The sequence below is a fragment of the Lepisma saccharinum genome, chromosome 22 (genome assembly GCF_977018435.1).
Source record: "Lepisma saccharinum chromosome 22, izLepSacc3.1, whole genome shotgun sequence".
In the NCBI taxonomy this organism is placed as follows: Eukaryota; Metazoa; Arthropoda; class Insecta; order Zygentoma; family Lepismatidae; genus Lepisma; species Lepisma saccharinum.
The window spans coordinates 46,341,501-46,413,589 of NC_139250.1; the positions used below are offsets into that span (position 1 = coordinate 46,341,501).

The 72,089-nt window shown below is 40.5% G+C and overlaps 2 protein-coding genes and 1 non-coding gene across 3 annotated transcripts; 2 read left to right on the top strand and 1 right to left on the bottom strand.

Annotated features, from left to right (window-relative positions):
• Nucleotides 1-30,375: 30,375 nt before the first annotated feature.
• LOC146004851 (uncharacterized protein F54H12.2-like) lies at nucleotides 30,376-31,710 on the top strand. The gene has a single exon (XM_083143876.1). It carries the CDS (start codon nucleotides 30,376-30,378, stop codon nucleotides 31,708-31,710), a length of 1,335 nt encoding a protein of 444 aa, XP_083000002.1.
• A 2,115-nt stretch (nucleotides 31,711-33,825) lies between these two features.
• LOC146004852 (death-associated inhibitor of apoptosis 1-like) lies at nucleotides 33,826-34,542 on the bottom strand. The gene has a single exon (XM_083143877.1). The coding sequence runs from the start codon at nucleotides 34,540-34,542 to the stop codon at nucleotides 33,826-33,828; it is 717 nt and encodes a 238-aa protein (XP_083000003.1).
• A 4,545-nt stretch (nucleotides 34,543-39,087) lies between these two features.
• TRNAK-UUU (transfer RNA lysine (anticodon UUU)) lies at nucleotides 39,088-39,160 on the top strand. The gene has a single exon. It is a non-coding gene; the product is annotated as a tRNA-Lys (tRNA).
• The last annotated feature ends 32,929 nt before the right edge of the window (nucleotides 39,161-72,089 follow it).

Genomic DNA, 72,089 nt, shown 5'->3' on the forward strand with positions numbered 1-72,089 from the left:
GACTTGTAACAAAGGAGAACAGTCAGTCATGCTATTACTAGAGAACGGTTTGTCTCGTTTTCTTCCTGCAATAATGTAAGGTATCATTATTGCGGTTTCTTTTGAACAAACAAAAATAAATCCATTGTCGAATTATTAGTAAGACTAAGATGGAGCTGAGTAGAGGTGCAAGATGTGTGGCTCTAGCACTTCGTGGTTTGAATGACGAGGGTTTTGATGAATTCGAAGATTCTGGGAGTTCATACCATCCTTCAGGTGATGATTCTGCAGATGACAATGCTGATGAAACCAGTAGAGAGTTACATCCAGGAGCAGATAACAACGAAAGTGACATACCTAGAAAGAGGAAAGGAAATCCGTCTCAGTGGAAGAAGAGTGTGAGAAAGCGTAGACGGCTGAAAGGAGAATCGTACACAGGACACCATGGAATTGAACATGCTGCTCGTCCTATGTTACCTGCCCCATGCTCTAATAAAGTGAAGCACAAATGAAGTTTCACTTGATCAGTGAAACCGATAGAGAACAGTTGTATTCGGAGTTTCGAAATTTTTCCACTATTGACGACCAGCGCCAGTTCATAAGGAACCACATAGAACAGAATCCAAAAGGAAGAACCACAATAAATATTAGAGATTCAAGACGAAAATTCTCAAATCGCTATTCCTTGACAGTTCAGAATGTGAAAAGTCCAGTCTGTCGAGGGTTCTTCATGTCCATATTAAATGTCAGAGATGCATTAATAAGAAGTCCTCTAAGGAAGTCTACCGCAACAGGAATACTGGAAAAGGACAAGAGAGGGAAGCACACCCCTCATAATAAGTTCAATTTGGCTGCCGAAGAATTTATAGGAAAGCACATTACCTCATTTCCAGCTGTGGAGTCTCATTACTGTAGGAAGTCATGAACAAAAAAGTACTTGGATCCTTCGTTAAGCATAAATATTATGTACAGGATGTATAAGAAAGATTGTATCAAGAACAATCATAATGCTGTAAGTTTGGAAAAATGCAGGCAAGTGTTCAACGAGTACAATCTTGGGTTCTTCAAACCAAAAAAAAGATGCATGTAAAAAATGTGTGGCTCATAACAACATGACCGAGGAAGAAAGAAAAATGCATGATGATGATTATAAGCTTCAAATGGAAAGATTTAACTCTGCAAGGAAGGCTAGGGATGAAGATAAAGCATTGTCTCATCAGGATTCAAACGTATTGTATTCCAATTTTGACCTTCAAGCAGTCTTAAATGCACCAAAGAGACCGGCAGGTCCAATATTTTACCTGCGCAAATTGGCAACTTATAATTTGACAATATACAATTTGGGAAATCAGAATGCACACTGTTATGTCCGGGATGAGACTCAAGGGAAGAGATGAGCGACTGAAATTGCTTCTTGTGTTTATAATTATGTGATGGCTCAACCTGAGGTAACTGCAGTCCGTATGATGTAAGATTGTTGTGGAGGACAACAAAAGAATTCTATTTTTGCTGGTATGTGCATATTTATTTTAAAACAACATCCTTCTTTGCAAATCATAGATCATAGAGTTTTTGAAAGTGGACACACAGAAATGGAACGTGATTCTGTACATTCGGTGATTGAGAGGAAATCGAAACATGTTCCAGTTTACATCATTGAAGGATGGGTGCAGCTGAAGCAAACCTTCTCCAGTGATTGTGAAAACTCTACTTCATGACGATTTTGATGACTTCAAGTCATTTTCTCAAGATCAAATTCCGAAAAAAAATCCATGGAGAAGCGTTTGTTGGTTGCAATATCGAAGAATGGAGACCACAAAAATATTCTTCAAGCTTGATTTCAATTCTGATTTCGATGAAGTCATCCTGAAGCAATCAAGAGGCAGACCAAGCGAAGGTCTACAGTGAAGAACTTCCAATTGCTGAAGCCAAGTTACGAGACCTTCAAAAAATGTGTGATGACCTCTACTCCTAGGGAGTACAATCCATTTTACACGTCGCTGAAAAGCAACAAAACGGTTCGTGATAGCTTACCTGAACCTCAAGATGATGAAGATTCGGATTATGAATAATAATTGTGTGTTCTCTTTTGTACTTTTTACAATACTATTTGTAACTCAACGTCATTTCTGATGTGTGTATTAATAAATGTATAGCTAGAATAAATAATAAAAACCATAAAAACTGGGACACATGCGCTCTTTGAAATTGTAACTATGTTGTAACTGTAGAGTTCATAAAGACAATCCAAGTGCTTTAATCCTTTAAAAATCCTATAAAAATCCTTAAGGATAGAAATAAAATACATAATTTAACACACTATAAGTGGGTACAAATTTCACCAATGACAATATTTACCTAAATGTAAAACCTGATTTTTTTTTTGGTCCTTGAATATTAAAACCCGTTTATCTCAAAACTAACATTTTGCAAATTCGTTGTTTTGGCGGCTCGGGTACCCTTTTCTACACCCTCGATTTTTCGCACATTTCAAATATTCTCGTTACGAAAATTAGTTCTTCATAAGAAACGATGTTTCTAAATAGCGCGAAAGTATTTTTTTTAGATCTAGCCCCACGAACCATTGGCGCTAGGCCCACGAACCATTGGTGCTAGCCCCACGAACCATTGGCGCTAGCCTCACGAACCATTGGCGCTAGCCCCACGAACCATTGGCGCTAGCCCCACGAACCATTGGCGCTAGCCTCACGAACCATTGGCGCTAGCCCCACGAACCATTGGCGCTAGCCCCACGAACCATTGGCGCTAGCCTGACGAACCATTGGCGCTAGCCGCACGAACCATTGGCGCTAGCCCCACGAACCATTGTCGCTAGCCCCACGAACCATTGGCGCTAGCCCCACGAACCATTGGCGCTAGCCCCACGAACCATTGGCGCTAGCCTCACGAACCATTGGCGCTAGCCCCACGAACCATTGGCGCTAGCCCCACGAACCATTGGCGCTAGCCTGACGAACCATTGGCGCTAGCCCCACGAACCATTGGCGCTAGCCCCACGAACCATTGGCGCTAGCCCCACGAACCATTGGCGCTAGCCCCACGAACCATTGGCGCTAGCCTCACGAACCATTGGCGCTAGTCCCACGAACCATTGGCGCTAGCCCCACGAACCATTGGCGCTAGCCTGACGAACCATTGGCGCTAGCCGCACGAACCATTGGCGCTAGCCCCACGAACCATTGGCGCTAGCCCCACGAACCATTGGCGCTAGCCCCACGAACCATTGGCGCTAGCCGCACGAACCATTGGCGCGTGGATAGGTTAGTTCAGTTAGGTTGAGATCGATAGTTAAAATTTGGTGTCGTGTTAGTATCACGATCAGAAATTGGAAATAATTGCGAACCATTTCAAACGACAAAATTTCAACTTTAAACGGCTGTACAATCGTAAATACTTCTTTCCGCGCTCCATTTTTTTTAATTCACAAATAGGATCAAATAATGTTCATAATGAAAAAAAAAATTGAAAATTCGAGGGTGTAGAATAGGGTACCCGACCCGTTTTGGCATTGATACGACGATTTGTCCTACTTTACTGAACTCTACTGTTCCATACTGTACTTTACTGTATTACACTGTACTTTACTGTATTACACTGTACTATACTGAAAATACATTGTCACTAATCTCAATAGACAATGTTTAATATGGAATTTTTTAGCAATAATAAGAATGTGAATATAACTCTTCTCTTTACTGTTTTATGACAGAATTAGTCCTATGCACAAACTATAAAATGAACATACTGATAATGCATTTATATGTCCTTAAGTGGAGTAGAATCACTTGTTATAAGCAGTTCGAAATTCAAATTTTTCTTACTTATCTTGAGAAAGAACTTTCAGTTTCCATTAGCGAAAAAGGACATGTATATGTTTTTAAAACAAGATATCACTTTAGTATACAGTCATACACATTATTATCCACGAGTGGGACAGAGACTATGCATTTAGACGATAAAACTAATCATGCAGCAGTAGAAAGCTTCAAAAAATAAATATTGAAAATTATCACCTACTTTTTATGGCTTCTTGTTCGATCAACTTCCTACGATGCTATTCCGGCCTTCATGACACATGACAGTGCTGCAATCTCAGTGAAATCGAGCTTCTTGATCCAACATGAAAGGCACATAATTAACATAACACTTACGTGAACACTTGTAACGATATATCATAATAAAATATACTTCCAGTATTTGGAAAGAATTCACGCCAAAATCTGAAAAGATTGGCACCCTCTTGCATCAGACGGAAGCAGAGAAGAAGTAACGTACTTTCCTCCCGGCGCCCATTCTCAACAGCAATTCTACATACGAAACATCCTTCAATTTTTAAAGCACAATTTCACAATTTTCCTTTAAAAAATAACAATTAATGTACCGTATCATACTAATTTGTCCATATCTAACCATTATCTGCACATTACACTAAATGAGTATACACAATGAAGTAGGCCCGTACCCAGAATTTTTTTGATGGGGGGTCAAGCCCGAAAGCGTGGTTATATATATAATTGCCGTGACATATATATCAATTATGAAATAATTAATTAATATAATTAATTTATTAAATTATATATTTATAATTATAAACATATATAAACAAATTAATTTGCAACATTTATAAACTAGCAAATTAATTCCTTTAACAACAGGTTCAAAATGTCTGGAAATTAGAAGATAGGTGAAATGTTTTTGATAGCTCAATGTGAGGTTTTATTTAATTATTGCTTTTTATTAATAATCATAATTAAATTTTCATACTTTTATTGTGTTATGTTTCTATAATGGTGTAAATCTATTAATGGTCTCTCGAAAGGAAATATTTCCTTATCAGAGTTGTAGCTAGAGATTTCAACACCCAGGACGAGAATAGATTTTTCGCACTCCCTGCACCGAATTTGCACCCCTCCCCCCTATCTAGCTGGCACACTTAGACTATGTAGAAATTTTACGTGCTTACTCTTTTCTGTTGAATCTGAAGAAAAGAAAACTTAGCAGTCAAGAAATGTGGCTCATGAAAGGACAGTCGGTTGTGCATCCCACATCATCTTTCAAGCAGTGTGTGTTATTGTTCAAATCTGCAAATTCGATTGCAAATTAAAGATAACTAGGTGGAGGGACAAAAAATAAAGTGCTATATTTTATTCCCCTCAAAAGGAGGTGAGAAATATAAAATAAATAATACGTTGTTCTAATTTTTGTATTCAAGGGGCAACCCCCTTCGCAGCTACGGCTCCATTTCTTACTAGGCCAATTTGATATAATTTTAAAATCTTATCTATGACTGTAGAAGTACGTTTTATCCCCATGCTGTTACCAGCCCTAAAAAAAGAGAGGGAGAGAATAAGAGATGTATGCAACATTCACACAAAGGCAGACATCATTCTCTGTTCTTCATTTTTTGTATATGTTTATCATATTATTCTAAGTAAAGTATGTTTGAAGTCAAAACTACTCGTAATTGCTTATTTTTGTTGTTATAACACAAACTCTTACCCTTGGAAAATTTTGGTGGGAGGAAAATTTTAATAGAACAAGATTGTTGGTGGGTGATCCTCCTTCCGCCATGGGAATTCGTACCCTGAATGTGACTACCAACGCTATGGAATTATCCTTATAATGAAGAAGATGTCTGAACGTGAATTAACCACAAAAAAGGACATTTTCTCATCAAGACTGCAGTTCGAAAAAGCCAGAACAGGGAGTAAAACTGTCCCGACCAAATTGGAACTTTTAGTAGCTTCGCATAAATGGTTATAAAACTAAAATTATTAAATATAGTAGACTGCGGACTTCTGGAATCTGCCTCTCTCCAGAAACAACACATTCATTTATGAAAGAAGAAAATCTAAATTCTTGCAAGATCTTAAAAATCGTCCGTTATTTCTGTAGGTTTTTATAGGTTTGCATTAAGACATTTCATGGCTCGAGGTGGGGGGGGGGCATGACCCCCTTGGCCCAACCTTGGGTACGGGCCTGCAATGATGGCATACTTGATAAATGTTTCCTTACAATTAGTGAATATTTTCATATTATGTAACATTGATCATAAACCTCGTCATACAAAATATAATGGTGCCAATGACATTTTACGTAGAAGTCTGTTCATGGGAGATAAAACATGATTCACATAAGTTGAACAACAATATACCACCATGTTCGACAAAAATATAAATAAAATACCATGAGTACCATATAACGGATACTTTATAGCATACAGAACAGACAAACTTCCAATTTTTAGGTTATCATATGCATATCACATAAATTTCGTCGGATTGAAAATGCTTATTTTTTTAATAGTATAATATTGTTTAGTACCATCTACAATAAATTTCCAAATGAGCCTCCGGATAGCACAGTGGTAGCTTCGTCGCCTTGTAATCAAGGGGTCCTGGGTTCGATACCCGGTGGAGGCACAACGTGGTTCGGATCCCACTTTAAAATGTAGGTCTAGTTCCGAATAACCTTACTGTGCATAAAGTGGTCTTGAAACACCAACTCTATGAATCAATACATTTCTAAGTGATAATAGGGAAGACAACTCCTCGAGTAGTTGTATCATAGGCTATAAAAGTTGTTTACCTTGAAATTATGCAAATGAGGGTAGGTATTTAATAATTGAAGGTTACCGAGTGTTGTAGGCGAGTATGACGCAACGTGGGTGAAGGGGTGGGAGTAAATGATAGCGTAGAAGCTTGTAGGTAGATGGAAGAGGTGGGGGTGAATATAGAGGTGTAGTAGGGGTTCGAACCCCGTACGAGGAGTCTATTGTTGTATCGACTGAGTCATGCTGTCGTGAAATGTTAGTATGTGTAATGGTAGGGTACGAATCGAAGGTGAGCAGGTTGGGAAGAGGAGGGATGTGGTAAGATTGGTATAAAAGTTAAAGTAAAAGAGCGGGAGTGTGTTATTACGCAAAATGAGCGACGTGGCAGGGACATCGTGTGGTGCGGATGTGGCGGGTTGTATGCTGGCTAGTTGCGGTTGCTTTCCGGATGTTTTGGATGAGACGTGCGTGGTGAATACGCTGAAGGGTTATACACCGATGTATAGGGTAATGTGTGACGGTTGTTTCGAAGGGTATGCAAATCAATTGGGTCATGAATGCTTGACGTATCATTCCGATTATTGTTCGGGAGAGTATGAGAAAGAAAATTGCCTGACGTGTTTGGAGCATACGATGGAACGTCTTGGAAGGTATTTTCGCGATCGTGATAATACGCCTCATCTATTTGATTTCTATCAGCGCACCCATCCGGAGATTGTAGGGCAAGAGGGCAAACGTAAATTTTACGTCGTTCTGCAGAATATCTGCGTGAAAAGTGACGTGATGCGGGAGTTGGGAGATTGTATCAGACTGAACGAATGGGTCCGTGGTTTCTCAAGGTGAGTAAGTATAATAAGGAAAAGGGAAGTATGTGTGTGTTTCAAGGTGAGTAAGTATAAAATGTCGTTGTGGGTGTCCTTGTTCAAAATGAGATAGTTTCAAAATGTAAGTACGTGATCGATCAAGGTGCACTGGGTGTGGTACGGAATATGAGAGATGTTTCAAGGTGAGTATGTATAAAATGTCGTTGTGGTGAAATGTGGGTGTCCTTGTTCAAAATGCGAGTACGTGCTCGATCGAGGTGAACTGGGTGTGGTACGGAATGTTAGGGTGGAGGTAGTCGTCTTTGTCTCAAGGTGAACAGGTACAAAAAGGAAGGCTGTGATGGGAGAAGATTAGTGTGTGTGGAATGCAGAAACGTGTGTGTTTTTCCGAGGTCGCCAGGTACTACGAGGTGCCAAGAGTAATGTTAGCGTCGGATCGTTGTCGTTTCCGTGATCGTGTTTTGAGTTTGGAGAAGGCGTTGAGTCCTTTGTTGTTGCGTCGGTTGGGGTTGTGTGAAGGTGAGTTGACGTCATGGCCGGGTAGAGAATATAAGTACAGTTGTGTCGGGGGGAACGTTTATATTTGTTCGACTGTTGTGTTGGTAAGGTGGTTTGATTGGTGACGACAATGGTTGCACCACACGGTAGTTATTTGAGTGCGTGTGATTATTTACTTGACCAGTACGAGAGAATAGGAACGACTGGAAGTGTGGATAGGAAACGTTTGATACTGCAGGAGGTGATTCGATTAATGGGTGAAGGGGAACCTTGTAGCAAATTGGGTGTATTGGAACGTCTGAGAGTGGAAGTGGCCGGTGGAAATCAAGATGGTGCAGGTACATCATCGCGATCGAGGTTGAGGCGGGTGGAAGATGGAGAAGATGAAGAAGGTGTGGTAGAAGAGGAAACAAATCGTCGTGTTGAGGTGCCGTACAATAAATATGTGAATTTGAAAGAGGTGGGCGTTCGTCGTATAAAAAAATACAATGCGGAATGTACAACAATGACGTTTAGTTTTAATGGACCGGATGGAACAGATGCGCTACAATGGGTGCACCAAGGTTTGGACCATGTGGTGTCACATATCGTCGGACAGTATAAAGCAACAGATAAGATTGGTATTGTGTTGCGAAATGTAACAGACGAAAGTATCAAACCTGTTGGTTTATCGTTACGTCGAATGAGTCAAATGCATCCTGATATATTATGGGATGTGGTTGCTCGAGTGCTCCAATCAAATACTACGTTTCTATCTACGGATCTGTTGGAGATGGAGGTGTCGGTAATCGATATGCCTGTAGGATATGGACGAAAATATACAAGTAGGGGTGTGTTATCGAAGGAACGTTATGTGCAGTTGAAAAGGAGTGTGGTGACGGTGAAGAGTACAAAGGCGAGTGGTTCCAAGGATGCGAAGATATGTCTTGCAAAGGCGTTGGTGATCGGCATAATGTATGCAAATAAAGAAAGCGATCCTGAATATTTTCGTCAACATAAGCAGATGTTCATCAATGGCGATGGTCGATTGACGGAATGTGCATTGGATTTATGTCGACAAGCAGATGTGGATCTGGAGGAAACAGGAGGGGGTCTTATTCAGTTGGCTGCGTTCCAGCGTTATTTTCGTAACGAATACAAAATATTTGTGTTTAACAGTTTGGAACAGCCGGAAGTTGTGTTTGCACAAAATGTTCCCGATGCCAAAAAGTCAATTTACCTTCTTTTGAATCAGGACACAAACCATTACGATGTGATTGTAAATCCTGTGGGTGCATTTACAATTCCGTATTTTTGCGAAAAATGCTATTTATTCGCACGGAACGAAAGGCATGTTTGTAAGAGTATGTGTCCTCAGTGTCGGTCAGAACCTGTGTGCGAAAAGGAACGTACCGTGAGTTGTGCTAGATGTAACAGAAACTTTAACAGTGACATTTGTTATGCAAAACACTTGACGACACGTTACGGTAAGGGAACGGTTTGTAGTCAGATCAGAAGTTGTGTTGGTTGTTTCCAACTATTAGACGAAACGCATCCGTACACGGGAAAACACAGATGTGGCTACAGATATTGTAAAACGTGTAAGGAACAAAAAGAATTCAACCACCTGTGTTACATGGAAAGACATCAAGGACGGGGAGAAGGAAACGCGTTGAAACGGTACCTCTTTGTATTTTACGATTTCGAAGCTACACAATGTACGCCGTTTGTTGGTCGTCCATCAACGTATATCCATGAACCGTGTTTGTGTGTGGTCCAGCAGGTGTGTAGGTTTTGTATGGACGACGGTGACATTCAAAAGAATTGTAACGTGTGTGGAATAAGACAGCATTGTTTCGAGGAGGATCCAGTAAAGGAGTTTGTGGATTACGTATGTATCGAACGGCCATATTTCAAAAAGATTGTTCTAGTCGCCCACAATTTTAAAGCATATGATGGGATGTTTGTGTTGGGTGAGTTGTTGAAACGCGACGTGGAACCACCGGAGGTTATAATGGATGGGACAAAGATAATGTACATGAGTATAGGCAAAAAGGTGTGTTTTCTGGATTCGCTAAACTATTTGCAAATGCCGTTGTCAAATTTTTCGAAAACCTTTGGACTACAAGAGACAAAAGGATTCTACCCACACTTTTTCAACACAAAAGCAAATCGGAATTACAGAGGTCCATTTCCACACCAACGTTATTTCGATCCAGACCATATGTCCTCGAAACAACGGGAGAAATTTTACCAGTGGTATGAGCAAGAAACCGATAGGTGTGTACTGTACGACAACGCATACGAGTGTCGAAGATATTGTATTCAGGATGTGACCGTGTTACGTCTTGGTGTGTTGAAATTCAGACAACATTTTCTGGACATAGCGGGGTTGGATATTCTGGTAGAATGTTTCACGATTGCATCTGCCTGTTCCTTGATGTACAGACGTCATTTTCTTCCTCCGAGTACAGTGGGAATAATTCCCAACGATGGTTACAGACAGCTCGGTAACCAATCGAAAAATGCTATAAAATGGCTTATGTTTGTGGAGAAAACAGAACACGTGGAATTACAGTATGCAGGGAAAGAAAGGGAGCACAAAGTTGTGAACGGTATTCCTGTGGATGGATACGACGCAGACTCCAAGACCATCTATCAGTATCATGGGTGTTACTTTCATGGTTGTCCTAATTGTTTCAAGGAAAGAAACAGTCCGGTATCGAAGAAAATACAGTCCGATCCAGCGGACACGATGGGAGCACGATATGAGCGAACCCAGAGAATATCGGATCTATTTCGTAAGTTGGGCTATACAGTAGTCGAAATGTGGGAGTGCGAGTTTCTCCAGATATTAAAAGATCGTCCTACACTGAGTAGCGAGTTGGAAGAACACCCCACGTTCCAATGTCTACCGTTGAGAGTGCGGGATGCTCTATATGGAGGTCGGGTGGAAGTGTTCAAAATGTACTCATCGACGTCAGGTTCCGAGGAGAAGATAAAATATTTCGACATTACATCCTTGTATCCTACGGTAAATAAATTCGCCAAGGCCCCGGTAGGTCATCCGGAGGTGTTATTCGGTGAGAATATACCCACAACGGAGGATATGTTGGAGATGGATGGGATTGTAAAAGTACGGGTACTACCACCGAAACGATTGTACATTCCTGTGTTACCGTTGAGGACCGGTGGAAAACTGTTGTTTCCTTTGTGTCGTACATGTGCAGTATTGTGCGATCAGTTAGAAGGAAAAAAAGATGGGTGTCAGCATACGGATGAGGAGCGAGCTATTGTGGGAACGTGGGTGTTGGATGAAGTTCGTGTTGCTGTGGAAAAAGGGTATAAGATTCTGAACGTGTACGAGGTGTGGAAGTACAAAGTGAGTGTTTACGATCCTCGAACCCAGACTGGCGGTTTGTTCGCTCAATACGTGGACACGTTCCTTCAGATCAAACAGGAGAGTAGCGGTTGGCCTTCATGGTGTACGGATGAGAAAAAAAAAGACGAGTATCTTCTACGTTATCGTGAACACGAAGGGATCGAACTTCGAAAGGAAAAAGTGGAAAAAAATCCTGGTTTACGTGCAGTGGCGAAACTCTGTTTGAATTCATTGTGGGGTAAATTTTGTGAAAATCCAAACAAACCCCAAACGACCATAATCAAACAACCACGAGATTTGTTTGAAAAATTAAGTGAACCGGGTATCGAAGTAAAACAGCTGTTGTTTGTGAACGACGATACAGTTTTTGTAAACTGGACGTATCTGGATGAATGTACACCCACCAACAAAAAGGGTAACGTTGCCATAGGAGCGTACACAACCACATTTGCCAGACTGCGTCTATATAAGTTGTTGGACGCTTTACAGGAGGATATCTTGTATTGCGACACGGATAGTGTGATATTCAGGGAGACAGACACGAACCGAGGTAAATTACGTTTGGGAGATTATCTCGGTGATTTGACAGACGAGTTGGCGGAATTTGGTGAGGGGTCCTACATTCGTGAATTTGTAGCTGGTGGACCGAAGAATTACGCATTAAGTGTATGGTCGCCGGAGAAACAAAAGGAATGTCGAGTGGTGAAAGTGAAAGGAATAACATTGGACTATGGTACGAGTATGACAATTGATTTCGATGTTATCAAGGAATTTGTTATGACACTTGAGGAAAAAAGACAGATTACAGTACGATATCCGAAAAAAATCGCCAGAAAACGTCCGTTTATTCTGGTAAGCGAACCGCAGGAGAAAACGTACCGGGTTGTGAACACAAAAAGGCGCTTGAAAAATGACACTTTCGACACACTACCATATGGGTACCAAGATTGAGAACATAAATGAAGACGCGTGTGGGACCACCAGATTAGTAGATGCGATGGCACTGAGATGGAAACAACCGTTTCGTTGTATCGTTGCCGGACCGAGTGGTTGCGGAAAATCGACATTTGTAACCAATTTGCTGCGTAACCGCAAGGACACGATCGAAGGAGATTTTACAAAAATTCTTTGGTGTACAGGTTCAAATTTTCATCCGCCGGATATAAAGGGTGTGGAACACTATAACGGAATACCGGACTACAATGTGATCACAAGTCATAGTCCGTGTCTGGTGATCCTGGATGATATGATGACGGAAGCGTACAACGATAACGGGGTGTCAGATTTGTTTACGAAAATGTCGCATCACAATTGCGTGAGTGTGTTACTTCTAACGCAAAATATATTCCCCAAAGGTTCAAAAGCACGTGATATAGCCTTGAACGCTAACTACATGGTTATATTTAAGAATCCCAGAGACCACCTGCAAATATCAACGTTGGCACGTCAAATCTACCCGGGGATGTGGAGAAACTTTGAAAAACTATTTAAGGAATGTACGCGAGTGCCGTACAGTTATTGTTTGCTGGACTTCACTCAGGACACACCCGAACCGCTCCGTGTACGATCGGAATTGTTCACACAGTCCGAGGACGACAAGAAAAACGGCATTAGTTACTGTGTGGTGCACGTTCCAGATCCTGATCGATGCCTGACCTTCGACCACAATGAGCAAATTTATTCGCTCAAATAGAAGCCTGTTCCAAACACTTCGTTCGGCGCCACCTAGACTTCGAAGAGCTATTTTAAAGGAAGCCGATCCAAAACTGGTGAATACGTTGTCCGAGTGTTGTCTGAACGTATTAAACAACAACGTTCCAATCACAAAGGCGACAAAACGTAAACTTGCAAAATACAAGAACGTGTTACGAAAATTAGCAACAAAGAGCGTACCGTTACAACAGAGAAAACGTCTTCTCGTACAGAAGGGTGGGTTTCTTCCCGTTCTTTTAGGTAGCGTCATTAGTGGTTTACTGGGTACATTGTTGAATCGGTGAGCGGCGGTATAGAAAAATGCATTACAAAAAATTGATTCTGATGTCCCCGGAGCAGTTTGAAAAAATCAAAGGGAACGCAGCCAACGTGGAATTAACGGGTTTAGATCAGGAAATGCATCGTATATTATATTCCAAAAACTTGGACGATCACGAAAAATGGTCATTGTATCGTCAGACATTGGACAAGTACCTACGTGTGGTACGTAGGAAGCAGGAGCCTTTGACCATACCGGTACTCACGACGACGACGTCGACGACGCCGCCCGAGAAGGTTGGAAACGTAAATAAAGAAGGTGCTACAATATTTAGCGGATTGCCGTGGGTAGAACGTCGTCTGGTGAAAGAGGAAGGTGTGACAACAGCGGGAGAAGAAGAGGACGACGACGACGAGGACGACGACGACGACATCGACGGAGGCGACGAGGGTAAAAAGAAGAAGAAATCACCGAGACGTACTCCTATCAAATCCCGACTACGAAGTGCACGTGGCACAGCGAGCAGAAAACGGTCGAGACACGTAGCATGGGAACCGTTACGGATGTAAACAAGATCCTGGGTGCAGCGTATTATTCACCGGAGAAGGGAGAATCGTTCACCACTGCAGACAAGTTGTGGAAGGCCGTAGACAAGAGGATACCGAAGAAGCAGGTCCAGGAATGGTTGATGGAGCAGGACACGTACACGTTGCATAGACCCAAACGTGTAAAGTACCCGAGAGTAAACTACAACGTGACCAACATTGATGAGTTGTGGGAAGCAGACCTGAACGATCTTCAAAATCTGAAAAGGTACAATCGAGGTTACAAATATTTACTTACTGTAATTGATGTGTTTTCCAAGCAAGCGTTTGCAGTACCCCTCCGAAACAAAACTGGTGTAGAGGTAACGCGATCATTAGGTAAACTTCTCCGAGAGTGTAAACGGAAACCAACGGTGTTACAGACAGATGCGGGAACAGAATTCACCAACGTTCAATTCCAGAAACTGCTGAAACGAGAGGGTATCGAGCATCGTATTCCTAGAAACGCAGACGTCAAAGCAAGCGTGGTGGAACGTTTCAACAGGACATTAAAAACACGTATGTGGAAATATTTTACCACACGTGGAACGTACAGGTATATCGATGTTCTGGGAAAATTAGTTCGAGGATACAACGAATCGTATCATAGATGTATCGGTATGAAACCTGTCGACGTCAACGAACATAATGTGTATGTGGTGTGGAAAAATTTACAAAAAGGTTCGTCGTCGTCGTCGTCGACGAAACCAGTGTCGCTTGTCGCCGACGCAAAAGACAAAAAAGTGTTTCGTACAGGAGATACGGTACGAGTGAGTAAGGTGAAATTACCTTTCGAAAAGGGGTACGTACCGAATTGGAGTCGTGAACATTTCAAAATACACAGAAGAATTCAGCGTAAACCTGTTCCAGTTTATCTGGTCGAAGATCTCCAAGGTAACGTGTTGGACGGATCGTTTTACACGGAAGAACTACAGAAAATCATCGTTCCCGAGGAGAAAGAGTACAGGATCGAAAAAATATTGCAACGTCGGAAACGAAACGGACGATTGGAATATAAAGTGAAGTGGCTGGGGTATCCTACGACATTTTCGTCGTGGGTACCTGCAGAAAACGTTCATCGTGTGTCGCCGCAGTAGGAAGGGAGAAAATGGATAAGATAGAGAGATTTTACGTGCGTCTCTTCTCGAACAGTTCGATGGATATTTTCCCTGGAAACACAATATCACATTTTACAACAAAATTACCGGAAACAATAGAATTGGACGAAAACTGGGAAGTGGGATTGGTGGAGGTGACATATCCTCTGTATTTTGACAACGTAGTACGGTTGGATGAGACGAGGTCGTTGACGTTTCCGGTTATGCAGTACGCGAATGTCGGTGAATTTGCTCAGGTTATGTTCGGAGATTTGAAAAAGGAACCAAACAAACGAAAATACGTGGATGGTTTTATAAACGATATCGAGTCTATCTTTGGAGGAGGAGTATACGGAGAAGAGGAACCTTCGGTAAAAAGACATAAAAGATCAGAGGGCGACGGCGGCGACGACGACGACGACGACGACGACGGTAGAACATTTACGGTGTTACCTATTGCCAGAGAAACCTTGGTGGCCACGGTCGCTGCGGCGGCGGCGAACGAAAACAGCATTTTGTATTCGAGACCAAAATCGTACGATTTTCCTCATAACGTTAACAGTGTGAAAATTTTATCCACAGCGAACAGAATTAAAGTGGGCCGAGACGTGATCATGAACCTACCACCGCAGCTGTACACATCGACGAAGGAACTACTAGCCAACATTCACAACCTGATTCCCGACAGCCTGAGTACGGACGAAGTGAAAGACGTGATGATCGACACGGCAAACACGTTACGACAAGTCCTGTACACGATGGAAGAAAAGAAAAACGTAGAGGAGGAGGAGGAGGACACATCGACGTCGTCAACGGTCACACCATTCAACACGCAACTGATATGTGTATACTGTGATTTGATCCCATATCAAATCGTGGGGGATGCTACAGCACGACTCCTACGAACCATATGTCACGATTTTGCCGCCGGCGCAGGTAACACCGGTCAGCATGACTTTCGAAATGTTCACTATTACCCACTCACCAGATATTCGTTCGAAACTATCGAAATAGAATTTCGAAACGATAAGAACGAAATTATACCGTTTCACGGGAACAGCTCGCCGTCGATGGTGTTACTGGAATTCCGTAAACGTCCACGTCGTCGACTATACGATTGATAAATAAATAGACGTGCATCAATCGATCCCCAGACAGTTGGATACGAACCCCGATCATGACCAATACCATCGTCGATTACTACATTCGGCAGGCGCAAACAGGTCGTGGAATCGGACCGTATTACCAGGGGCGGAGATATCAACGCGGACATGGGATCCTAGGGTCGTTTTTTCCTTGGTTGTTTCGCGCCGTGAAACCACTTGTGATGTCCGGAGCCAAGACAATAGGACGTGAGGCGTTACGTACCGGAGCGAATATATTAGCGGATGTGGCTACGTCGGACGGAGCAGCTGTACGAGACATTGTGCGGAAACGTCTAAGTAGACCTAGTGGCCCGGTACCAAGTCATCATTTGGAGCTCGAACCATCATTTGGAGCTCGGTGGGGCAGAGCACAGTTTGGTTGCACATATTCACTTTCCCGGCACACAAGTACGACAGTGTCTTTGAAAATGTTGTAGTACAAGTGGCCCGGTACTGAATTTTCATTTGGGGCTTGTGGGGCTCGTCGTAGCCTTTTATGATGTATATTTTGAGGGGCACAGAGTTGGCGACACTGTGGGTTTTTACTGTAGCCTTTTATGAGGGGGGGGTTTATTGCTTTTTGTTTACATCTGGTAACACTGCCGTAGTTTGACAGTGTTGTTAACCTACTGGGTTTTTTTTACTGAGGCTCGAATCATCATGTGGGGCTCATCGTAGCTTTATATGATGTATATTTTGAGGGGCACAGAGTTGACGACACTGTGGGTTTTTACTGTAGCTTTTTATGAGGGGGGGGGGGTTTATTGCCCTCTGTTTACATCTGGCAACTCTATTGGATGTTCCTTTTTTGAGGCTCGAAATTATTATTTGAGGCTTGAAATTATTATTTGAGGCTCGTCGGTGTTACCAACCCACTCTACAAAAATTCTACTATAAGATTTTTCACTGGCTAAGCTAACCTACAAATAGGAGTTATATATAGCACTGACTTATAAACCCACTGGGTTCTCTTGGCATGTTTTTTCATGATGTGTTGCTAGACTATTGAGCATCTTGGCGTATACAATGTATATATTTTGAGAGTAGGTAAACCTACATCCAGGAACTGGCAACACTAGTTTCTGACAGTGAATTTGAAATAAAATATTAAACAAAATACATGAGTAAGCACTGTGATTACAAATAGTACCACTGTTATGCTCCCAACTCCAACTGGGCAACTGGGGGGAAATAATTGTACAACAATTTGTACCTAATTGTACAATACTTGTACCTAACATATATAAAAGAGAGAGCCTTCCCGTAACTTACTTCCTGCACAATTTATATGATTTTACAACTGTGAAAAGAAAGCATATGTGTTCTGTATGCACACATTCATTCTTATTTTTCGAAGTTGAATGGAAGCACGTGTTTTTTTACGCTCTCGTAATACTGACCTTGCCCCAGTGATTTTAAATTGCTTCCATCCGGTTTTTTTTTTTCTGTGTTATTTCCGCATGCACGCAACATTCGCTTTCAATAGTTTAATGAAATACAGAAGGAGTGTTAGTTTAGCAGGTTTTGAGTTTACAATTTATTAAATTAAACAATAATTTATGTAAGATTATACTTGTACTTACCGAACACAAAATAATAAAAAGCACATGTGAATCTTTGCGTGTGTTCAATGTTATATGACGACTGAGTAAAAAAATAATGTTGACTCCCCGAAAGATAAAAGTTCCCGGTTCGATATCAGATGCATGCAAATTTTATGTTTTGCTCTCCAAAATCTTGATTTTTATGTTTGTGCTATTTGTCATACAGCAGAGGAGAAGAGGGGAGAGGGCAGGGGAGGGGGTACTATTAGCGCCATCTATTAGCAAACAATAGAAATAAAAAGTAGCGTCAAACTTTTTCAACACCCAAAAATTTTAAACGTCCTCGCGTAGTAATACGATCTAGCTGAAGATGTTTGAAGGAGTACTCTTAGTCGACGAAGCTAATTGCTAGGGCCCATATATTGCTAAAATGTTCTTTGATTTGCATATTTCTCATACCGCCATATGTTGTTCTAGTTGACTTCTTCCAAAAAAATGCTAATTAGCGAGAGTTAATTAAGCCAGGCAAGTAAAAGAAGCAAATAGGACAATATGTGGTGGCGTGAGAATATGTAAAAATTCGATTCAGAGGTGGATCGAATTAAAATTGGGGGATATTTTGCATTTTTTCCCTATAATGTACAAAACATTTACCGTACATAATCTTTTCCATTTACAACAGTATAAAATAAGAGGAATGTGTGACAATATCTATATTAATTAGGAAAGTATTGTTGTATGCTAGGTTAGCTAATTGTGTCTTCTACAGCTTTATTGTATAGACGGTGTTAAAGGCGGAGCTACTACGGAGCATGCGCACTCGTCTGGCCCCCCCTCGAACATCCGGTTATGCTTACAATATTATGGATGTTAATATGAAAGGGCAAAGTGGAGATTCTTTTACAAGGAAATAGGGTGTCAGCTGCGTAGCATATGGTTGTACAGTTTGATTGGGAACAAATTTATTGAATCAAGTATCACTTCGTAGGTTTCCGAAGGACGTAGACAGACGAAACCTGTTGATACAAGCAAAACGAGAAAGGATTGGTACCAGGGAAAGAATATTTGCGATTTGCATTTTGTTACAAGCATGTTGATCGTTTATCTGCGTATTGTGTTGTGGTGAAAAGCACGCTTTTTAGTGAGGCTTCAAACCGAAGCGACACAGGCCCATTTAGTCTATAAATAAGCATTTACCACTCATGGTAAATCAAGTCTTAGGCGGCACAATACATGCCATTGGGAATCTGAGCGACACGTGCAGCTTGTCGTGCTTCGATTACACACAGAAGCGACAAGCAACAGCCTTTTTACTCTAAATGAAACAATTCATCTTGCATACGAGTACAACAGAGCGAGGCGACACGATGTATTGTACTGAGAAAACAACAGTCCAGTCCAAGCGACACGTGCATTTTCTCGTGGTGAATTGGTTCGAAAGGAAGCTTTCAGACTGCAGCGATACGTCTCTCTTGGAAACCAACATTAAAAAATAAACAACATCTTCCGAACGACAAATTGCAGGTGTCGCTTGTTGCTCGGACTAGACCGTTTTATCAATACCTTGCATTGTGTTGCCCCGGCCTGTTATTTGTGCAAGCGTGAGTGATGAATTGTTTGCTTTAGATCGAATGCTTCTGTGCGAAATTCTGATATCACTTGTCGCTTCAGTCTGAAAACTCTCTTGTTGCTTGAAGTAAATTCGTGCGGGTGAAAGTGGCATGCCATATCATAGATTTTTCCTAAATCCCTTATGCAGAAAGGAGACGTTGAAAGCATATATATTTACTAGCATTTGTTATGTGTCATTACAGCTGCAGATTTGTTGGCAAAGATTCACTTAAGCATATTTTATATCATATAATAGTATCATTAGTTTTATAGAATTATCTTTCCCTCACTTTTCTATTTATAAAATAATTTAATATACTGTATAAACGTTCGTCGTACATGATATATTTGTATGTACGTAGTGTGTTATAGAATTGGCGGCCACAAAGATAAGTCATATTTTAATAATCTGTTCTGCAGTTGATCATTCGATGGATTCTAGACGTCCACTTCTTCATAGTAGAACTTTAACAAATGCCTTTCTTGATTATCGTCGCACAATTGATTAAAACAAGCGCTCATTTCTTACTTCGTATGCCGGTGAATTTGCACTGGCAACAATAGGGATTGACCTAAACCGGAAGTTACGGGAGGACCGGGTAAGACCTCACCAATGTTTATGTTTACATTTTTAACACGGTCTATAGAGGGAAGATGGAAAAAGAGAGCTCTACGGAAACTGACGCTCTTAACAATATTGTACGCCCGTGAAAATTATATATAAATAAGGCATAAGCGTATTATCTGCTTTCACGTCAGATTTTCCCAACCTGTGAGCTGTAGTGTTTAGGCGACAAGCGACCTGCTCAAATATAATACTGTTGACAATATTGTATGCCTCGTGAAAATTATATATAAATAAGGCATAAGCGTATTATCTGCTTTCATGTCAGATTTTCCCGACCTGTGAGCTGTAGTGTTTAGGCAACAAGCGACCTGCTGAAATATAATACTGTTGACAATATTGTACGTATATTGTATTGTATAGGAGACTAGAAGCATATAATTTGGCGAAAAAAAAACCAAGTAAGGTCATAGAGAATAGTTAAAAAAAAGTGAACAATTATATTTTGCATTGCACAGCATTGGATATTAAATAACATACCCCCAAAAATCTCTGCATTATGCGTTCTGTAAAAAATTGCCCTACGTGCCAAACTGCTGTTTTCAAAGGCACTGTCGTACTTGTGTGCCGGGAAAGCGAATATGTGCGACCAAACTGTGCTCTAAGTGTGGAAAAAATATTTCTATTGCCAACTTCAAGTTGTTTTTTTTGACACGTATATATATTATTATTTTTTTAACAGAGGAAGAAAGTCCGTGCTTCGGAAAACGTGATGATGTGCGTAATGATATTTTCCGTCTCCTGCATAGACTTGTACCAATCTACTGTGTACCGTCTTCTTCCCTGCATTGCCTCGTCCAATTCGTCCAACCTTTCATTCAATTTTTCCCCTGCAGCCGAAAGCAGAATGTTGAGATCACTGCACCTCAGACTGCTGATCTCCCGAAGATGGTTCTTGAGAACCATTTCACAAGGGATGCGAAATTCCGGCGTTGTTCTTGCTATGATTACAAGTTTCCCTACATCCTTACAATCTCCGTTTACTGCGTGTTTAAATATTTTACATAGTAGCTCGGGCGGCAAATTAGTTATACGAGACATGTTGTTATTATTATTATTTTTTACTCTATGTTAATTATATACTCTACCCCAATTTTTGTTTCGTGTTCATGGCGATGGTGGTAGAGTGCCACACACGTAAATTTACCGTTGCGTAGAAACGAATTTTCGTTTCGTCTCCCTCTCTCTTAGCATCATGTGTTCTACCCTGCTTGATAACCTTCGCTATTGTTGCCACATTGTTATTCCATTCCTGGACACACTCGTGCAAACATCATTGAAAACAATTGAATAGCGCTCCAGCTCGCGGTTCCCACCGTTCGGTAGGGACGCTAATGTGGCAATATAGCACGGCGTAGTGCTTGCTTTTTTTATGCAGTGCATGTTTATTGGCTAGCTAGTAACTAGTGTTGCCAACTGTAATAATGAAGTACTATTTCTGTCATGGAAGGGGAAAAGGCAGGTAAAGTGGCGGTGAGTTTTGTTGGATTGGAAGCACCATATTTTTATTTTATACTAAGTATTTGACCGGTTTGACGTTGTGTGCGTGTATTGCGTGTGTGTATGTAAAAGTGTGTGTTTGCTAATGAACGTTAAATTCCATAATGCCTTCAGTTCTGTCGAAGTTGAAATCAAAAACCTTGCATAGCCAAGCTCGGGAAATTCTAAGCAACGTGCACGAGTTCATGAAGGAGGAAGCCAGTCATGGTGTTAGCATCCCAATAAAGCATTTTGGCAAGAGAGCAGCGAACAGCAGCAACAAATTGTTCATATTTCATAATTTTGGAATTATTCAAAATAAATAAATTATGTAGCTCCAACATCATTTCAACTCTGGCTCCGGCACGTGTTCTTGTAGAAATTGCATAGAGGAGGCTGTCATTTTTGCTGCTTAATGCGATACATATTGTTTTCTGTGTTAAAATTGCCATGCTTTGATGGGTGATAAGCCTATTGAAAACTGTGATTGAGCGAGATATTCTTTTGCGCTGAATAGTATTGAAATAGCATAAGAAGTCTTATTATTTATTTTATATTTTGATGTTTTAGTTAGGAATATATTGATTTTCAATTTTCCGTTGCTGCGTAATGACCGGGGGAGGTCGAAATAGAGCGGCATCTGCCGCCACCTCCCAGGGAGGCAAAATGACTAGTGCCGGCTCTGGTTCATAACAAAAGAAAAAGCCGCGCAGCTTATCGTCTAGTGGCAGTATATGTACTTGTTATTGTTGTGGAAGCCGGCATTCTTTGTAAATGTACAACAAAGGCAACCGACTGTCGCCGATCTCAGAGAGGAAATAATAATACTGCTTCAGGAGGAGTGTTATGGTGCAATTGTAGCGGTTTAACACGTTGGCATGTTATTATCTGCCGTTGCAGTTCCATACCAGTGTATACGGGTTTTGGAAGTGAAAAGTTAGAACGCCACCAGTGCATTAATGCAATGAAAAATAATATATATATTTTTTTATTTTGTTTGAAATTACTCAAATAAGGAATCGTATGAAGAAGTCTTCTTTGCAGCATTTTTGGTAATTTTACTTATGTGCTAGTTCATATTTTGCGAATTTTTAGTCCATATGTATGTAGCTACATACAAAGTCACTTGTTAGTACATATTAATCCTAGTCCTGGTGTAATGCATGACGTTTAAAACTCAACGTTAGATAGACCTGAATTCTCTAATTTTATTGTTGTACGTAACAGCTGCGCATCGGCGCACTGCAGCGATTTTTCTATCTGCTCTATTAGCAACACTGCTTTTTTAGTTGTTTCGCGCATCGCACGGCGGAATTATCTGCGCTGGACTCTACCCAGTGCGGCGACCCGTTCACCCAGCGATGCGTCTCTGCTCACGAACCTTTCGAAAGCTGCGTGCTCTAACTTTCTGTCTGCTTCGTGACGTGCATCCAGATCCGTCTGCGTGGTGTTGTAAGCGATGTTGTGATTTTTGCATGCGGCGTCCAACGGATTTACACCCTTGTCCCCTCTCTCCAATTTTTTCTCGAGTTTGGTACCCGGTCTGCAGTACTGGTAGCCAGGTAAATGCATCTCAAAAGGTAACTGTACGATGGTCTGGACATTGCAACGTTCGCCTCGGAAATAAAACCACTCGACGATTGTCGTGAAAATTCAGTCGTTGTGTTCGACGACGCCATCCTGGAAAATCAAAATGAAATTCGCAATTTTTTTCACGCAAGGTCGTCACAAAAAAATGGATTGCTTCTACCTAGCTCAAACGTTTTCCAAAATTCCAAAACAGTTAGTACGCGACAACGCTAATTTCATATGTTTGTTTCGTCAAGATCACACTAACCTCAAGCACGCGTACGATGACTACGTAGGCGGAGACATGAACTACAATCAATTTTCGGGACGCTGCTGCTCTACTTGCTGGAGCGGTGACGATTTCGGATTCGCGACGATCGACATGACGAGGAAACCCAACGACGGAAAATATAGAAACAAAATCAACGACTTTCTAAACGTTGCAACGTTGTGAGAAACGATAAACGACGTACTAACTGTTTTGGAATTTTGGAAAACGTTTGAGCTAGGTAGAAGCAATCCATTTTTTTGTGACGACCTTGCGTGAAAAAAATTGCGAATTTCATTTTGATTTTCCAGGATGGCGTCGTCGAACACAACGACTGAATTTTCACGACAATCGTCGAGTGGTTTTATTTCCGAGGCGAACGTTGCAATGTCCAGACCATCGTACAGTTACCTTTTGAGATGCATTTACCTGGCTACCAGTACTGCAGACCGGGTACCAAACTCGAGAAAAAATTGGAGAGAGGGGACAAGGGTGTAAATCCGTTGGACGCCGCATGCAAAAATCACAACATCGCTTACAACACCACGCAGACGGATCTGGATGCACGTCACGAAGCAGACAGAAAGTTAGAGCACGCAGCTTTCGAAAGGTTCGTGAGCAGAGACGCATCGCTGGGTGAACGGGTCGCCGCACTGGGTAGAGTCCAGCGCAGATAATTCCGCCGTGCGATGCGCGAAACAACTAAAAAAGCAGTGTTGCTAATAGAGCAGATAGAAAAATCGCTGCAGTGCGCCGATGCGCAGCTGTTACGTACAACAATAAAATTAGAGAATTCAGGTCTATCTAACGTTGAGTTTTAAACGTCATGCATTACACCAGGACTAGGATTAATATGTACTAACAAGTGACTTTGTATGTAGCTACATACATATGGACTAAAAATTCGCAAAATATGAACTAGCACATAAGTAAAATTACCAAAAATGCTGCAAAGAAGACTTCTTCATACGATTCCTTATTTGAGTAATTTCAAACAAAATAAAAAAATATATATATTATTTTTCATTGCATTAATGCACTGGTGGCGTTCTAACTTTTCACTTCCAAAACCCGTATACACTGGTATGGAACTGCAACGGCAGATAATAACATGCCAACGTGTTAAACCGCTACAATTGCACCATAACACTCCTCCTGAAGCAGTATTATTATTTCCTCTCTGAGATCGGCGACAGTCGGTTGCCTTTGTTGTACATTTACAAAGAATGCCGGCTTCCACAACAATAACAAGTACATATACTGCCACTAGACGATAAGCTGCGCGGCTTTTTCTTTTGTTATGAACCAGAGCCGGCACTAGTCATTTTGCCTCCCTGGGAGGTGGCGGCAGATGCCGCTCTATTTCGACCTCCCCCGGTCATTACGCAGCAACGGAAAATTGAAAATCAATATATTCCTAACTAAAACATCAAAATATAAAATAAATAATAAGACTTCTTATGCTATTTCAATACTATTCAGCGCAAAAGAATATCTCGCTCAATCACAGTTTTCAATAGGCTTATCACCCATCAAAGCATGGCAATTTTAACACAGAAAACAATATGTATCGCATTAAGCAGCAAAAATGACAGCCTCCTCTATGCAATTTCTACAAGAACACGTGCCGGAGCCAGAGTTGAAATGATGTTGGAGCTACATAATTTATTTATTTTGAATAATTCCAAAATTATGAAATATGAACAATTTGTTGCTGCTGTTCGCTGCTCTCTTGCCAAAATGCTTTATTGGGATGCTAACACCATGACTGGCTTCCTCCTTCATGAACTCGTGCACGTTGCTTAGAATTTCCCGAGCTTGGCTATGCAAGGTTTTTGATTTCAACTTCGACAGAACTGAAGGCATTATGGAATTTAACGTTCATTAGCAAACACACACTTTTACATACACACACGCAATACACGCACACAACGTCAAACCGGTCAAATACTTAGTATAAAATAAAAATATGGTGCTTCCAATCCAACAAAACTCACCGCCACTTTACCTGCCTTTTCCCCTTCCATGACAGAAATAGTACTTCATTATTACAGTTGGCAACACTAGTTACTAGCTAGCCAATAAACATGCACTGCATAAAAAAAGCAAGCACTACGCCGTGCTATATTGCCACATTAGCGTCCCTACCGAACGGTGGGAACCGCGAGCTGGAGCGCTATTCAATTGTTTTCAATGATGTTTGCACGAGTGTGTCCAGGAATGGAATAACAATGTGGCAACAATAGCGAAGGTTATCAAGCAGGGTAGAACACATGATGCTAAGAGAGAGGGAGACGAAACGAAAATTCGTTTCTACGCAACGGTAAATTTACGTGTGTGGCACTCTACCACCATCGCCATGAACACGAAACAAAAATTGGGGTAGAGTATATAATTAACATAGAGTAAAAAATAATAATAATAACAACATGTCTCGTATAACTAATTTGCCGCCCGAGCTACTATGTAAAATATTTAAACACGCAGTAAACGGAGATTGTAAGGATGTAGGGAAACTTGTAATCATAGCAAGAACAACGCCGGAATTTCGCATCCCTTGTGAAATGGTTCTCAAGAACCATCTTCGGGAGATCAGCAGTCTGAGGTGCAGTGATCTCAACATTCTGCTTTCGGCTGCAGGGGAAAAATTGAATGAAAGGTTGGACGAATTGGACGAGGCAATGCAGGGAAGAAGACGGTACACAGTAGATTGGTACAAGTCTATGCAGGAGACGGAAAATATCATTACGCACATCATCACGTTTTCCGAAGCACGGACTTTCTTCCTCTGTTAAAAAAATAATAATATATATACGTGTCAAAAAAAACAACTTGAAGTTGGCAATAGAAATATTTTTTCCACACTTAGAGCACAGTTTGGTCGCACATATTCGCTTTCCCGGCACACAAGTACGACAGTGCCTTTGAAAACAGCAGTTTGGCACGTAGGGCAATTTTTTACAGAACGCATAATGCAGAGATTTTTGGGGGTATGTTATTTAATATCCAATGCTGTGCAATGCAAAATATAATTGTTCACTTTTTTTTAACTATTCTCTATGACCTTACTTGGGTTTTTTTTCGCCAAATTATATGCTTCTAGTCTCCTATACAATACAATATACGTACAATATTGTCAACAGTATTATATTTCAGCAGGTCGCTTGTTGCCTAAACACTACAGCTCACAGGTCGGGAAAATCTGACATGAAAGCAGATAATACGCTTATGCCTTATTTATATATAATTTTCACGAGGCATACAATATTGTCAACAGTATTATATTTGAGCAGGTCGCTTGTCGCCTAAACACTACAGCTCACAGGTTGGGAAAATCTGACGTGAAAGCAGATAATACGCTTATGCCTTATTTATATATAATTTTCACGGGCGTACAATATTGTTAAGAGCGTCAGTTTCCGTAGAGCTCTCTTTTTCCATCTTCCCTCTATAGACCGTGTTAAAAATGTAAACATAAACATTGGTGAGGTCTTACCCGGTCCTCCCGTAACTTCCGGTTTAGGTCAATCCCTATTGTTGCCAGTGCAAATTCACCGGCATACGAAGTAAGAAATGAGCGCTTGTTTTAATCAATTGTGCGACGATAATCAAGAAAGGCATTTGTTAAAGTTCTACTATGAAGAAGTGGACGTCTAGAATCCATCGAATGATCAACTGCAGAACAGATTATTAAAATATGACTTATCTTTGTGGCCGCCAGTTCTATAGCACACTACGTACATACAAGTATATCATGTACGACGAACGTTTATACAGTATATTAAATTATTTTATAAATAGAAAAGTGAGGGAAAGATAATTCTATAAAACTAATGATACTATTATATGATATAAAGTATGCTTAAGTGAATCTTTGCCAACAAATCTGCAGCTGTAATGACACATAACAAATGCTAGTAAATATATATGCTTTCAACGTCTCCTTTCTGCATAAGGGATTTAGGAAAAATCTATGATATGGCATGCCACTTTCACCCGCACGAATTTACTTCAAGCAACAAGGGAGTTTTCAGACTGAAGCGACAAGTGATATCAGAATTTCGCACAAAAGCATTCGATCTAAAGCAAACAATTCATCAGTCACGCTTGCACAAATAACAGGCCGGGGCAACACAATGCAAGGTATTGATAAAACGGTCTAGTCCGAGCAACAAGCGACACCTGCAATTTGTCGTTCGGAAGGTGTTGTTTATTTTTTAATGTTGGTTTCCAAGAGAGACGTATCGCTGCAGTCTGAAAGCTTCCTTTCGAACCAATTCACCACGAGAAAATGCACGTGTCGCTTGGACTGGACTGTTGTTTTCTCAGTACAATACATCGTGTCGCCTCGCTCTGTTGTACTCGTATGCAAGATAAATTGTTTCATTTAGAGTAAAAGAGCTGTTGCTTGTCGCTTCGGTGTGTAATCGAAGCACGACAAGCTGCACGTGTCGCTCAGATTCCCAATGGCATGTATTGTGCCGCCTAAGACTTGATTTACCATGAGTGGTAAATGCTTATTTATAGACTAAATGGGCCTGTGTCGCTTCGGTTTGACGCCTCACTAAAAGGCATGCTTTTCACCACAACACAATACGCAGATAAACGATCAACATGCTTGTAACAAAATGCAAATCGCAAATATTCTTTCCCGGGTACCAATCCTTTCTCGTTTTGCTTGTATCAACAGGTTTCGTCTGTCTACGTCCTTCGGAAACCTACGAAGTGATACTTGATTCAATAAATTTGTTCCCAATCAAACTGTACAACCATATGCTACGCAGCTGACACCCTATTTCCTTGTAAAAGAATCTCCACTTTGCCCTTTCATATTAACATCCATAATATTGTAAGCGTAACCGGATGTTCGAGGGGGGGGGGCAGACGAGTGCGCATGCTCCGCAGTAGCTCCGCCTTTAACACCGTCTATACAATAAAACTGTAGAAGACACAATTAGCTAACCTAGCATACAACATACTTTCCTAATTAATATAGATATTGTCACACATTCCTCTTATTTTATACTGTTGTAAATGGAAAAGATTATGTACGGTAAATATTTTGTACATTATAGGGAAAAAATGCAAAATATCCCCCAATTTTAATTCGATCCACCTCTGAATCGAATTTTTACATATTCTCACGCCGGCACATATGTTGTTCTATTTGCTTCTTTTACTTGCCTTGCTTAATTAACTCTCGCTAATTAGCATTTTTTTGGAAGAAGTCAACTAGAACAACATATGGCGGTATGAGAAATATGCAAATCAAAGAACATTTTAGCAATATATGGGCCCTAGCAATTAGCTTCGTCGACTAAGAGTACTCCTTCAAACATCTTCAGCTAGATCGTATTACTACGCGAGGACGTTTAAAATTTTTGGGTGTTGAAAAAGTTTGACGCTACTTTTTATTTCTATTGTTTGCTAATAGATGGCGCTAATAGTACCCCCTCCCCTCCCCTCTCCCCTCTTCTCCTCTGCTGTATGACAAATAGCACAAACATAAAAATCAAGATTTTGGAGAGCAAAACATAAAATTTGCATGCATCTGATGTCGAACCGGAAACTTTTATCTTTCGGGGAGTCAACATTATTTTTTTACTCAGTCGTCATATAACATGAACACACGCAAAGATTCACATGTGCTTTTATTATTTTGTGTTCGGTAAGTACAAGTATATTCTATTATTGTATAAATTATTGTTTAATTTAATAAATTGTAAACTCGGAGCCTGCTATACTAAAACTCCTTCTGTCTATTGAAAGCGAATGTTGCGTGCATGCGGAAATAACACAGAAAAAAAAGCGGATGGAAGCAATTTAAAATCACTGGGGCAAGGTCAGTATTACGAGAGCGTAAAAACACGTGTTTTCATTCAACTTCGAAAAATAAGAATAAATGTGTACATACAGAACACATATGCTTTCTTTTCACAGTTGTAAAAACATATAAATTGTACACGAAGTAAGTTACGGGAAGGCTCTCTCAATTAGGTACAAGTATTGTACAATTAGGTACAAATTGTTGTACAATTATTTTCCCCAGTTGTCCAGTTGGAGTTGGGGGGCATAACACTGGTACTATTTGTAATCACAGTGCTTACTCATGTATTTTGTTTAATATTTTATTTTAAATTCACTGTCAGAAACTAGTGTTGCCAGTTCCTGGATGTAGGTTTACCTACTCTCAAAATATATACATTGTATACGCCAAGATGCTCAATAGTCTAGCAACACATCATGAAAAAACATACCAAGAGAACCCAGTGGGTTTATAAGTCAGTGCTATATATAACTCCTATTTGTAGGTTAGCTTAGCCAGTGAAAAATCATATAGTAGAATTTTTGTAGAGTGGGTTGGTAACACCGACGAGCCTCAAATAATAATTTCAAGCCTCAAATAATAATTTCGAGCCTCAAAAAAGGAACATCCAATAGAGTTGCCAGATGTAAACAGAGGGCAATAAACCCCCCCCCCCTCATAAAAAGCTACAGTAAAAACCCACAGTGTCGTCAACTCTGTGCCCCTCAAAATATACATCATATAAAGCTACGATGAGCCCCACATGATGATTCGAGCCTCAGTAAAAAAACCCAGTAGGTTAACAACACTGTCAAACTACGGCAGTGTTACCAGATGTAAACAAAAAGCAATAAACCCCCCCTCATAAAAGGCTACAGTAAAAACCCACAGTGTCGCCAACTCTGTGCCCCTCAAAATATACATCATAAAAGGCTACGACGAGCCCCACAAGCCCCAAATGAAAATTCAGTACCGGGCCACTTGTACTACAACATTTTCAAAGACACTGTCGTACTTGTGTGCCGGGAAAGTGAATATGTGCAACCAAACTGTACTCTGCCCCACCGAGCTCCAAATGATGGTTCGAGCTCCAAATGATGGCCCAGTACCGGGCCACTAGGTCTACTCGTCTACACGAAAGCAAGACAAACCTGCTGACAAAAGCCGAAGCTAAATTAAAAAACATGACCGGTTCCGGTATAAATGCTAGAAAACGAAAACGTGTTGGTCAGTCGAAAGTCGGGTGCAAACGTGTGCGTGTCAGTACAGCAGGTAACGAGCGTCGTCGTCGGCGTAAGACACCCAAGAAGAAAAAGAAGACAACCACCCGTAGCAGCAAAAAGAAGAAGAAGGTCACCACAGTAACCCAGCGTCAGCGTCGTCGTCGCCAACACGGACATAAGGATATATTTTCGCCGCCGTAATCACCTAGAGACAGAATGGAAGGTGTTGCATCGTCACTGGATATTTTCGAGGAGCCGTGTATTCAAACAGGCATTGTGGATAATTACATAGAGATTTGTCACCCTATAGCCTCGATAGAAAATCAAAATGTTATAGAATTTGTGAGTCAAGGAACGGACGAGTCCTACAGAGATCTGGCTACGACAAAACTATACTTAGACCTGATAATGACAAAACTGGACGGTACCCTATTGAAATACAACGACCTTACGACAAAACAGTGGGGAGTTGTGAACAATCTGGCACATTCGCTCTTCTGTCAGTGCTCCGTTTATCTGAACGACAAACTGGTTACCTTTTCGAGCACCAACTACCACTACAAGGCTTTTCTGGAGACGGTAATCGGCTACGGCGAGGATGCGGCGAAAACTCACCTCACATCCAGATGTTTCTACAAGGACACAAAAAATGAAGCGAATGCTGCTACAAACGAGGGTTTTGCAAAAAGACGAGAGTTGTTTCAGTGGGCAGATTCCTCCGCCACGGAGAGCACGGAACTCCAGAACCATGTGGAACTTAGCACCAACCTGCATGCGGATTTTTTCAAGCAAGAAAAGTACCTTCTGAACAACGTCGAGTTGAAGGTTGTGCTCACCAAGGCGAAAAACGAATTCATCATGTGGGGAGACACCCCAAATGCACCGGTAACAATAAAGATCAAGCGAGCAACGCTACACATCCCACATTTTAAACTACACCCAACCTACCTGTTGGCACACAGTAGAGCGCTAGAGAAGAGTAACGCAAAATATTTTTTCAAACGATCCGAGTTGAAAACCTACACCGTTCCGGCCGGAGGAAAATCCCTGACACTAAACAACATCACCAACGGAACAATTCCAACCTTTCTGATATTCACAATGGTTCCAAACAACGCCTTCGTGGGGAGCGGAGACACGAACCCGTTTTATTTGACACCCGAATCCTTGAACTACTTTGCATTGTACCTCAAGGACCAGCTGGTACAGACGGCGCCCCTGGAACCGAACTTTACATCCGGAAACTATGGAGGCATCACACGAGCATATGATACACTCTTCACAGGAACAAATATTTATCATGCAGACAAAGGGCACATGATCACCAGAGAAATGTTTACCAACGGTTACTTCATGTTATGTTACCAGTTGACACCCGATCAATGCGATGACCCGTCATGCAGAAGTTTACCAGATAAAGGGGAGGTACGCATCGAAGCGAGATTCAATTCACCCTTGACACGGTCCATGACGTGTTTGATATACCTCCTCTATAATACTTCGGTGGAGGTCTCAAAAGAGAGGGGCGTCATTTACAACTACTCCGGATGAACACGTACGACATCCACAACGTACTCTCTGGAGATGCTGTGACCGGAGACGTTTTCCACGGTGTTTACCCGAGTGATATTCTTGCCGACGTGGTAGTTACAAAAAAACCAGCAGCCCTCGTTGCTAACACTCATCCGTCCACCAAAAACGGAGAACATTGGGTCGCCGTGTACATCGACAAGGAAGGGTACGGCAAATATTTCGACTCCTACGGAAACATTCCTATTCAGCCAGCCTTTGCCCGGTTCATGAATCGAAACTGCATATCGTGGGAGTACAATCCACGTCAGTATCAAGATTTGTTCAGTACCGTCTGCGGTCAATATTGCTGCATATACCTACGTCACGAATGCATGCGAGTTCCCAAACGACCCTTTCACGTACACTTCACAAACGACCATGTCCGAAACGATCACATCGCGATTCAAATGTTTGGTGCGTATTTTTCGCATCCTCCTTCTACCACTACTCCCACCCCGACTAGCTGTACCATTAACCCTAATATACAATGTGTGCAATCATGCTGTAGACTCATCGATCGTTTCTCTTGTTCCTGTTGTTGCAGACATTAAGAAACTGAAGGCGGTACCTGTCACTGCTCACCTGGAGATCATCTTCCTGGACGACGACGACGACGACGACGACGACGACGACGACGACACCGAAGGCGACGGCAGCGGCGACGACAAACACCTCACAACAGCGACCATTCGACATAAGAAGAAGAAGAAGAAGAAGAAGAAGAAGAAGACAAAGAAAACGCATCGCGGACGTCGATAATGGAAACGACGACGACGACGACGACGACGACGTTCCCGGCGGACACCACGATCACCAACTCCACCAGTGGGCATTTGATTTGCCTACGGCAATCTCTAGAATATCTGTCTCCAACTAAAATTATAATTCTAGGGTACGAACTTGGCGGCGGCGACGGCGATACCAATGGACTAGAGAAGTGTTTCCCGGCGGTGCTGCTTCGTTTCTCAGAACGAGATGTGCCCCTCTGTTGGACTCTCTTCCGGGACCTGCTGCTCAATATCAACTGGAACCAAATAATAACATTTTTCCAAACAGGTGACGGTTACACAAGAGTACTCCGCGACGGCGACGACCACGTGATGGTCGTCCATACAGACTATTTATTTTCAGAACGCATTCTTGTGTTTCTAGTGGGCGACCAACAACTTTGCTTGACACAAGATGAACTGAAACGATTTCTACGAGCACGACGCACGCTGGCAGCCTACATGTGTTACTACGAGGGGTTACACCCACAGGCTGCTGCGTACATGCGATACTGTGTCGCAAAACATAACGTCGTCAGCCGTGATGATGTGTCCCACCCACTCGTATGTCCTCGGATCGACCTTCTCAGTGCTGGGCTACTGCGCATCATTCGTGCGCACGTGGCCTCATGTCTTCAAACATAAATACCCAAAGTGAAATACCCACCCGACCAGTTATATTTGGGATCCTGTGACCGTCGCTGCTGCTGCTGCTCGAAAGACCCTCGTCACCCACTACTACTACTACTACTACTAGTACCATCAACAATGGCCGCCGCCGTCGCCGTCGACCCCAGAGCAATTCTCTTCACCGTGGATGACGCCTTCGAGGTTTCCGTTGTTGGCGAAAAGGATGACACTAGGATCGTGTTCCGGAAGGATGGTTCCCGAATCAGTCTCGGCACGGACAAATATACAGAATTAACCAAATCAATGGGACTTCTTACAGACATTTTCCACGACCGTCGTCTAGATTGCAGCAAACGACGCACCGTAAAATGTGTACTTACACCCGACTTCAGCATCATCATTCAGGATTGTGCTCGCAACTTCACGGTAACCCTCCAGGATGGCGGCGAGATCCTGCTGCTGGACGCACGACAATGGGAGACCTTCATGCACATGTATCACCCTATATTGAAGACCTACTACCGACACTGGCACGCCCAATGAAACCGGAGACTACCAGAACTACTACTACTACTACTACTACTACTACTACTAACACCACTATATGTATTCTCTAGTATATGAAGCTTGTACGTACTAACACTACAAACAAAGAAAAAATAAATAGTTTAATACACATTTATTACGTTTTTTCATTTCACATGTATATTTTTTGTAGAACCGCAATACGTGCACGGCACAGAACGCAACAATCCGTGGTCTTCACGGCACACGATGCACACACCAGAAAATGACCACACGGTAGGTAAGCTATCTGTCTCTGATGCACATAACAGATGACACAGTGTTGATTGTCCTCCATGTTCACATTCACCGCAGGGGCGATAACGGCCGTTGCGTCCAACTCTTTCTCCTCCTCCTCTTCTTCCCCATCCACGTCCGAGGAATCGGCTGCTCCCGATGTTGCTGCTCCAGAGATACCTTTGTAGAGTTTTGTAGCTGGAGGTTGCTCCGCGTCGGCGACGGCGCCGTCGACGACCGTGGACGTCGCCGCAGACAGACCGTCTGCGATCATCAGACGAAGGTAGATGCACTGAGGGTACCATTTTCTGTGTTCTATCCATGGATTTTCGCCCCGCTGCCATTGATACAGACGTAGTCCACAGTAGTAGCATCGAACCACGTCCCCGAATCCACTGTAGAAGAATCCGGCGTCCGCCATTTCCTCCGGTCGAATGGTTATCGACTCGGGCCAAAGTGGACTGTATGTCGACAGGCGACCCTGGTAATCGGCGTAAGTCGGAAACATCGGGTACCTCCTGTTGATGCACACGGAATTTGGATCGGCACTTCCGAGCCTACGTTGCAGTTCGGTACCCAGCGGAGACGTCGTGGAGACAGCGGCGGCGTCCATACCATACACTCTCGTGAAACTCACTACTACTACTACTACTACTACTGTTAGCCCAGCACGTCGTCGTCCTCCTGCTCCTCCTCGAAGGCGGCGGTCGTCCGGAAACGAAGGGGGCCCCCCGCACAATGCCAAGCATGGCCGCAGGCCATGCTTGGCCTTGTCACACACACACACACACACACACACACACACACACACACACACACACACACACACACACACACACACCGGGTTTGTGTCCTATTGTTGACGAACCATATCTATCTATCTACCCGATAGGTTACTACTACTACTACTACAGTCTACTCTGATCAACCAAGTCCGGGCGGCGGGATTCGAACCCTTCTCTAGGCTAATCGGGAATCGAACTATCTCCTTCTTCTTCTTCACAACACGTCATCTGCTGGACCCTTTTTACACTATAGCGTGCTTCTCGGTCAGCCAAGTCCGAGCGGCGACGGCGACGGGATTCGAACCCTCCTCCTCTAGACTAATCGGGAATCGAACCATTTTGTCTCCACAAAGTATCGAACCCGCCGCCGCCGTCGGCGGAACCTCTTTTAGGCAACAGGATCCACCTTACGCTATAGTGTGCTTCTCGAATCCAAGCGGCGACGGCGGCGGCGGGATTCGAACCCTCTACGCTAATCGGGAATCGAACCATTTTCTTCTTATGTCTCCCCAGAACCCGCCACCGCCGCCGGCGGGACCTCTTTTAGGCAACAGGATCCACCTTACGCTATAGTGTGCTTCTCGAATCCAAGCGGCGGCGGCGGCGGGATTCGAACCCTCTAGGCTAATCGGGAATCGAACCATATTCTTCTTCTTATGTCTCCACAGAGTATCGAACCCGCCGCCGTCGGTGGGACCTCAACAACACTATATCTTATCCGCCGCCGCCGCTATTCTGTCTCCCACGGTCGACGATAAATACAAAACATTACATGTAAGGATGCATACCGGACAAGTTAGGTGAGTGGTTTACGTGACAGACTTCGAATTCAAAGGTCGTAGGTTCGAATCCTCGTCCCGACAACCACACACCTAACTTGTTCTGTATTTTCACAACCATTACTACATGTTTGTTCCACTTTTCCTCTCTCTCTTTCTTTTTTCGCTCGCCGCTACTCTCTACTCTGACCTTTTATGCTGACCCCATAACATATTACGTTACCATATGTAATCGACCGCATAACATATTACCTACACATACTCGAAACCTACATCAAGACAACTTTCAGTAATTCTCCTCTTAGGTACTTTCTCTACCCGATTCCACTCTGCTGCTGACCCACAATCACCGGTATTTATTCTGCAAAATATTTTCTTGTTAGCACAATCATTACTACAGAACCATCATGGATACACGCTACTCTTCGTCGTCGTCGTCGTCGTCGTCCTCGTCGTCGCAGCTACCAAACACTATCGCTGGTGTAAGTATTCTTTTTCTATCACAACTCATAGGAGAACCTCCGAACAACAACAACAACAACAACAAAATCTCGGTCAGTGATTTTTTATTCACCTATTGTTGTGTACAAACACATCATCATAGTACTCGACACCATCACCATTATTCTTATTTCATATCGTACTTTGCCGCAAGATTTTTATCGACACCTACAAAATTTTCTTTACGAAAAAATTTGTACAAATCATAGCTGCTTCGTAGGGTCCAATGGGATTTCACAGGATCTTGTAGCACATTTTGAAAAAAAACATCGATCTCCGGACTTTCCTTCCGCATCTGCTGCATTGTTGTATACAGGGCGATCAATCCTTGTATCTCTTTCTCTATGCGCATGGCATTCGCTTCTAGTATCTGAAGAAATTCGTTCGTATGCTCCCTCCGCACAATGTATTGCAGATAGTACGACGTCTCGTTACTATCCTTGCTGTCTTGCTCGCAAGGCTCGCCTCGGTGTGTTTTCTTGCAGGGTAGGCAATACTCCCCTGGGAAATTTTGTGATCCTCCTCCTCTTGGTGATGGGCCCTGTGAATACAAAACAAATCACACTACTTCATCCATCTCACACACACACATACTTATGGTGATTTTGTTTTCTGTCCAGGTTCGAACCGTGGACACCGTACAGAGAGATACTATTGAGGTGGACGGACGTGTCATCTGGCAGTCGTCATGCGTATTGGAACGTCGCGCTGACATCATTTATTTACCATTTGCAGCGACTCCTAGTGACGGGGTGCCTCTGAATCTACCACCACCACTACCTCCCCATTTACAACCTTCAGCACCCCCACTTTCCCCTCCACAACCTCATTCACAACATCCTCCTCCTTCTCCTCTATCACGGACCTCCACATTCGTCCCGCGGGCTAACATCCCCGCCGCAACCTCTACTATATCTCGTTCACCTGTAATGGCATTATATCCAACGGGAATAGCAGCGCATACAGCAGCGATCAAACAAGAGGACCCTTTACCATTGGTGTGCAAACGATCACCAACCTCTCCATAAGGTAAGTAACAAACTGTTTAGACACACACTCACCATACTATATTCCGTACTTTGTTTATTCTTTGGCGAATAAATCTGATGCTAACAGTGACGGGGACGAGGTGCTCGACGAATCTTCCACGGTCACAATTGAATCTTCCTTTTTTTCGTCTTCTCCGTCTTCTTTTGTATTCTCTGAACTTTTCGTCGACACCACTTCTTCTTCTTCTGTCTCCTCTTTTCTTTCTGTCAATGAGGATAACATAGATGTTAATTTCACACGTTTATTCTCACTGCCAGGAAAAAATGAGGAGTACAAACCCTCTTTCGATTGAGCATGTTGGTCAAAAAAACTGCCGAACACACTATATATCGGTAAATATTTATCTTTTTCCACATAATGACACTCAACTAAATTCATATCATCCGGCATGTCCCCCATGAACATATCCCCTATTGTGTGTCTCGGTGTCAGACGACCATGAAACAGACTTAAATAACCCCACACCGCATTCCACCCATACAGAAATTCGTCGTGCGCAGCATCCATAGCTTCCTTTAAGCGCGACATTTTACCCGTATCCAAAATAAAACAATTTTGGAAACCACCCACTCTTCCTATCGTATGCTCACCCACTTTACATCTAACAAACTCCTCCAAAGTAGCATATAGAGTACCTTTCGGCATACTTATATGCTCTAGATCTAATTTCATCGGATTACCTTTTCTAATTTCATATTGCGTCGTACATTTTTTTAACGACCACACTTCCTTCCCAAAATTCACCCTCTCCCTCTCCATACAAACACACTTTTGCCTGAAATTGTCTTCCGCAGCATGAATGTAGTACGGACCACTTAATTCCCCGGTCCGTAACATCTCGCGAATCACAGACTCATCATCAGTCACGAAACTAAAATGATTATACGCAGGTAATCTATTGTGGAGCATGAACGACTCGCACATACGAACTTTTTCATTTTCCACATTCGTTTCGAACCTACATTTATCGCTTGGTCCGTAAAACCATTTCGCCATCGAAAACGGATCGGCGTCATCGTGTTTACCCATTGTTATTAACATCTCCCCTTTACCACCAATCTCCACGTCCACACAAAAACGCCAATATAACATGTTGTTCGACATTTTGTTTGACCTAACACAATCAATCGAAACAAACAAACCTTCAATCCAACCTGTAACGATACAAAACGTTTATATTATTACCATACTCTAACGTACCACTCGAACCAAACACATTCTCCCCCCAAATACCACATATTTACCTACTCGTTACTGCCAGAACCTGCTGCGGATGCAAACAAAATCACACCACACATCGGCTCTGTACTCTCAATATATACACTTACGCCAAGGACACATTACCCAAACAAGTACCGACAACACCACTTACGTATTCACGGAACGCACTCCCATCTACATCTTATGCTCACAACCTTGACAACATACCACGGACCGGACAACCTTGCCGCACCTACAGACATCGCACTCACCTTGACATTATCCCTCCGACGACGACGACAATTCAAACCACTTTTACTAACCCACATTCCCGAGCGTCGCGCAATGCACTACAAAGCTGTACCGACAAACGCCTCCGGCTCCAGACTCGCCGGCCTTGCGAAACAAACATCTCACTCACCTTGTACATGTTCCCCCACTCTTAAACAACCACATTCCCGGCTGTATATACTCTAACACTCATTACCTATTCAGTTCACATTTTACTCGCCTTTCCTTCTCAATAACGAAAACACATTCCAGATTTATAACTCCGTCTTATTTATTCTTCTCTATCACTCGTTTCAGATACCGCCTGCCATCAGCACGGACCTTACCATCGTCTACACGAATCAGCAGCGCCAGGGAAACCGATGTAGCACCTATTCATCACCAATAAACTATAACATCTACAGCTTTGTATTTTTTCACAACACCTACGTCAACGACACACACACACACACACACACACACACACACACACACACACACACACACACACACACACACACACACACACACACACACACACATGTTTTACTCATACCTTCTACAACCTCTGTCGCCCGGATAGCTCAGGCGGTAGAGCATTAGGCTTTTAACTTAATGGTCCAGGGTTCGAATCCCTGTTCGGGCGAAAGCTTTTTTTTCAAACAACGTCATCTTCGCTTCTTATGCTCATCTACAAACTCCTACGCTTTCGGATACTTACGTAACCTCACGTACGATTGCGTCATACTCGCCTACACCCTCCCCCATCGTCCAAAGTTAAATATCTACCCTCATTTGCATAATTTCAAGGTAAACAACTTTTATAGCCTATGATACAACTACTCCTCGCCTTCACCTCCCCCCGCATATATCATAATTTGAATGGGGGGGGGGCAAAACACCATATGTTACCTGTTGTAGAATGCAAACTGATGTAAATCGTACCTCTAGTCAGAGAAACGTCCTAAATCAAGTTGAAAGAGATGTAAAATAACTAGGAAATGAATATTAAGGTGCTGTACCTTTCCCAAAAATACAGAAGGTTGTTTCGCGTTGATGGTAAAGATTTCGATCACCAAGGAGCAGCACGTAGGCATAGCAGAGAGCAGCCAGAGCCAGTAGGATGAAAGTACTGTGTGTTGACTTGCAAAAACGATGGTTGGTGTGTGAGTGAGTGTTTATATGGCACCAAAAATTCCAGTATTTTAAGAGGGGTACATCTGTGCCCTTTCCGACGTTGGTTATAGTTATAGCCAGATAATTAAACAGTGCCACATGAAAGCATTCCATGTGTCAAAGAAGGGCATTAATGCAGTGTTGAATCGCCATAGAGCTTGCACTGTACCTGTTGCTGGAACCAGTCAAAGTGGGCCTCGGACATATCGGAAGCCCAAGCGTTCCTCCGATGTTGTGCGGAAAGTGAGATCCTTGGTGCGATGTGAAAACCCGGCAAAGCAAAGAGTGATTGCACAGGCAGTGCAATGTTTCCCTGCAACTGTAAATCGCATCATAGCCCAAGATTTACAACTTGTGCGGAAGCACAAGGCTCAAGTTCGTAAGTTGCGTGCCTCACATGCCCAAGAGAGGAAGACCAACAGTCGGAAGCTCTACGAACGCCATCTGGCAGGGGACCGCTGTAAGTATGTGGTGTCCCTGGATGAAGCATGGGTGTATCTGTCGGGATGTGGTAAAAAAAGGGCCAATTACTATCGTCCACGTGATGCAAGAGGTCGATCTGAGTGGGTACGTGAATGTGCTGAAAGTTTTCCACGCGGGTTCATTGTTGTTGGTGGTTAATGCCATAACGGCAAACTTCCACTGCGCAGACTGGTAAAAAAGGCTAAAATAAATGCAGCCTATTACCAGACGAATATTTTGGAGCCACTTTACAGACATGATATTCCTTCTCTCTATGGCAGCGACACATCTCGTGTTGTCATCCACCAGGACAAGGCTTCCAGTCATACGGCGAAGTCCACGCAGGCATACATGGATCGGATGGAACGTGAAACGGGCATTCATGCAATCCCCTTTACAGACATCCCTGTGAAATCCCCCGATGCCTTTTCCATGGATTTTTGTGGGTTTCCGTTGTTGAAACGAGTCTTGGGAAGCAGACGGCCCCTCACAATTGAGGGTCTTTGGAAAGCTTCTCATGAGGAATATGATCGTTTGGACCAATGTGTTCTTCAACGCAGTCTCCTCCAATGGAAATTCCGCTGCCGGGCCATTGCTGCAAGACAGGGGTATCACGTGGAGCACCACCGCTCGTGGCGTCATGGTTTTTCTTAAGGTCAGGTGGGTTCTAACTTTGTTACCATGGACATGAAACGACCTTCTGTATAACTGTTTTCAATCCGATCGTTTGAGATATGTATTTTAGGACATGAAATCAAGTAAAATGAATACACTTTATTACAGTGGCGTCTCGTGGCCTCAAATTTGGCCGCTTATTTTTTAAAGAATTTAAAATACGTATAATGACAATTCACATGAATTACAAAAAAAATGTATTTTTTTCTTCTAGACTACAAAACTGGACTTACTTTTTTGAAAGAATTTAAAATATAATGACAATTCACAGGATTACAAAAGAAACAGGTATTGTTGTGAAACATACCTTTGTACGAACGTTGATTCCTGTTCTTCTGCTCAGCAAATTTTGTTATTACTTTTTCGTTGAAGCCCTCTATGTTTGAAATGTATTCTATCTCTATTGTAAGCAAGTGCCAAGCCATTTGGTCTGTCTTGTCCCATTGCATTTCTTAAGCAGGTTTTAATACGCTTCAATGTGCTGAAACATCGTTCAGATTCAGCTGTTGCCACTGGAGTTATTAAAACTATGTTTGTCATTTTTACTGTTTCTGAAACGGTACCCTCTAAATAATTTCAAATAAAAAATGAATGCAATCTACTGATAGAGTTTATGTTTTTCAACTCTTCACTACAATAAAGAACACGAAGTTCCCTTTAGTTTTCCCTCTTCTATGAAGGGTTAATAAATCTGGGAAGATGCCTCTGTTTAAAGATTGTTCTCTTTCATTATGTCCTCGTAGAGCAAGTTCATGTCGACCACAGAATTTTAAGCAATCGATAATTCGATTTAATATATGCCTATTTTTCCGGACAAATTCATTGTGTTTTGTAATTGACAGCCTATGTCCTTCATCAATTTGTGTTCGAACATCAACCGTGCCAAACTCACTCAAACATAGCGAATGAAAGCCACCAAAACACTACAGAACAAACAAGCGAGATCGAACGCGACGCAACGGAGCTAGCTCCGAATCAGCACTCAAATCCATTGCACTCTCCCCTCCTCTCTCTGCTAGCACGTGACCTTCACTGTAGCGTAGGTGGGTGTAGACCACGCCTTCCTTTGCGACGTGCCCCGGAAAACGATAATTGACATCAATGCCGCTAGGAACGCTGTCGTATCCATTGCAACAGATGATGAATTTACGTGGGTAAAAATCGCCTTTTAAAAGACTGTGTGATAGTTATGCGTTATGGTGATTGATTATTACGTGAATACGTCCGTTTTTCTTTAGGGGCTAAGCCCCGGAAGCCCCAAGGGACGAGACGCCACTGCTTTATTATACCTTTTCGTGAGATGAGCACAATTATCCCATTTTAACTCCATCTTTGATACTCCAGCACCCTTTTCCTTCCTTTTCTTTCATGTCTTGTTAACAAATTGGATAGAAAAATAAATAATTTTCACTCTTCTTGAGCATCTACATAAAATCCTATAGTCTCATATTGTAGAGCAGAACGAGAGCTATAAAATGGTATAATACAATAATTGCAGCCCCAATAGTTCCCAAGATAACGTAGCAAAACCCGTGAGAGAAAACACAAACTTCAACAAAACCTATTCGGCAGAACAACTACTGTTCTCTCTGCGGTCCGCGCGAATTATATACAGAAGGCGCAGAAAAAGAGAGCCATTTTATCAGCACATTTTTTTGCACCTTATTTGAAAACATTTTCAGAACTTTATTTTCCCTTTCCCGAGCATAATTTGCCCCTTCAAATCCTTCCCCTTGAAATAACATATTTACTCATTGTACCTAGGTACCATAATGTAGAATAGAAGGCGGTCAAAGTACAGTGATGTAAAACATCCCCTTAGTGATAGAAAGGCCAAATTAACAATTTGAGGGGTACGAAAACTATGGGTTACCCATTGTAGAATTCCGAGGAGATAATACCGGGTAACCACAAATCATCTCTACAACTTTGCATATTAATTACGAACACCCTATATTATATACGTTGCTGTGTAATATACTGTAAATATCAAAGTGTTAATTTACATTGCCCTTGTTTGTTTCTGGTGCCCCACTGACGTAGCAGTGGTCCCCACAAGAGAAAGCACAGTACATAATACAGGGTGTTCGTAATTAATGTGCAAAATTGTAATGACAATTTGTTGACACCCTGTGTATCATAATTAAAGCCCAGTGTGCTTCCAGGGAAAAAAGGGGAGTTCACAGTGGACATAGGCTCCATTATCGGGGGCGTCTTACCCTGTGGCAAGACCTTTCCTTCCTACACGTCACTGTCGAATATACCAAAAAGAGCCTTATACCTGTTCAAGACATTTGGGCTTATTCCTTCATATGAAATCAGGGTTCACGGGTTTGATACCAGTGCATGTATATTCCGCAGTGGTTTGGTTGCAAGTTTAAACTGTAGGCCCAGCCCCGATTAACATATCTCAGCATCAAGTAGACTTTAAAAACAAAGAAGTCTATATTATATTAAAGAGGTGTAAACCAACGTTAAAGATAAATCAGTAATACCTAAGTAAATGTCCCTCAGGTTGAAAAGGAACACAACACCTCAAGAGGAGCCACGTGTTCATCCCTTACTGAAGGTATTTTCCACTCTTTCGGCGGCCGGTCCTAGTTCTGGCAAGGGAAGTGGGGAGCTGGGTTTACGCCGCAGACCAACCAGACAGCAGCAGTGGCGCCGAGAGACACGACGCGGCGGAAAAAGTACTACGTGAACCTCGTTCTAACGGCTGTTGCTTTTGTTATCGCGCTCTCCACTTCCCTTGCCGGCTTATAGGGCGCCCGCCGTAAGACTGGAAAAGAGCTGTAGGCACGTAGACTACTTTCACGAAACCTGTGGCTACAACCTGGATGCGAGTCATAAGTCCAGAGGCATCCAATCAACTAGCGACCCACTGACGTCATCTCATGTAGGCTCGCTAGGTGTCCCGGGAACGAAAACAAGCAAGTAGTGGTTCGATAAACTTCGTCCAATGACCGCGTGAGGGTGAGTGAGTGCATGGAGGGTAAAAAACTGCTGCAGCTACCAGCCATTTGCAGCAGTGCGCACTGATCTGCTCCCTTTCCCTACAGTTATGTGAGGCCTTTATCCAGAGATTCTCAATACCACATCAGTCACCTCGATCTGCTCCGAAATTGACCTGGCACTACACTTGGAAAAGTAAGTAACCATTTTCAATTTAGAAAAGAGTATAATGTCTTATTAAGCTTCGGTGTACAGTTAATTCCAGGCGTTGTGGTTTCTGTCCATGAACTGGTCAGACTTCGATGAGCGCAACTGTTGCTTTCCTTCCAGCTGAATTAATCCAAGATGGCGGACAGGTACAATTCAAGATGTCGGATATCGATGGGGTTGTGCTTTGATGTATACGAAGGTGCCTCGTATCTCGTTGAAATATGAAAAAGAATTGAATTAGAAAATCAGGTTGCAATTAACATGAACATCCTGTAAAACAAAATTATATTTTCTTCACATAAAGATCAACCTCTGTGCATTGCACCATTTCATGAGGCTCGTAAGGATTGGGGAGGTAAGGCCCAACATGTTAGCAATTTCGGTCATAGTGGAAGTGTTGTGATCAGCACCACGCTTCAATGTCTGAAAACTTCCCACTTGAAGTCACCCACTCCAAGAATCGTACCCGACAAGAACCGCGGCGACTCCTATTCATGCCAGTAACAAGTGGTAGACTAGGTGGCTGAAGCCTACGGCGTCATGCCTAGAGGGCGCCACAAAAAGTGTTCTTCTTTTCTTTTTAAGACAACTAAGTCAGAACGTGCAACGGAGAAATTCATAACTGGAATTTGCCCAAAGTAGTGGTAGGCTAATAGTATGCTTTTAAAGATGTTTTCCAGACCCTAAGACACAACTGAAATATTCTTATATTCTAAAATATAACTAGAACTCGGAAGGTGATTAGTACATAAAAAAATGATTTAAAAAAATACTACATAACCTGTTACGTATCCATAGGAGCGATAAAAGGAAAATGTTTGACTTAGATAATAACAGATGGCAGCACCAATGCCAAAGGATAAAACTAAATTTATCAAAGTAGAAAGGTGTAACGAATGAATAAAACAAAGATGAAAAGTTAGATAATTAGATAAGCAGGTTACAGACCCTTAAATTAACCAAAAAATACCTGAAATGGTAAAAGAAATATGACCTAAAATTAATTTTCACATATATTCAATGCTTATTTTTGCATAAATTACAAGTTGAATAAAATACAGTTGAATAATAAGACAAACCGTTGTTTGTTGGTTTAAACGATCGAAGAAAAGGGGGGAAAAAGCAATTAAGTGCTACTGTATTTTTTGCTTACTTAAATACAGTTTTCCATTTACCGTATTTTCGATTAATGCCGAAATTGCTAAAAAGAGTATGTCGGGAAATTTGAATATGGAAGTTGTGTCAGAAAATGTATTTATATTTCACGAAACAACACGGGAAGACAAAAATAAAACTCAAAATTGTATGAAAAATGCAATTAAAATTGCAAAAAATAATGCAAAATGACCTAAGGGCCGAAAAATGCAAAATAAATACAATGTTTTCTGGTTCTAACTGAAGGGAAACGGACTGATATCAGGTTTAGCATTATTTTTTAAGGCTCAGAAAAAAATATGATTTTTCATCAACTTCGGAGCCCTATTTTTAACGTGCTTTTCTTTGCTTCCTCATTTCAAAATTTGTATGATGTAAGAATGGCTTAAGAAAATATCAAAAAACGCACACAAAATGTTCGTGTTTGCTATCCTGCCCGTGCAAAAATATCTACGGGACTGTTTTTACATCACACAAGCACTACTTTTCAATGACCGTTAAAGAACAGATAAATGTATTAGAGTATATTTTAATAGCGACATCTCTTGATCTCTTGTACAATGTTTTGGTCTAGAGGTGAAAACAAAAAGTTACTCACTTACCCAATTTGCACCTTATTTGACAATGCATCAATGAATTCATTACTTCTTACTGATTAACTTCATGTTAATTTTAGTACAGTAGGTAATAACAAGTAAATTGTATTTATATTTTAATATATTGCATAACTATTCTCGATCTATTTTGTTTGGACAAACCTAAGGGATTGACACACCATTCTTATATGAGTCAAGTATATTCTTTCCGCGGCGGGTCTGTCTATAAGACCAAGTGACTTGGAGTATACAGCGGACTCGAGAAGTTTTGAGTGGTTAAATTTCTTTTGTTTGAAGAAAATTTGGAATTGAGAAAGTTTTTTTTATCCTTATTGTGTTTAAAATTTTGAATTTCACTCTTTTAATTCCCTGATGCTATATTTGTTACCGCCTGGAGTTTCAACAAAAGTCAGAAGTAGCATTTACTGAATTTTTTGTTTTACATTGCATAATATTGAACCACAGCAAATTGCACCGGCCTATCATATATTAGGAGGCCATTAGAGGCTTGCCAAAGCAACCTCTTAGGACACTAATAGCTTGCTTTGCGCAACGCAAATTTTATATATATATATTTTTAAGGGTTCACAACATAATATTTTTTACAAATTTAAACAGAATTCAGAACATGCTTGCAAGACTTACTTTTGTTTAATAATTTTAAATTTTGTAATTTTGAAGTGAAATCTATCACTGACAACAAATTATTTCAGTTTATTAGAACATGTAATGGTATTTTAATATCAGGTACAGGTCAATTTATTGTCATTCAGAATTTGAATAATAATTTGAGCACCCACAGATCAATTCAGATTAACGAGGGGCAATCTATATTTTTTAATTATCAGGATTTTTTCTCAGATTATTGTGGATCAACAAATTTTACATACCAGAATTTTAGCTTTTGAACAGGTAAAAATGAAGGAAGTTGAATTACCACTTAATATTCCCAAGAATTTATCTGATTTCACTATTCCCAAATCTACTCTGTTTGAACTTGCCTTAAAGCAACTTAATCAATCTATTAGTAAGGGCATTTCATCTCAGGAATTAGTTTTAAACCCTTTTCCCATGTCTATATTAGTTTTATTATTTGGAATTTATTGTTAACCGCAACACTTGTGTTTTATTTTTATAAGCACCGTCAACTTGCAAGACAGGTACATTCAGAGCAGAGCAGCAATAATTTATAATTTAAGGCAACACGTCAATGATGGACATTAATATTTTAATTACGGTTGTATAGTTTATTTAAATTTTCCTTATTTATTTTCAAAGAGTTATGGCAGTTATTTAATCAATTTATTTTAATCGTATTTTATCTTGATGAGGCAATTTAATTTAATTTAATTTTAAGACAAGGCAATGGAATGAGTCTTGTGTGCATACCGGAATTAAATACACCTATCCTAAGCAGTTTCCTTTCAATATTATAATTTTCCTCTTATTTAACCTAACCTGTCTATACGGAACGACGTGGACGAGCAATGCCTACACCAATCATGGGCATTTTTTATGAAGGACCTCCGCAGAAGCAGTCAAGTACCATGCGGAGACTCGTCACCAACAACTTGAAGGAGGCATGCAGACATTTTTTACTACAAGAGGACTACACTTTTACCGGGAGGACTGAATTCAACCATGAATTTCCCAGTGCACTGGATCACAGATTATTGATTTATCAACCACACTTTGACACGCACATTCTGCCATTAGGGCTTTATGTTAGTCTGGTTATAACCCTTGTATCGGACTTCTCAAAGGCTTCTAAGGGTTAGTAGGACCAAGCCCTTGCGAGGTCTGTGGTGTAGGATTTATTTTTAATTATCACCTATGTAGGTTTGAAATTAAAGATCATTAAGACATTTTACTCGAAGATTTATTTAAACTGCTGATGTTATACAAACACTTTTTCAAACAGACAATTCACCCGGTATAACTTGTAGGCCTAAACCTATTAGTTATACCGAAGTTTATAACCCTGGTCTTTTGATGATGCAGGAGAACACCTTATTCAGAGTTGGGTTTGTAGAATAACTGCCAAAATGGAGTACAAGTACACCAGCCAATCCGAAGATTGAAGCAAGATATTCCCCAACGTCCCCTGAACCATCAACCTTTCGGCAACCAGGAGAATGTCCCGTAGACTTACAAAAATCTAGCTCTTTTATATCATATTGTTGTTTACAATTTACCAAGGTTACTACATAGTTGTTTAATATTTCTATAGTTTCAACATTATTTCTGATTTAATTTAAACAATTCATTACCTATTAACAATAACACATTCTTAAAGAAAAGATTCCAACATAGATTAATACAATACAGATTGAATAGTTTTTGCTTGAAAAAGCATGTGTTGACAGGGGCGACACAACTTCGTGAAGGAACCAGATAAAATTTCCCTCCACACTGTTTGCAGTTGGGACAACATTTTTTCCCATCTCCCAAGTTCTACGGGTAATTTATTACACCTTTTACATTGCCCCAAACTAACTCAAGAAGACAAGCAATACAAAAGAAGAAGAGAAGCAGAGAGAACATATATCCCACAAGCAGCAGTTTTGGTTACAACAATAATTACAGAGTTGTTGTTCAAATTGTGCTTCAGTGTTTCCCCACACATGCATATGTAAGCTCATACCATGTATATTTAAGAGGATATTTAACATGCATTATGGGAAAGAATATTTTTCCATGGCCGTTCTTCACATGTTCAGTTCCATACCATGCATGCTAGCCAGTTTTAACATGCATTATATTTCACATCATAATACAAGGAGGCGACAAGCGCCAGTTGTGCCAATTAACCAGCGCTAGCAACAACTAGTGTCTATTTTTTTAAAGAAGAAATTTTCACAATGGATAACCAAACGAATATGCAAGTAAAAGCATTCCTACAGCACTTTCGAACATTTCAGGAAGTATGTTTTATTATGCCAATGTTTTATGCATATGTTTATTCCAAGCAGTTATTTTTTGTTTCACCAACATGGAACATAGAAAGCGACACAATTGTACACAGGACATTTTTCTGATGTTTACAATCAGAGCAGATAGTTTCGGACACTTACAAGATATTTTTTGTGCAGTTATATATCAGTATTTACAAGGCTATACTACAGTGTACATAATAACATAGTCAAGAAAATCGAATGTTATATCTAGGTTTTTTGCCTGCGACAGTTTTTCAGTGTAAATAATTATGTGCATCGAATACTTCCTACTCAAACATAGGAATAAGCAAAATAGCCATTGACAGTTCATATATTTGAAGAGGCTTATTTTGCTTGCAACGAAGGGAAGATTTGATATAAACAATACATAGCAATATTTTCCTTTCGTTTGGTCATAAGTGAAGTGGCTATAAATTAAGCAAAACATATTACATTTTGGTGTACCCAGAAACAATGAGATGTGTATTCGTGATAATGTTACAGCGAACACTTGTCTACCCTTAGTTTCAATGCAACGTATTACGTCTATTTTTCATATATGTTCTACATGCTTATTTACGATTTTACTTACATATGTGACAATCCACGCTTTCGTGTACTTACTTATAAACCTTGTTTCATTTTTTAAATTCATTTGAAGGGTCCACATCGGGCTCAATTCCACAGAAACATTGTGAACTATGCTTTTCCTTGCGAAAACACGTCGGCCATTTGCAGGTCTTGTTTACATAGGAAATCAAGCCTTGCCATCGCACTGGCGATGGACAAAAGACAAACGGCCGAGCGCTCATGACCCGTAGGAATGAGAAATCCTACATCAAAAGGCTTACTTCGCACAATTGTGTTACGTAGCAAGTTATATTATACAATGACATGAACTTTTGTACATACCAGTCATGTAATGATACATAATATTGTTTTTTATATCATATCGACGTGCGTACTTGTTATTATCGATTGTAATGTTTTAGGGAATGGAATAATTTTTTTTGGCGTTAGGAAAACAAGAGAAAGCTATGTTTTGTTGTTTTTATATTTTGTATGTTTGTTTTTTCTAAGAAAATATATGGAATTGGCGAACCTCGGTCATGTCAAGCTTTGCGATTTGACTTTTAAATTTTCAACATGGAAAATTTTCTCCACGGCGGTAGAACGTATCAATCCCTAAGATTATATGTTTATTTTATAAAGTCTCTCTGAATGCTTCACGTTGACCAGGCCATTCACTTGTTTTTCTCAGTTGTCTCAGCCTCTGAGGCATGTAAACAATGCACAGTGTTGTGCTATGAAAACTTCCTGAGCTATTCAGGAAACAGGTAGTTCTTCTGCCTATGGAGTCGGCGGTTTGCATAGTGGCAATTAAAAACACGATTCGATGACCTAGTGATACAGAGGTGAGACAAGCTGAGAGGGGACTGACTTTGGATTGGAGTTGAGAAGGGAGAAGAGGTTAGGAGAGCAGTAGGGCAGAAGTGAGACTACGCTCTGGTCAACAAATTGAGAAGCCAACAGAGGACTTCGTATATTCTATTCATCCTAATTCATCAGATAGACAGGTAACTATCCTAACACCCAGCCATGATTCAGGTTCAACGGTTCACAACGAGTGACCATTGTCTTTTCTGCAGTTTAGTTCCTTAGTTTGATTTTGTACCTTTCGCATTGCCAAGCGTTAACTCGTCATGCCAATGACGAGTGCTCTCATCAGAGGATGAATGATGAATAACTTACATCACCCTGCAATTAATTGCACAATGACTGGTTCAGATCCCCTCATTCTTTAGAATGATACGCCTATACCAACTGAAGACCACAGGGAATAATTGTGCTTTGTCCATTTTCTTGATTTTCCAGGAGAGCACTTTATTTCATTGTTATGAGCATGCTCTTCCCTGTATACCCAACCAAAACCTGTTTGCAATGGAAGGAAAAAAGCACGTTCTATTCTTGTGCAATTGCTAGTTATATAAAGACCCTTCACAGAGCTATCTAATAGCATCTTTACCCATAGGCTTGCGTAGACACCTTTAATTTGGGGGGGGGGCAAAGCCTTGAAAGTTCAGTAGGGAACAAAAATCCTCATTTTAACTCACTGTTTTAGTTTCATTGCATTGATGTGTTTGTATGTGTGTGAAACATAGAGGCACCATAACGAATAAATAATTTGCCTCTGAAATGTGCCACGCTCTTTTTCCTCAAACAATTGTGCATTTACGACGAAACTGTTTAGTAGCAAGAGTCTGAAGTACTTACTAGTTATAACTTCTCTCTCTGATAATTCACAATGCATTACAGAAAACAATCAAAACGCGAGCGAAGCGAGCAAGAACATTTTTAGATCCAAATTTTTGCAAACTGAAAACAATATTGATTTAATATAGCACCAAGAATTTCATGTTGCGCCATGGCATTCTCTTTTACAATTTTTTCATTTAGATCGTTCGGCGCCCAGGGCCAACTCTCGCCACTCCCTAGCTACGGCTATGAACTTGACAAGACTGTAAGAAAAGCAGTAAGTGCGAGAGAAGCGAGCGACAAAATTTTACGGATTGTGTTTTTATTTGTGAAATTTTGATATCGAGGGGTGAATTCCCCTTGCTCTAGGCCATCTGGAAGAAATAATGCAAGAAAGACGTGAAAAGAAATTCCATCTTGAGTATTTTTTTGTTCTGCTACTCTTAGATTCTACTAGTCTTGCTTCCTTTTACCTCAATGTTTGCCCCCTTAGAATTGATTTCCGTCCAAGGTTGGGGAGAGGCCATGTCCCTCCCCAACGGCGATAAGATTCCTGTACACCAAATTTCTAGGTGATGAAAGTATAATAATGTAAGGACATATACTTTCTGGAAGGGTGAGCAAGGATTGCCACCATAGAAATCGAATGTCAACCTAAAAGTATATATTTCAGATGTATAATTTGATTAGTCATAGTAATTTACATTAATGCGATAATTTCAAATTGAAGTGGTGTTTTTTGAGGGGCAATATAGCCCATACCTTGCTTGTCCTTCCGCTGAAAACATTTGCGGACGTCCATGATTAGGGGGGGGGGTAATTGCCCCCCTTGCCTCCCCATGCGCACGCCTATGCCTTTACCTCAATTTGGCAAAAAGTGGACAAAGGACGTTCTTTCCCTGAGGTCTTCAAATATAAAGGTTATCAGTGCATACTTCTGTAGGTGAAGTCATTAGCAAAGTAAAAATCTCCGTGTACATAGCACGGTTAAGGAAATGTTGGGGTAGGAACCATCACATTCCTGATCGCAGTCATTTTGGAGGTGATGTGACCAGCACCACGCTCCGACGGCATTTACCATTTCCATTTCATAAAAAATATTATATAATTATTGATTTCTTTTCATATTCTTAACCCATTAGTGCCCAGAATATTTTATTTTCAGATATCTGTTTTATACTTGAATATAAGGCTATTGAGGGTCAGATATTATGCTTAACTTCAATTTCGATATGGTATCTTTACTTGTTAAAGAGTGGAGGGGGGCCCACAAATGTGGGCACTGGGCACTAATGGGTGGGGTGTTTACTTGCCCACAAATGTGGGCACTGGGCAGTAATGGATCTCCTGATATTTATTATGATAGAGCAATTATAATAAATCACTCTTCTACAAGAGCTTTAAAGTAATTTATAATGCATAGGTTCTAAATTTATTAAAGTACAGTTGGTCTGTTAAACATTTTATGCACAGAAATATACTAGAATTTACATAATATCTCCTTGTGTATATATAATGGTAGATTTTTTCTTAGTAAATTACTCCCAAAATATTTCGTCTACATGAGCTTCAAATAAATTTATAATGCAAATTTCTGGATTTAGAAAAGTATCTCTTCGATTTTTCAAAAGTTTACTTGTGACTGTGAAACCGTTCAAAACATTTGATGTGACATCCCACGTTGCACTTTCTGCACTTTTTCCAAGTATTCTTCTTGCACTCTCCACATCGTATTTGTGTCTTGTTGGTTTCTAAGATGTGAAGAGCACCATCTAGTCGAATATTATCGTCAACTTGTTTCTTCCCAGTTGTGGATACTCGTGACTGCCTTGGACGCTCTTGTTTGTACCTAGCCAAATAATTCTGAACCACAAAGCGGGTGAATGCGAGAAGATCTAGACCCTGCTGGTGTCCAATGGGTGTTAATCTGTACAGCTGCAAAGCATTATTCATTGTAACATTTAAAAAATAAGCAATGAGTTGCCAGTATCATTTTCGGTTTCGAATTGTGATGCGGTAAGTAGATATGTTCTGATCCATTTGGTCTATTCCACCCATGTAAGTGTTGTACCTCGCAATGCAAGCTGGCTAATCTATAAAAATATGCTTCTTTTCTGCTCGACACCATCTTTTACTTTTCCCCAATGGATGCACACCACAGCTCGTCGATGCTACAGTTACAACGTTGTTGTCATTGTATTGCACCAAAGTTATTGCAGATTTTGTGCCAGTGACCTGGTTGTACGAACCACGAATTTCCTTCTTGAACACTTTGGAATTAATGAGAGGAGCATTTTCAACTTGATTTACTCGGATTGTACCAACTGCATCACGTACTTCATGCGGATGTGTATGTGCCCTTTTTGAAGTAAGGAGTCAAACAATCTGAGGGACGTAAATAAATTGTCCATGTACTGGCAATATGTAGTTTCAGGTGGCATTTTGTTGACCAGTTCCGTAACAACAGAACCACCTACTACAAGTTCAGGAATAGTATTACCTGTTGAGGCCCCCTGGTATGGTTCCACCTCGAAGCTGATTACCAGATAAATGTGTGATATCAAAATCTTCTTCAGAAGCGCTATCCTCATCGCTGGCCAATGCACTTTCAGGTGGTTGAATATACACATCCGCATGAAGTACGTCATCCTCTTCAAGAAGAGCTGCGATTTCTTCAACATTTAGCCTGGAAAGAAAAATAAATGCTTGTATTTATCTGATACCATTAGATATAAACAAAATTTCATTCAACTTGAAAAGAACGAACGGCAAGGAGGCATTAAATGACAGTATTTCCAAGCCTACCTTTTATGCCCTTCCATTTAGAAATAATCCGATGGCTATATAACAAAACACATACAGAGAAAATCCGTTTCCGCAATGAAGAAAACTCATAAACTTCAATTGTTTTGGTATATAATTTATAAATGCGATGTAGTAAATATTCCATGTTCCTTTTGCAATCAATGTTTTTGTGTAAACTACAATCCATGTGAAATATAGGTCTACGGCTCAATGTTTAAAAAAAAATAGCTACGAAAACTGCTGTGGAAGTTCACCCACCCTCTTGTGCCCAGTGCCAACAAAAGTGGGCAGTAAAAATTAAACCCATACTGTTACTATGCTATGAAGTTCAAAGAACCTTTTACTTTATAATAATAAACATAGATCATAGTAGTTTAAAATGACCCTAACAAATAATAGGTAGACCTGTTTAAAAACAATGAGAAAATAACTTACCTTCTGGAACTCGCCATGCTCGTAGACTTATCAACTACAACGTACTTCAACAATAGCTCGCGCCAAAACGAATGCAACGTTCAATTTGATAACACTACTGCAGATCACTGTTGCCAACTCGTAACTGATAATACCAACAATTTCACGATCAATTTTTATTTACATAGTTTGTGGGCATGATCAATAACTGCCAACAGGCGCCAACAAATGTGGGCACTGGGCACTAATGGGTTAATGATGTGGAAAAAATAGAATTCCGACAAAAACGTTTCAGACAAAACCTATGTTTGTTTTCTGCAACAAATAACAAGTTCGGTATGTGGATAAAACCGAAAATTGACATGGCTGTTGTTTTTTCATTATGGCACAATTTGTCGTAAGGAAATTTTGAGGATAAATTAACAGGTACTTGGTTAAAACATCCCAAAAGGTTTCGTTTTGTTATTAATTTTGCTCAGGTGTAACAAGAGCACTTGGAAGTAGAGTCCAGCACAGATATTTCTGCCGTGCGATGCGCGAAAGAACTCAAGAAGCAGTGTTGCTAATGGAGCAGATAGAAAAATCGCTGCAGTGCGCCGATGCACAGCTGTTACGTACAACAAGGAAATTAGAGAATTCAGGTCTACCTAACGTTGAGTTTTAAACGTCATGCATTATACCAGGACTAGGATTAATATGTACTAACAAGTGGCTTTGTATGTAGCTACATGCATATGGACTAAGAATTCGCAAAATATGAACTAACACATACGTAAAATTACCAAAAATGCTGCAAAAAAGACTTCTTCATACGATTCCTTATTTGAGTGATTTCAAACGAAATAAAAAAAATATTATTTTTCATTGCATTAATGCACTGGTGGCGTTCTAACTGTTCACTCCCAAAACCCGTATACACTGGTACGGAACTGCAACGGCAGATAACAACATGCCAACGTGTTAAACCGCGACAATTGGACCACAACACTTCTCCTCAAGCAGTATTATTATTTCCTCTCTGTGATCGGCGACAGTCGGTTGCCTTTGTTCTACATTTACAAACGATGCCGGCTTCCAAAACAATAACAACATATACTGCTATTAGACGATAAGCTGCGCGGCTTTTTCTTTTGCTATGAACCAGGGCTGGCGCTAGTCATTTTGCCTCCCTGGGCGGTGGCGTATATGCCGCTCCATTTCGACCCCCCCCCCCCCGCAGCAACGGGAAATTGAAAAGCAATATATTCCTAAGTAAAACATCAAAATATAAAATAAATAATGAGACTTCTTATGTTATTTCAATACTATTAAGCGCAAAAGAATATCTCGCTCGACTACAGTTTTCAATAGGCTTATTATTTTCTTCCCTTCAAATTTTGCCGCCCTGGCCGGTGGCACGGTTCGCCTTTCCCTTCCGCCGGCCCTGCTATGAACTTGGTCACCCATCAAAGCATGGCAATTTTAACACAGAAAACAATATGCATCGCATTAAGCAGCAAAAATGACAGCCTCCTCTTCCTCCACCTAAATCCCATCTTTCGCAGCAAACGTCGCAAACTCTCTTGACTTCCCGCAAAATGTATGTCCGCCTGTAATTTGACATGCAAGTTTTTCAATGTCGGCACTTCATTTTCACGCAGAGCGTAGTCGTATATGCGCCTACGGATAACATTTTCATCGAAAGTGTCCACTGACGATTTGGTCGCTGTGCGAAACGTGCAGGTAGAGTAATAATAATAATAATGACGACGGTAAATCTGACTGTCACAGTTGGTCTTTGTCGTTCTTTCCCGGGAGTGTGGAATGATGTGGAGGGGCCTTCTGACATCTCAAGAGATTGTCTTTCGTTCATAATAGCCCTGATTGTTAGGAACTCCAGTCGCAGCCGCTGCTCTCTTCCCAAAATGCTGTATTGGGATGCTAACACCTTCACTGGCTTCTTCCTTCATGAACTCGTGCACGTTGCTTAGAATTTCCCGAGCTTGGCTATGCAAGGTTTTTGATTTCAACTTTGACAAATCTGGAGGCATTATGGAATTTAACGTTCATTAACAAACACACACTTTCACATACACACACGCAATACACGCACACAACGTCAAACCGGTATAAAATAAAAATATGGTGCTTCCAATCCAACAAAACTCACCGTCATTTTACCTGCCTTTCCCCTTCCGTGACAGAAATAGTGCTTCATTATTACAGTTGGCAACACTAGTTACTAGCTAGCCAATGAACATGCACTGCATAAAAGAAGCAAGCACTACGCCGTGCTATATTGCCACATTACCGTTCCTGCCGAACGGTGGGAACCGCGAGCTGGAGCGCTATTCAATTGTTTTCAATGATGTTTGCGCGAGTGTGTCCAGGAATGGAATGACAATATGGCAACAGTAGCGAAGGTTTTTGAGCAGAGTAGAACATGTGATACTAAGAGAGAGGGAGACGAAACGAAAATTGGTATCTACGCAACGGCAAATTTATGTCTGTTGTACTCTACCCCGTTCTAGTTTCAAGCCAAAATTTGCGTACATAGTTTTTTTCGAAAAATTTAAAGGCGTTTTTTTGTCTCTAGTTAGGTAGTTGAGATATGGAACCTCCATCGGGATCCAACCCGGGAAACCTTGATTACAAGGCGACAACCTTAACCACTAGGCTATCGAGAAGGTTCATTTAGTGTTGTGTTTCTTCTTGCTGAAACGGAAGAGCGTTATCTACAGAATTCTATCTACGCACTTCTAATCATGTATACTCACTCATTCATTATGAAGTAACCTCATGTATCCTAGGAGTCCATGGAAAATGTGACGTCATGTCTCTTCCCTTTATCGATTCCATATGGTGTTGGCTAGCTGGTTGACTCGAATTTTCCCCCATATGCAATGTGTAAATACCTGGGAAAAGTAATGATTATTTAAATAAGTGTATGACTGTTTATACACTCGTGCTCACACTGCTTGCTTTATGCCACTACTGAGAGGTCCAACTATATTATGAAACTGATCTCGGACCTGTCACCCCTTTTGAAAGTAAAAATACTTTTTAATATGTCTTGAAGGAGGGATAACGTTGAGATGGACCTAAAGGAAATCGGTAAGGATGGAAAAGATTGGATTGATCTTGCCCTGGATAGGGACAGATGGAAGGCTTGTGCTGCTGCAGCCATACCTTCAGGTTTAAGAAGGCTACAGAATTAGTTAGTTAACATAGCTTTAGAACAAGATTGGATCCACGGGAAGGGTGATGGGAAAGATGGCCCCTCCCGATTGCCGTGTTTTTGGATATTACATAATATGCTTGAAGACTCAATGTCTATCATCACAAAGTTTAACAGGACCGAGAATATTTTTTAAAGTTTGATATAAGCCAACTTTGTATTCATGATAGTTCAAACGGAACTGGACCTACAGTTGAATTTTGGATCCCAACCACTGTGCAATATGCCTCAAAATAGGATCGAATTGGAAATCGAATTCACTTTACTCCTCAAATCTGATCATTCAGTTTACCGTTTTAATAGAAGAAATTATGAAAACGACAAACAATAATACTATTCGGTACCTTCCCGATGGCATAATTGTAACTTCGTTACCTTGTAATGAAGGAGTTCTGGGTTCGAAACGCCATAAAGCCACATGCTGGTTCGGATTCCACTTTAAGCACATCCACAACTTCAGATTATATGCATTACATATTATTATAATTATTAAATATGTATTACAATTAATGTGTTTTCTGAATGTGAATGAGTTAACATTTTTGGGTACGGGTATTTCAGACCATTCAAGGTACAGATGGAAAAATCGTCTTATCTAATACCCTTATCTTAAAGTTAAAAAGTGGCTGTATAGGACCGTTTGAGACAGGTCAAAAGTGTACAGGAACTTCCACAGAAAACTTCCTCACAGATAGTGGAAGACATTTGCTCTTCTCAAAATCCTAAGAACATTTGCTAAACGCTGTCATCATGTTCCAACATGGATGATAAATCTTTGGGAATGTTAAAACTATGTCTGACGAAAGCAAAATCAGCACATTCTAGGAGAATATGCCGAACCCTTAAAACAACATTACATAAAATACACGTTGGAGAGTCAAGCACTTGCAGCAAATGACCATGGGTGAGACGGCTGTGACCAATTCTAAGACGAGTTAAAATTACCTCTTCTCGACGGGAAGGCTGAGTGACAGAAGATAATGTTATTAAAATTGATTCCAAGCAGCATTCGCTACAAGATTTTTGTCGTTGTCATAAATCGTGTATCATTTTTCGTGAAATTAAAGAATAATATTTGTAAATTGAAAATTTGTGACCTAAATTAGTTTTCCAATTAATTAGAAATTTTGCTTGATGAAGAACATAATAATTTTGCTACATAAAAATTCTAATAATAAGTTTTAAAGCGTTAGAATAGAAAATGTGTACATCTTATACTTTTTACAACTGAAAATTGTGTGACAGTTTGCAGCCCCTTAGGCTATACTGGGTGATTTTTTTAACCTGAATCATTTGAATATCTTGAAAAAAAATCATCCTACAAAAAAATGTTCCAAATAAAAAGTTGATAGTTTGGAGGGGGAAGTTTAGTGGTGCAAGAGAAGAACACCCCCTCCCCCTCTTGTAGGTGGGGCGGGGGACAACTTTGAAATTTCAAATAGAAACCCCTATTTTTTATTACAGATTCGGATTTTACGGGAAAAAATACATAAGTTTTGTCTGAAACATTTTTTTCGATTCGTGATAGATGGCGCTAGAATCGACAAATTTTCATTTCTTGAATGTTTACACTTTAAAACCAATGTATTTCATTTCGCAATTTATTTAAATTCAAAAAATAAAACATTCTCGTGCATGAACTTTGTTCTAATTCTTGACAATTTTTTTGAGATTTCATTAAGCTGGTAATTCGCCTATTTACAACATTTAAAAGTTAGATTCAAAATTTGTTTAATTTTTTTTATTGTTGTGTCAAAGATGCTTAACAAAGCTACAACAGAAAAATAAAATAAAAAAATAAAACAATTTCAAGAAACAGTTCCTTTTTAGACTTTTCCTGTTAAATCATTGTTTGTTTTTCATTGTTTTTTAGATCACAAGAATGCTCCGAGCAATTAATTTGACTAAGCTGTTGATACTTTTTAATATCAATGGATGTATTAACTGTAGAATAGAAAATTGAAATGGTTCTCGTGTATGGAGAATCTGGCAGGAATCTCGGTCAAGCTGTCATTGTTTATGCTGAGCGTTTTCCAGGCAGGGTGCGTTCTTTCGCTTCGTTTCAACGTACAGTCAATCAATTTACTACTGAAGGAAGTGTTAAACCTAAACAAAGGAATTTGTTTTACAATAATTTCAAGTCCTGGAACAAAAAATGTTTTATTTTTTGAATTTAAATGAATTGCTAAATGAAATACATTGGTTTTAAAGTGTAAACATTCAAGAAATGAAAATTTGTCGATTCTAGCGCCATCTATCACGAATCGAAAAAAATGTTTCAGACAAAACTTATGTATTTTTTCCAGTAAAATCCGAATCTGTAATAAAAAATAGGGGTTTCTATTTGAAATTTCAAAGTTGTCCCCCGCCCCACCACTAAACTTCCCCCTCCAAACTATCAACTTTTTATTTGGAACATTTTTTTGTAGGATGATTTTTTTTCAAGATATTCAAATGATTCAGGTTAAAAAAATCACCCAGTATATACATAAATACCTTATTTCAAGTTGAATATTTAAACAATGCATGTGTGAAATTTTAGTCACCTCTTAACTGTACTCTGCCCAATTTATTTCTTGTTGATACTATTTCAAGTTCATTCATAGCTTTTCATTCTCAAAAATATGTTATATTGTCACCAAGGATATTGCTAACAATGCAATTGTCAGTGTTTTATTGTTACACTCATGGTGAAGTTCCGTTTCCTTGCCGTCCATCTTTGCTGTTAGTTGTAGTAATGGCGTGTAGCGGTGGTCGTGTCACGTGAAATTGTAGCATCTCTTACTAAATAACGGTTCTAAGAAACTAAAGAGAGCTGCATAATGCATAGGGACATTGAATTTTCGCGATGCGCGAAATCGCGAAATGCGGAAAAAAATATTCAATTTTGAACATTCTGCACGTAACTACACCCTAAATAATGAAATATACATGAGTTCTATTCGCGAAGTAATGCGAAATGTGTGCTTTTCCACGAAATGAATGCTTTTTCGCGAAATAACCGTGGAATATCATCAAATTAAATACAAAACACGCAAAAACCGGCAGTCGAGGTTGTGCGCGCAAACTGTCGATTTGTAACGAAACGTTCGCCTAATGTTTCCTACCACTTGCAGCTGAAGAACGTTTTATCTTCGATCACATCAGGAAGACGCTGCAAATTGGGATTTCCCATGCACATAATCTCAGTTTGAAAACTTCGCTCCCTGTCAAGCTGCATTCCTTTCTTCCCCCGAATGTCTACTCAACTTCAAGTATCATTGAACTTGCTAGCTGTAGCAGCGATAAGATTGGAATGTTCCCGCACATCAAGGGAAACAATGGTGTCATTTGTGTTCAGTCATGAATGAATTTCGTTTGTCATCATGTGATTTTCAACATGTGTTTGTGTATGTGCAGTAGTGATTATTTTATTTGTTGGACAGCAAGGATATCATTTAAATACATACAATGAATAAATCACTTGAGATATGCAATTTAGAAATGAAGTGATTTTGTGTTCATGTTTTTCTTTTGGTTGGACAGCTAAGTACTTGTGTATGTGTACAGTATATAAAAATGAAGTAGTTTGTCAATTTATAGCTCTTTTGTATGTTGTTTCCTCTCATAATGAAAAAGTGTGTGTCATATTTTTTTCCACCGCTGGTATATACCGCTGATCTAACATTTTTTAACGCTCTCCTCAGTTTTTATTTACCATAAATTTGTCTCCCTAATAATGCATATATGTATATATATATATATATATATATATATATATATATATATATATATATACATATATATGTATAATGCAGCATAGTGAACAACCTTTGTCGGTAAAATTGAAATCTGTAATGATGATCGTTGGCCTATATAGAATGAATGTTAATGTATTTTTCTCTGTTTTATGCTTATAGTCCGTGTATTATTTGATGGCACTGCATAAATCTATCTGTCAATAGAGTTATATTGTCGTGATAAAGGTTGTTAAGAAATTTTCATCGTTCTAAATTTCATTTATACTTTATTCTTAAGCGTTGATAACTTATGATTCACTTTAGACTGCGTAAGCTGATACATTTTAATAACGATAGAAATATATTGTATTAGGCCTATATCTCAGTTTTGTCTATTGTCGGGACGCGCTAGCAAGCGGCATGGGACCACCCACTCCGGTAGCGACGCGCTGTTGCCGGATTAACCTACTTCAGGATTCTCGCGAGCCCACAGAAACATGAGGAAGGCTTAACTACTGCAGCTCCCCAGTTCCCCATATATCGAATAGACAAGCTTGCAGAAGAAGCGGGACATACGGTGGTCCGTCTCCCGCCTTATCATTGTATGTACAATGCAATCGAACTTATTTGGGCACAGGTCAAAGGGCTGGTAGCACAGAGGAACACTTTGCCACCTTTTACACCGTCTAAAATTTTGCAATTGACAGAACAGGCTATCGGGGATGTGACAGCAGATAGGTGGCGTTCGGCTATAGAACACGCAAGGTAGATTATTTTTGAAGCATGGCAAAAGGAGGGAGTTGAAAAGCAGCAAATGGAGGATTTTGTAATTTCACTTGGGCGGGAAGACAGCAGTGACAGTAGTAGCTCAGATGAAGATGTTCCTTTACTAACCAACAATGAAGATGCTCTTGGGATAGCGCCACTGCAATGGTAGCCGGTAAGCAAAAACAACTGATTCTTTAACTACTACTTCTGTTCTTTCATTCATTTTTTATGTTTTTACATACAGGTAGCCTCAAAGCATTAATAACACATGTACCAAATGTATCATTAATGTTAAGGAAATCGAGCAATTGCCAAGCGTTTCGTTGTAATTTATTGAACTCTGTATTGCCAGAGCCTGTATTCTCATATAGCTCCCAAATTATCTCACTTCACACACCCACCTGTGCCTCCCCGATGGCACAGTGGTAGGGTAAGTGTTGTCGCCTTGTAATCAAGTATTCCTGGGTTTGATACCCTGTCGAGACACATAGTGGTTCGGATCCCACTTCCAACTGTAGGTCCATTCCAGATTAGCCGTAGTGCGCATAAAGTGGACTTTAAAACACCAACTCAATAAATCAATTCACACACAATTGGTTTGTTCTTGACAAATTCTTCTCCGTAATACAGTAACTCAGTTCTGTAAAATTCTGTTTTGGAGGTGAATTTTTGTAGGTTCCTCAAAATATAATTTAAAAACGTGTTAACGAAACGAAGTTGTACGTAATTTGTTTATACGTAATTTGCTCCAATTTTCAAGAAATACATTTCATTTGTACGTTCTGAAGCTTCAACAATCGCGGCGTGACAAAGAAGGCAAAGAGAGGCTGCATGAAATCAAAGGAGAACGATTTGCCACAGTGTTGTTCATAACACAAGACGCATTTTCTTCTTTTGTTGGTAATTGTGATACGATACAACATAAGTAAAAAGATGCCGGTAGCTGATGCTTGCAATGTACCATAATAAAAACACAACAAAGGTTCTTTCAGTGAAGGTTTTCGGTTGCTGTGTAGTGTAGAGCAGGAAGATAAAATGTTTCATGCTTGCCAGAATGCCCGAGCTTGCCAACAGCTGACTAGCCTGTCCGTGTGTTTGTGCGAACGTGGCAACGTAGAAACCCCCCACCCACATGGCAACCAACGAGGAGACAGAATTTGGTCACGTTCTGCCGTTCTGCGTTCTGATTGCACGCCGCTTCTTATCGCGTCCGTACTATAAGTCTCTTACAGCTTTCCTCACACATTTTCTCTTCCTGATTTCTCTCTCTCTCTCTCTCTCTCTCTCTCTCTCCTTCTTTCTTACTCTCTCTCTCTTCCTCTCTCCATTTCATTCTCACTCTCTCTCTCTCCTACTCTATATTTCTCTGCTGTCTTTCTCCTCTTTCTATTTCCCACGCTCTATAATTCTATCTCCTTCTCCACTTCTATTCCTTTCCATTTCTCTCCTCGAACTACTCTTCTCTCCTTCTCCATTTCTATATTACTCATTGCATGATATTTACAGTGTCCAGGGGCGCGTCAAGTATCTGAGCGCTCAGCGAGCAACGTGATCGCTCAGCTACTTGACGGCCAAATCAGCGCTGCTCACTTGATCGTTGAGCAAACTTGAACCTTGCTCGCCACAGGTTTGAGCCACAGAAAATATCGTTTTTGTGTCTCCATCTCGTGAAGCAAATGAAAGAAGAGGAAAACTATGTGAGGGTGACGGTTTTGCAGCCAATGAGGAAATATTTATGATTAACAGCTTGCGATATAGTGTAATTACAGAGGAAGTTCAAGTAACAGAAGCTAATGTAAGTGGAAAATTAATGAATATTGTCATGAGCAATCTGCCGCGCAATACTTGTGCATGCCACTGTAGTAGGTATGCAATATGTAGTATATCAATATACTCTTTTCAACTACCATTTAAAATAATTTCCCGAAATTTCGATGCTCAGCGGGAAGAGGAACATGAAGGGCATTAGAAATATGGAATGGAGGTATCAGGGGGGTATGAACATCAACATGGACGAATGAAGCTGGGAGCAAGGGGCGTTGTCCCCCTTTGAAAAAATTATGACGTATTAAAATTATATTTCTCACACATGTAAGTTTATTTCAGTCACAGTAATTTAGTAATTTGCGTTAATTATTAAAGAACAGATAATTGCGAGTTACATTGGTATAAATCGTTGCAGGAATGCCATCGGCGGTGTCAGGACTAATCATCTAGGGGTGCTGAGGGGCTGTGGAATGAAAGTTAGGAAGTTGAATATAGAAAGAACATGAAACAAGCATGAAATCTTTAGCCACTACAACAAATACCAATCAACATTACTAGGCATCTATCATAATATGCCAATGAAACTAAATACAGTAAAACCTCGGTAATCCGGGCTAGTGGGGGGATAAGTTGACCGGTTTAACGAAAGTCCGGATTAACTGAAATAACCTAAAAGAACAGTAGAAAGTGCATTAAAACTCTGTTTATAGCAACAAAACACTTTTATTATGGTGTATTTAAAGTGCATAGGCCTAAATACACTATACAGTACAGTACAAAGTCTGCGGGAAACAGAATTTCATCAGTGGTTGACTGCCTTTTCTTTGGGAAGTTCTCTTGTTGACTTCTACCCACATTTAAAACCTTGCATTCTGCTTTCTTTTTCCCTTATGCCTGTCCGCCTTATCGGGGTCCGGATTAACGAGGTTCTACTGTATTTCATTTAATTTATGTTACTTAGCGTCACTTTCTTACTACTTTTGGCTAATCGAAAAGATGAGGATGAGTCCCATACCCAGGCCAGGATTCGACTCTGGACCCCGGGCATAACAGCACGTTGGGCTACTCCTCTTATCACATACGTTCGTTTACAATATATCGAGTATCGAACCCTTCACCGGGTTCGATACCAGGAGGCTCATAGTGGTTCGGATACCGCTCTAAACTGTAGGTCCCGATTAGTCTTTCTGTGCATAAAAGTGGACTTAAAACTAAATTCAAACACAAACGCAACACACAATTGAGGAGCTTAGTGGAAAATTTTTAAAATTGAGATAACAACAAATTTTTATTTGTGCACCATTAATTAATCCATCTGCTGACAAACTTTCACAGTTCATTTGCATACCACATGGGTTGTACACCCACATTTATGAAACAACACAATTGTTTTTCCGACAAGTTGCGTGGAAAAATGACCTATCCCCTGTCAATGCCAGAAAGTTAGTGGAATAATGACTTATCCCCTTTGCAATATAATCACAATTAAATGATTACGAGATTAATGTACTTTCACCAAAAGTGTTTCTGGTATCTACAAAATCCTTGTGTACATTATTCTATAAATTATTTATTTAGAGTAATTTAAATCAATTATTTTCTTTAAAAAAAATCACCTTATTTAAGTCAATCCACCCTGAATTCAAAAGACAGGTCTGCGCATACGAGCATACCGGCAGTAATATATTTCCAATTCGGTCACTGTAGGCACTACCATATATAATCTAAGAAACTGTTAGACATGGAAAGATAAAAATTAAATGGATAACATTCTGTTAGTACATACATCATAATGGTGGACAGATGGAGTCTGAAATAAGGTGAGCATAAAGTCTTTCATTGATTTCAAACATTTATTGCACAAAAAGTACGATTGTGATTTTTTGGAAATTGAAGCAAAACTCATAAACCTTGTTATGTCAGACACAACCATGCTATGTTTTCGAAATGTTCCCCAAAATCACAAGTTTGTTGTTTTATTCATAAACTTCAGCATGTGAGCCATTGTTGCACGGACATTGAGCAAACGATACTCATTGTCTTTAGACTACATCTACTCAGTCATCGTAACACAAAGCCATTTGTGTGAAATTTTAACCACTGTGCTCAGGATTTCAAGTTCTCTTGAAGCACGATGAGTTGATTTCCGAATTCCAAGGACCGGGTTTCCACAGTCCCTTCATTCGCAGCAGACCTACCCGTCCTGGGCAAGTCTCCAACACTGGCAGTCTCCTTAAACTTTGCATGACATGCTTTGATGGTTTTTAACATTTGGTGGAGAACGTCCATATTTCATTTTGCACTGTAACCGGCGATTTACTTCAGAACACACTTTGATTTCTCCTTCATTGACACCATGTTGAAACAGTTGATCGCAGCACCACCTACACCAATACAAAAAAGCTCGACGGTTGTGATATATTATAGTTTTTTTTATGATACGATCTTTCTTAATCCTGGAAATACTTTCAGCTCACCCGGTATTGCTTTGCTTATTTCCAAAACCAAATGAAACTGTTGTTATTGATAATTTGAGACCTTGAAATCTCTTTTAAATAATTATTATATTAATTAGCTGAAGCCAGAACTTAAATATGGGAAACATGTCTGAATAATATGGTCTAAATCAAGCTCTAACTTCAAAAATTTATTTACCTTAAGTTAGCAACTGGACTCCTAGCGAAGGGGACACAAGCAAGAAAAACTTCAGTGATCCAGACTAACATTAATTGAAGTTAGGGAAACGAAACTTCACAACAACAATTGCCAAATCAGTCAGTCAGTTAGGAGCAAGTTCAATTGTTGATTTGAATCTTGTAACTACAGATTGACAATAATGATCAATACAAGTTCATATGTTTGCTAAGAATGACTGAATATCTCTTACGTGATATCATTTCCTTCCTTACTGCATTTGACATCACCGACGACAGTAAAGACAATATGAAAACACACATCGGCGAGGTTGTTTTGTCTACATGCACTATGTGTATATGTTTTGCTTCAGTTTAACGGACTCGGTGCTAATTGGTCGATTCAATCCTGGCACCGAAGTCTTGGTCCGGGCCTTAGCACGAGTCTTCCTTCATAAATTTCATCAATCATCTCTGCATCCTTATCGTTGCGGTACACCTAATGTGGTAGAAAACTACGTAAAATAACAAAAGTACAAATTTAATTTCAGTTGATTTGGATGAATAATATTTCAAGTTCGGGAGCAAAATTTAATTTTAATTAATTTCCGGTCATTCCCTGCCTGTGTAGCAACGACAATTTGTTTTAGACTCTTCAAACTCTCAATGATATGATGAAAGTAGTGTTTATAAATGTTTAACTTTCACTGTTCTGGATTAGATTTTTCCTGTCATAGAGAATTAATTAAAATAAGTCAAATTAAGTCTGGAAAATCAATATACTGTCCTCATCGCATACTCAAAAGAGTCAGAGTGAGAAAATCATCAGAAACTATCGAGTAACAATAAGATTTATCGATTGGCGTATGTGTAATTTACTTCTTGGAGCTCTAATAATGCTCATTATAGTTTACTGAAATGTTTTAGTTCTCAACGTGCCCGCAAAAGCTTATCGAAATGTTACATGAAATGCTTCCGTGAAAATTACTATCTGCTATAAGATTTTTGGAACCATTTACGTGGCTTCCGTCTAACGCGGACAATACTTGTGGCTTCGGCTTTCTAGATCTTTGGTCGTGTAAGCACGGCTTAAGAAATACTGGCCATTTTGACGTTTCGCAAGCAGACTTCCCCAGTTTGACAGTTGCCAACACCTGCTCTTGAAAAGCGTGCATATTCCACTCCATTTGCCATGCAGAAAAAACGACGGTGCTGCCGCCACAGTCAGCGTCAGCAGACATTCCTGGCGGCTTCGAAGAGAGTAAGAATGGAAGCGTCGGCAGATATCACTCGCGTATATCTGAGATGAGGATCGTTTCCCAGAGGAGGAGGTGCTTCCATGTGTAATAACAGTAATAAGGTCACCTCGGAATAGCGCCCGGCAGCCAGACAAACCACAAATAACCCACCTGTCCGAGCACTGGCTATCTCCTGTGCTGCACTGTCTGTGAAGCGACAGCTAGCCCTAATCATGGATTCAGCACGATGTTTGTTCAAGAGAGTAGCTTTATCTCTGGGGGCGTGAACCTTCGTTTTATTTTCATCACAACACAGGTTCCAGGTATGGTGTCGAGATACGAGACGAGACGAAATTTTGCAGTCTTGTCTCTTCTTGTGGGTGTGTAAATTTGTTTCGTGTCTTGTCCAGTTGTGTTTGTTTTAAGCCCATTTTATGCGCATTAAGGTTAATCGGGACTAGATCTACAGTTTAAAGTGGGATCCGAACCATTACGTACGTGCCTCCACCAGGTATCGAACTAGAGACTCCTTGCTTACAAGGCGGACGTTATCACTACGCCACCATTTGGAGATTGGGTAATTTTGATAGATTTTTACGCTGTGCAATTTCTAATTTTCAGTGTTTCTTTTTTAAAAAATACCCTAAATATCCAATTTTGATTACAGGGATTCTCCGACACTATTTGGTAAGAGATGCCGGGTGATCCGTCTGAGATTTCATAAAAGTAAAGTGTTATGTACCAGAAACCATTCAAATTTATTGCCTGTTTATCGCCCTTGCGGACACGGCACAGTTCATACCGCGCAGAGATGTTGCGCCACGTGGCGTGCAGCATTTCAGGAGTGATCTGTTGAAAAGCTGCTGTAATCTGCAATCGCAGGCCGGTTTCAGTCTGTGGTTTTTGCGCATACACCAATGACTTGATGTACCACCACACAAAATGTCAGGAGGCGTTAAGTCCAGGCTATTCGCAGGCCATGGGATGAGTCCACCACGGCAACACCAGCGACCGTTGAATATCCCATTAAATGATCCCGCACTATGAGAGTCCAATGTGGCGGAGCACCGTCCTGTTGAAAGATAATTGTGTCCACTATTCCAATTTTGCATACCGTACGACGCACTGAGCACGCTGTTGTGGCGTGACCACCATTTTGTCTCTCATGCACGCACGCTAGCGCCGCCACGTGGTTCAAGTCTGAAAACCTCTGTACACTCGAAACCTACGACCTTACTACTTAGAACACGGCAAACTGTTCAGAGATATGTACATTAACCTTGTATGTATAACACTTTACTTTTATGACATCTCAAACGGATGACCTCGTATTTTAAACACTTTTCTTATCAGTCTTGTGCGGCTTCTACTGCACCATTTGGACGAGCAACCAGCACATACCGCATGTTATATTGCAAATAGAGATTGTCCAAATTCATGTAATGCAATTTGAATCTTATTTAGGCACTCTAGTAACTTGTTATTGTGGAAATAACAGTCTGATTCAATTGGTGCACTCCATTGCCAATAATGACCTTAGGAATGTGCTTACCCGGAGCTGATCTAGTGTCAGTACTGAGTAGGTCCCCTGTCACAGCCTCTACCCTTCCATTCCTCTTGCAAAATGGTGAACAGCCCGGTTGTGGTGTATGGATGGTTTGGTGTGGACTAACTCATCCCACAGATGCGCAATGGGGTTGAGATCAGGGCTCTGAGGTGGCCAGTCGAGTTCATTCACTCCTATGTCGTCAAACCACTCGGTTATGGTCCTTGCTTTATGGGCGGCCACGTTGCCATGGTGGAAATGAAAAGGGCCACTTCCGAACTGTTGCCACAAAATGGGGAGCATGGAGTTGTCTAATATTGCGCATCGGTATCACATCGACAACAATGCTTTAAATGATTGTTAATTAAGGTTGATCTGGTTCTCGGTCTTCTCGAGATATTGAAACTTTTATGACATTCTCGTTTCTATTCGAATCTCCTTCTCTTCTCTTTTATTTCATTTTGTAATTATACAAGGCTCGTTCAAGGTTGGCCGAGACTTTCTTTTCTAGGAAGAAATTGAAAAGTCCTACATGCACCAAACTATCTCAGTTTTTAAAAGGAATCCCCCTGTGCATCCAGGCACTGCTGCCCTCATAGTGTTAGTTCCCTGAGTCCTTTGGCGTAGAAGAAAGTTGATTGCTGGACATCTTTAGTCAGTGTCTTCAATTTCGTCCCTCTCATATGCTCTTTAAGCGGCCCAAACAAATCTGACAATCACTGAGCGCTAAGTCCGGAGCGTAAGAACAGAGATCAAACCCTTTCGGAGACGTGTTGCTGTAAAATTGACCATGTGGGACCGGGCATTGTCATGGTGAAGATTGACATTTGTAGACAACATCCCCAGTCTTTTATTGAGAATGACATTACGTACATCACCCTTCATCAATGTGCAGAAATTCTAGAAATTAATCATGATGACCCTTTTCCAAAACAAATCCACACGAGGAACATCTTGCATGTCCCAGTCGGACAAACGTGTCCATGCGGTTCATTCGTCAGGAACTAGAGTTATTCGTCGAACTGTTGGCATCATTTATACACTCTTGTCCTTGACATCGTTTGTTTCCCATACGGTGCTTCCAATTTTCTAAAAATCTCAGCTGGCTTCAGGTTCTCCTTCACAAGGAATTTCATCATACACTACTGCTCGACAGCTACAGACACACTACTTTCAGCCACTTTTGCTAACACTACTGCGCATGCGCCAACTAAATCTGCGCGAACAAGCAATAGTAACGAGGGATGAAGGTCCATCCTCTGGCAGTTTTATTGTTCTCCAGCTATTTACCACTTGTCTATTCATACATGTATCGGTCAAGGTTGAACGACCTTTATATTAAACAAACATCAAACATAACTTATGTATAAGCAATCTCTTCCCATTGGTGTGAACATAGCCCCCTACGATCCTTTCGGGCTAGGTTCTGAATAAAGAATCATAGCGGGCTATGGTCTGAATAAAGGATCCTAGCGGGCTATGTTCTGAATAAAGAATCGTAGCGGGCTATGGTCTGAATAAAGGATCCTAGCGGGCTATGTTCTGAATAAAGAATCGTAGCGGGCTATGTTCTGAATAAAGAATCGTAGCGGGTTATGGTCTGAATAAAGGATCCTAGCGGGCTATGTTCTGATTTAAAAATCGTAGCGGGCTATGGTCTGAATAAAGGATCCTAGCAGGCTATGGTCTGTATAAAGCCTCAGAACACGATTCGATGTATAACGAAACAAACAGTTTGGGACAGAATAAAAGCAGTATCTGAAAGGCAATGAATAACGTTATCATTAGAAAACTTGAAATGATTATAAAATTACATTCGATTGGTATCGAAAAAAGGCTGGTACCAATTTCAATTTCTACCGAAAGATGGCAGTGTTTATAGTAAATACAAGTGCAAGAAGAAACACAAGAGGAGAAAATCTGTGCAGACAATAGAAACAGAGGTTCCTTCTAGTTACTTTGCTAAGCTAAAATTGAACTTATTTCTGTAAACACACCTGCTTCAATTCCATCATCTTTTATGTAATCCACTTACCTGCTTCCTTGTAACGATTAAATTCCGTTATATTGAATCGTGATATATATACATTTTAGAAAGACGTAATTAGCTTTTAAATTCCGTAAGATATGTATATGTGCTAAATGTAGTATTTCTGTATTTTGCTTAGTACCCCCTTAACAATGACCAGAGTATGTAGAAACAAGTTATTTCGAATAAAACAATGTTGCATAATATAAAGGTAAGTATGATTCGAATGGAATTCAGGACAAGGGAGCCTCATAATCTCTTGTGGGAATGGGGTCTGGAACATTTTTAACTACTGGTTGAGTGCCGATTAATTCAAACTTTGTCTCGTGCACATGACCAGTCAGAGATACGTTCCGGAAGTGCAAAATTGCTTACTTTCTTGAGTGCAGTAATATATCATTGCCATTTTTTGTATGTATATTGAGATAGTCATAGAAGATATGCAGAAAACTGTATACGAATATATGTATATATATATGCACAGTCCGAACTCATCATCTGATATCTGATTGATAAACATAGTAATACTTCAATTTTTCTGTGAAAATTCCATAAGGCCCTACACCACACGTGTTACAAATTATCAGGAAATTTAATGTTTTCGGGTGTCGTCCTAATTGCGAACAGTCTTAATTGCGAACACTTCTTACCTGAACAAGAATACACTCGAAGGGGTGCGTCCTAATTGCGAACACATTTTCTGTCTTGTGACCTACAACTTTCTCTCAATTTCCTGAGTCCTTTCAACTATATTTTAAAAAGAGACTCAGTGCCAGACTTGAGACTGGTCAGTGGCATGTGGGTCACTGGTGGTGTAAAAGTTGCACCTCAAATTGAAACATGCCAGTTGTAACATAAAATCCGAAATGATGAAAGCCTTCGTCGAAGTACGTACATTATATATACATTATACATATTGTACAAAAAGAGCTTATTTAATTAATAATAGAATTAATGACTTTGTCAATTAATAATGAGGTGAACGTTACCTAGTCAAATTTCAAAACATATGATATTGTTG

Bases quoted from the DNA above. Each gene is read 5' to 3' on its own strand.
- LOC146004851 (XM_083143876.1), top strand. From the start codon at position 30,376: ATGGAAGGTGTTGCATCGTCACTGGATATTTTCGAGGAGCCGTGTATT.
- LOC146004852 (XM_083143877.1), bottom strand. From the start codon at position 34,542: ATGGACGCCGCCGCTGTCTCCACGACGTCTCCGCTGGGTACCGAACTG.